This window comes from Schistocerca cancellata, chromosome 3, assembly GCF_023864275.1.
Source record: "Schistocerca cancellata isolate TAMUIC-IGC-003103 chromosome 3, iqSchCanc2.1, whole genome shotgun sequence".
NCBI lineage: Eukaryota > Metazoa > Arthropoda > Insecta > Orthoptera > Acrididae > Schistocerca > Schistocerca cancellata.
In genome coordinates, this window is record NC_064628.1 from 271,121,980 (window position 1) to 271,194,068 (window position 72,089).

Here is a 72,089-nt window from a genome sequence, read left to right on the forward strand (position 1 = left end):
GGCTAAGCGAATATGTCGGCACCTGAACGAATTTTCTCCAAAGAAACAGTTACTCGTAAGTTAATCACCGCACTGTATTCAGTTTACGCGATACATATGGGCACTCCCAGTTTGGTTTTGTCATGCCATCAGGCAGTCTTGGCGGTCATTGCGACGTATCATTGCTACCTGAAAGCCATGCGTGTACATGGTGCACATGTTGTCCGCATATCACACTGCTTCAGCAAAGGTTGTTTACGCCTGTGCAAAGACCATACTCAGCACATAGGCCAGAATGAGTTATGTTTGGTCATTAGAGGAGAATATTAAAATAAAAACAAAAAAATTAAATAATGATTTTTAAGTACCAAACAGACTGGATAGGCGACCTGCAGACTATAGCTGCTGAGTTAGGACACTGGCAGTAAAGCCGCGCTTCTCAGTGCGAAGGAGTGCATGAGCGGTGACTGTCGAGGTTGCTGCACGACCGAAACGAGCGCAGCGCTCTTCAGCGTCAGTTCTTGATTGCATATGTGCTGTAAATCACAGTGTTTTTACGAAAATGGACGCGAGTAAAATAGCTGCACTAATTATGTTAGCGACTGTCGAAAAACGGAGAAAATTGCGAAGATTTTGGACTTGTCGATGGCTTGAAAAGTATATTTCTGGTAGAGAAATGCTAACGCTTTACAAAGATTTGAGATTATCCGTTATCCCAACTGAATCTCCATTCTATTTTCGGACTTAAATTGCAGTTAGGTTATGATATCTAATGTCAGCCTGCACGCGCATAATACCCATATTCACTGTGAAACCTATGTTTTTCCTAGCGTACACGACGTTCAAGTAACTTACGGAAATGCAGCCGGGTGACGACGTTGACAATTAAATTTAACCTTGCTTAAGTCCTGCGTGGAATTCTGCTCTCTGTTGTCAAAAAACAGAGGGAAAGAGTTAGTGCTACCTCACCAGTTGATCGGCAATTTCCACTATCGATAACTTCTGGCGTCGGTCATCTTTGACAGGTGTGGTTGCCTTAGTGTTTACAGCTTGTGTGTGTGTTTGTGTGTGTGTGTGTGTGTCATCTTTTCCGGAATTGCTCTACAACCGTGGTTTTAAACTTCCTTGCGCAGAGCTTTCCTACTGCAGTTTTGACTTTAGAATGACAGGGTGGTCTCCTGTCGAAATATCAGGGGCTGTCGGCAAAGTCAACCTACTACATTGTCCTAAGTTACCTGAACACCCACAGTCTGGATGCTGCATTGATTGCCATCACTCCTAAGTTACATACTTAATCACATACTTTTCAAGAACGGAACTCTTTCGCAATTTCATTTTAATGGAAGAGGACGTAATTTCGAAGCTGTTGACCGTCACTGAAAAAGATATGTACTGACAAGGTACAAACACAAGACATCTATGAAACCAAAGCTTCATAATAGCAAAAGCTTCCCATGTTTAATTTGTGTTTACTTTCTGATGTAAACAGGCAATGACGTTAAGATTTCTGGCCACTGAGAAAACATTCCGGTCGTTGGCCTATGTAACAAGAACTGCATTATTTATATTAAATAACATCGACTATTGCAGATAATACTTCTGTAAAATTAATAAGAAAGACCCAGAATCTTTTAGCAAACAAGAAGTTATAATGTTTGAATGCAGAGTCTCGCGGCGATAACATTGAATAAAATGTTCTCGGGTTTCCAACCGCGTCTATTGCTTTAAACTACACGAGCTTTCGGCTAAGCGGGTGCAATGTCGGCACTTAAGAAAGGACTTAATTTCGCGCCTTCACCGCGGGACATTCCTGTCTGTGAAATAATAAGCGGTATTGAACAGGCAGTCCACAAGCTCCCACATGAAACAGCGGACGAAATAGGGCGAGAAACCAGCCGTATACTGACAAAAGCGAAGTTACCAGCATCAAACATGACCAGGGCTGAGCGCAATCGCCTTCGAGCACTACGTAATGATGAAAGCATTGTGGTACTTCCTGCTGACAAGGGCAATGCCGCCGTAATTATGGAGTTCGAGGACTATGATACGAAGATCTGTGCGCTACTGAACGAAGATACTTATCGGAAGCTCCCACGCGACCCGACATCAAGAATAGTAAGAAAAACATCAGAAATTCTTAAGCGATCTTCAATGGAAGACAGTGTGGTTAAGAATCTTCTCCCACAGGTGCCTAGACCGCCTACTGCTTATGGTTTACCGAAGATACACAAGGACGGGACGTCATTTCGTCTTATTGTGTCTAAAATAGGTTCTCCAACATACAAGCTGGCGAAGTACTAGGCCAAGCCCCTCGCTCCACATGAGGGACACTGCGAACATCATATAAAAAACTCAGCAGAATTTATCAGCAGAATCAACCGTCTACGCCTTAGTCAGGATAATGTTTTGGTCAGTTTTGATGTAGTGGCGCTGTTGACGAATGTGCCTATCAAAGACGCTTTGGACCTAATTTCCCAGTACTTTGTAAGTGACGTGGTCGAGCTATTTAGGCACACTCTTACGTCCTCTTATTTCGTGTACAACGGCCAGTTTTACGATCAGACAGACGGCGTAGCAATGGGTAGACCGTTGGTTCCAGCTGTTGCAAACCTCTTCATGGAGAATTTTGAGGATATTGCCGTAGATACTGCGCCATTGAAGCCGATACGTTGACGACACGTTCGTCATTTGGCCACACGGATGCGAAAACTAAACGAGTGTTTGGAACACCTCAATGGCATCAACAGCAATATCCAGTTCACCACTGAGGTGGAAAAAGATAATGCATTGCACTTCCTCGACGTCCTTGTCCACCGTAAACGAAATGGGTGCCTTGGCCACAGTCTACAGAAAACCCACACACACAGACCTGTACCTGCACGCCACCAGCCATCATCATCCACCACAGAAGCGCACAGTATTACAAACATTGGTGCATCGTGCATAAGTAATATCAGATGACGATAACCTACCCCACGAAGTGAGCCACCTACGCAAGGTTTTCAGGAATAACGGCTAGCCCATCAAGTGAAAGAAGTGATTTCTGGGAAATACCAGAATAAAACCACCGACGAAGAGCGAGAAAAGAAACTTGCTTTGCTGCCATTCTGTTTCTCTGTGTTGGGCAAGATAAGCCGCCTGTTGAAAAGACACAAGATCAAGTCAATCTTGAGCCCTCCAACGAAAATCCGTCAATTGCTGAGACCAGTTAAAGACGCAGCAGGTATCAGAACACCTGGAGTCTACGAAATACCTTGTGAGTGTGGCCAGAAGTACATCGGACAAATAGCGCGCACTGTGGAACAACGCAGGAAAGAACATGAGAGGTATTATCGCCTACGCTATCCAGAGAATTCTGCGTTAGCTGAGCATGCGTTAGAAAACGGTCACCATATAAAATTTGGCGATACCTCTGTCGTGGCTCGCACTAACGGCTTCTGGGACAGTTTAATAAAGGAAGGAAGCTATTGATAAAAATTACCGCAAACACCCTGAATAGAGACGGTGGCTTGCAGCTCAGCGCTGTGTGGGATCCAGCGATCGCGCGGTTGAAGAGGGCACATCGAACGCCGACTCAAAACATGCCCATATACGGCAATGTCACGGGCACCAGTGACGTCACAGCTGGCAGCCAGCGTATATAAGGGCGCACCAACAGCCCACTGGCAGTCATACCACTTGACAACGGCCAAGGAGTGCTTGGCCGAAAGATCGTGTAGTTTTAAGCAATTGACGCGGTTGGAATCCCTAGAAGATTTTATTCAAGAATTTATAAGTAGCTACACGCTAGCCAACTACCTTTCGCTTTACAGTTCACGACGCTATCAAATACAGTATGGCTTTCAGATTCTAAATATAGACTTTACTGTATAACAACTGTATCCACAACGTCATTATTTGATATTTAACTATGAAATTGTACGGAAAACGGCACGCTTTCGATAGACTATCATTGTCCTATAGCATTGAATCGACATATAGCACATAGGTTACAATCCTAAAGTCATCAAACACTGGAAGCCTTTAACTACCGATATGTATTGTTGTGGATTGGCAAGAGAGCCAACCCTGTATGAGAGGAAGCCGAAAGGCACGCGTTTTAGCTCACACAGGCTGGCGTGAGGTCTGGAACAGGACAAGGAATTTAGACTAGCAAAAAAGGACGTAGCTGTGGAATACTTAACTTTAATCCATAAATGGTGAACATCGCTCTTGACGGTACATGTTTTACAGCATGAATAGTAACTGGTAATGGCGCCTTGCTAGGTCGTAGCAAATGACGTAGCTGAAGGCTATGCTAACTATCGTCTCGGCAAATGAGAGTGTATTTTGTCAGTGAACCATCGCTAGCAAAGTCGGCTGTACAACTGGGGCGAGTGCTAGGAAGTGTCTCTAGACCTGCCGTGTGGCGGCGCTCTGTCTGCAATCACTGATAGTGGCGACACGCGGGTCCGTCGTATACTAACGGACCGCGGCCGATTTAAAGGCTACCACCTAGCAAGTGTGGTGTCTGGCGGTGACACCACATGTATCTTCCTGTCATTTTATTATAACATGTCGTACGCGTTTTCGAGATAGCCTCAACGTGCCCATGCTTTGAAACAGTTTATACCATGTACCCTATAACAAGAAAAGCCAGCAAATACGGTGTTTAACTGCATACAATTTGGCGCCTCCGAAGTTCTCCTTGTGACCTAAATCCGATGTCGCGTTTCACTAGCCACGGTCCCCTCCATAAGCCAAAAATCTGATATGCCAGATTTTTCATTTCACACTTAGCAGTGCTGTGGAACGTGAAATTCCACGCTGTGAAGTCGCCAGCTCCTCGTCCACGTACATTATCACGTCCCTTAAGAGGACTGCTTAAGTGCTGTGTCGGACAAGTTGCGGCAGTCGCTGGATACCTTCACAGGACGGCTGCAGGTAGAGAGGTGCACCTGTGCTGGCAGCGAAAGGTCTTTGTTGCGAGCGTGCACCGTTGCCGCGTGCCGCGCCGCAGCGGCGAGCGCGTGCGTCGAGGGTAGAAGGGGAGAGCCCTAGCAGGAGCCGGACCTGGGGTGCCGCTGATTTGAATGCAGAGGCCGGAAGGGAGGGGCAGCCGTGCTGGACGCGCGCGGTCGCCAGGGGCTCTCCCGTGTCTGGCCGCGCTCCACCGCTGTACCACTACTCAGAGCGCACTCTTCCGGAACGCCCTCCTTACCAATCCGGATGGCTTCCACGGTAATTTACACTCCTCTTATCGCTCAGTACGTAAAGCTTAAAGCTACGGGCGTATTTAAGCCGGACGTTGCTTCGAGGACCACGGAGGATTATCGGGACACGATCCTTCTGCACGATGATCCGCTGCTCTCGGGTGATCGTTAAGGGTGCTATTGGTGGCGAGTGGGGGGGGGGGGGGGGAGGTGGGGATGGGCGGTGGTGGTTGGGAGGGGGAGGGGGGTTGGGAGAGCGCTTGTCGCGAGTCGAGTGTGGGATTTGTGGCGAGGAAGGGTGGCGGGATGGAGGTGCGGAGTGCTACTGTCCAGTATGGAATGCAAGTCGTAAATCTAGATTGAACTCGGCACTTATCATCTATTTCACCTATTTTCAATGGCAACAAACGAATTTCTTTTTTCGAGGAGTGGATGGTGAGCAGTAAAGAATTAGCTTTTCTTGTCGATAATTACTAAGTGGCACTTAAAACATGTATTAACTTGATTGTTCCAATATTCATACGCAAATTCTCGTTATGCTGTGAATCAATCAACCCTCTGTGATAACTATACACAAAGGTGTTTTCACTGTCTTCACTTTAATAACTTGAACAAGATTGTAAACTATTGTAAGACGTGTATATTTCTATTCTCAAACCACAATTTATGAAAGATGTTTATATTTTATTAATAGGATTAAGTAGGAATAATTAATATTTGTCATTTTGGAAATAATTGTGGTACCAGGGAGTGTCTGCACCAAAATATTGTTGGCGGGAGAGACCGCACATTGATATAATTTTAAAAAGGGCGGGAGAGGCCGCGTATGGACACATCCTAAGAAAAGAGCGGTAAAGACCGCGCATTGATACATTTTGTAATGGTAGCAGGGATTGTCTGCACCAGAAAGCATTGTTGGCGGGAGAGAACCGCACTTTAGCGTTCGTAGGAAGTCAGTAGTAAGTAGAGTTGGGCAACACGATCCTTTTTCCCGATTCGATTCCTACAATTCAATCTCACATAGCGAATCGATTCCTACGATTCGTTCACGATTCTTTGACGATTCATTCTAGTCTGCGATGGCACGATTCTTACGGAATGCAAAAAGTTCTACATCTTACTCACAGATGGCAGGACATGTCTGAAATTGTCAATGGGGTTAGAATCGAACTGTGTCATGATAAGATATGCCAGAAATAGTTTATTTGTGAGTAAACATGCATATAACGTTACAAGTGTGATCCTCGATTTATACGTGTAATACCTTAATTGATGAAAGGTCACGTTTGATTTGATTGCATCTATTGTTCTATTTCAGTATGCCAGTAAAGAGGAGTAGATTTGTGCGAAAGGTGGTGCAGAATTGCTTCCTTTGATCACACGCATCCTCCACTTGACTGCCATCTGGCGGTCGTAATCATCCGGCATGATTCGGAAGTTGCCTCCGAAGCATAGCGTACTAAGAATCGATGAATCGTTGGAACTTGGAATCGTCACGACTCGGAAACACGCAATCTTTCTTACGATTCTTTTGAACGACGACTCGTCCGTATCACGATTCGATTCTTACGATTCTTTATTTAGAGTCGTTCAAATGAACGACTCATTCACGAATCGCCACAACTCTAGTAGTAAGTGAGATGTGAACCGAGTCGGTAGCAGATCTGAAGCGAGAGGTTGAGAGGAGCGATGTGCATTCCAGCCAACAGCTATGATTTACAGGAGATTATAAACGGATGTACAGAGACATCAGCTAACTATTATCATAAGAGGAACCAATATTATAGAATTTTTTTTCAGAAACTCAAGACTAGTGAAGGTATGTCTGCGCAACGCTAGTTGTAAGATTATTGTAAATAGCAAATCCCATTTGAACGTTTGTAAAAACATTTCATTACCAACAGTAAATATTTGAAGAATCTTTTTCCGAATATAATTAATTTTTGCCAGCAATATTGCATTACAGACTATAAACCATCCCAAAAACCATCAACATAAAACTTTGCAAAATTTTATTGTTGCCAAGAAAAAGTTTAACTATGAATTACGTAACTTCAGTCAAATTAATTAAAGAATAACGTCAGCTTTGCTATTAAGGAATAACGTCAACTTTGGTACTAAATACAGCCACTTATTATGACAGCCCACCAGCAGCTAATAGAATATAGTAAAACAGAGTAAGTATATTCATGTCGACGTTCGATGTGGCAGTCAGATGGCGATCCGGTAACAGTAAAAAAGGTAAGGAACAGTTTTGGGTTATTGCAGGTAACGACTGAGGGCCACGACGACGACACATTCTATGTTTCGTCGAAATAATCAGCAAATCACTTTAAATAAGCAGCATTTAAATTTGTATGCGAAGATTGCACTTATTATTATTGAGAAAGAGAATTATTTTAGCCCGCATCTCGTGGTCGTGCGGTAGCGTTCTCGCTTCCCACGCCCGGGTTCCCGGGTTCGATTCCCGGCGGGGTCAGGGATTTTCTCTGCCTCGTGATGGCTGGGTGTTGTGTGCTGTCCTTCGGTTAGTTAGGTTTAAGTAGTTCTAAGTTCTAGGGGACTTATGACCACAGCAGTTGAGTCCCATAGTGCTCAGAGCCCCTTTGAGAATTAATTTCAAAGGGAAGATTTCATTTGTTATTATTCAGCAAGAGATAGAAATCGTAAGGGAAGGTTTCATACGTTATTGTAGAAGGGAGGGTTGTGTAACAAAGAGATAAAAAGGAGACGGAAACGTTTCATTATGAATTTCGATCGGCGAGGTGTGGCCGCGTGATTAGAGGCGCAATGTCATGGATTGCGAGGTCAATCCCAGCGGAGGTTCGAGTCCTCCCTCGGGAACGGGTGTGTGGGTTGTTTTTAGCATAAGTTAGTTTTAGTTAGCTTAAGTGGTGTGTAGGTCTAGGGACCGATGACCTCAGCAGTTTGGTCCCTTAGGAACTCACACACATTTGAATTTTTATGAATTTCGAAATTACGTGGATGGTCACGACATTCTGATGTTTTACTATTGAAGATGCTGGAAAAGTCCTCCATCGGTAGTAATACAAGTTTGCGTCGCTGCGGAACAGATCGACACATGTCTTGTGGTTGCCATTGGAATGGCAGTCACTTTCGCCTCTCTCATATCGTGCTGCTTTGTGGCACAGACGGTGCCCTTCAGAGTTCCCCATAGAAAGAAATCCTGATATCGGGAGATCTGGATGGAAGCTCAATACTTCACCGTCGGCCTATCCACCTCACAATTTTTCCATTGAGGAATTGCCGTACTTCACAATGCTAATGTGATAGTACATCGCTTTGTTGAAAAAACCAATCTTCATCTGGGTACAGTTGGTGAACAGTTTGAATAATTTGTACCTCTAACATGGTAAGGTACTTCCCTTCAAAAAAAAACAATTGCCCTCCAGGTTCTCTGACAGGCAATCATATCACACTGATAAGCCAGGAAGATTGACGAATATTTCTTCCGTAACAAGGCGATTATCTCTTGTCCCAGTACATACAGTTATGGTGATTGATAGTTCTATTCAATTTAAACGTTGTCTCATCAGACCAAACAACGACTTCAGTCTACTGCTCATTGTCGCAAATCCATTAACAAAATACGAGGCGTCTATCCGCCATTCATCGTGTGAAGTAACGTAGGAATGTCTGGTTTCCACTTTGTCTGCTTTTAAAATGCGACGAACACTTGATTTGTCAACACCCGATTCGCCAGTAATTTGCAATGTGGACTACTTTGGGGATCTTACGAAAGCTTTTACTACTGAGTCCACCCCTTTTTCGTCCACTACTAATTTCTTCTTGGCACAACGTCCCTTCTTAAAATCGCGCAAACTTCCTTTCCTCTCAAATTTGTCGCATAATTTCTTTATTGTTACACGTGACGGTGGCACAGCATCAAACTGCCCGCCATCGTCTCTGCACTTCAAATATTCGCATTTCCAATAACACTTTAAAATCCACTTTCTTTGGTCCAAAGACAAGTTTTCAGCTATCTTGTTATTTACATGTAGTTAGTGCCAACTGAAAAGAAAAAGCAAGAGAAAAACAAATGAAGAGCTACACACACTAGTAAATTTTTAAAACTTCTTCACTTATTTAAGTTCAAACTGTTGGTGGTACACCCCGTATATATCGGAGAAGAAACTGAGATCCGTCTAACGTTACCGAAAAGCAGGCTATTCGCCGAACAATTCCCCCCAAGCTCATTCTACAAATATACTGGTGTCCAAAATTAAAGCAACAAACCACAATTTCTCCATCCTGTGTCTATTTCACGATATAATCATACAACAGATATCCGTATCTATCGTATCCCGCACGGAAGATTGCGTTCTGTTCAACGGACAACCACGCCAGGCGCCTTTCAAATGGAATAGTGTTTGCCACGTAGCCCCGCATCCAAAATCGGTGTGTACACAGCCGTAGACGGAGAAGTATGGCACAGGCTCTCTGTCGTGGACGGCCACGGGAAGAATGAAAGCAGGACAGTCACAAACTGATGTGACCCGATGGCTTAATGTGAATCGTTCTGTTGTTTTCCGGATGTGGCAGTTTATAGAGATCGAAACTCTATCTCGAAGATCAGGGCGGGACCAACCTCATGTAACCTCAGCAAGAGAGAACCGTTATTTAGCCGTAAGGACACAACGGTACCGTCTTAGTACTTCACGGCAACTGTCATCTGACCTCGCAGCATCCGCTAGACGTGTTGTGTTGAGGCAAACGGTGTACAGAAGGCTTCGGTAGAGTGGCTTTTACCGTCGGAGACCTGCTGTATGCGTACCACTGACGCGTCTTCACAGAAGGGATCATCTAGAGTGGAGCCTTCAACATGCCACCCGGACGGTCGAGCACTGGGCCAAAGTTATTCTGACGGATGGGACCCGATATGGTCTGGATAGTTATTCTCGACGGATTCGCATCTGAAGGGTAGTGGAACATGATTTCGGGACCCAACCATTGTGGAAAGAGGGTTATATCAAAGGATGATCGCTAATGATATGAACAGGGATTATGTTGACCACTCGAATACCTCTTTATGAAATTGTAGGCTAAATTGGCAAGGTTTACCAACTGTAAGGTATCGTGACGAGATCTTGGGACCTCATACCCAGTTGTTGCTAGGTGATGTGAGCCCAGACTTCGTATTGCTGGATGACCTCATAGAGCAAAGGTGGTTGATGTTTTCTTTAAAACGGAAGATATTGCACGCATGGTGTAACCTGTTCGCTCTTTCGATTTAAATCCCATAGAGCACGTCTGGAATTCATTAGGGACATGGGTTGCATCACGTCAGCATTCACCAACGACTGCAGGAAGAATGGGCGCTATTCCCTCAACATGAGACTGATGACATCATTCACAGCATGCCCCGTCATTTGTCAGGCCTGTATTGCTGCCAGAGGTGGTCACACCCCACACTGAGCGCATTAACCAGTTTTCGGAATGTGTGTATACTAGTAAGTCCGTTAACTTGAAAAAAAAACGAAGAACGTTTTTGTCTACCGTTATGCATGTTGCAGTTGTTTACGTTCTGTAATATTTATATTGTTTCTACTTTACTATCATCTGATTACACTGTTTTGTGGCAAAATAAACGCAACCTTGCAAAATTTCTGTTTGTTGCTTTCATTTTGGACACCAGTGCTTTATGTCTGCATTTTCCAATTTTTTTCTGTACAAGATGATGCGGCCAGGGCGAATAATTACGTCAACGAGTTAGTTAATAGGATACACGGTTACTTAGCTCCATGTTCCGTAGATCATATTAACGATAAACGTTATGATATAGAGCGCAGATGCAGGTACTCTCCATGCTTAGTTCATCATATGAGTGGGAAGGCTTGCTTTCCCTCATCACATGAAGGTGTTCTTGGTTAACATTTACAGTACTTTCTAACGTGAATGACAGTAAATTAATCTTCCTCCTCGGACTGATCACTGTAACACAGTTAAAGTATGTGCCAAAAAGTTAGACGAGTCTTCACGCTACAGATGAAATCGATGGTCGAAAACCACGTGGCCAATACATAGTCTGCAGAGTTCGATAGACTCCTTCCAGGAATCCGAGAGGCATGTCCACCAAATAACAGTGGTCTTTTTAACGGTTCTTACTTTGTTAGGGGCGGTGGTGGATTCCACCTCTATGAAACAAGCTTTACGATGAAACCCCTTAGTCGTAGTCATAGGTAACCACTGGTAATTCCCCTGTGGAGGGTAATTTCCATGTGGAGGCTTTCCTGGTCTCTAAGGCAGGGAGCTGATTTTCTGGGATGTTCATATGCCCTGGTAGCTATATAAAGGTTGTCATAGTACCCTGCTGTGTGAAGATCATGCAGAAGATCTTGGGCAAGTGGATAACATAATATTTATTACATGGCTAACATTAGCCACATGCTGTAAGGCTGCTCGTCGACTTCATAGAACACTAGGAAACTTAGAATCAGTGTGCCTGTTGCTAACAAACATCATAGTCTCAAAAGTTTTTTTTCGACATCACAGTAGCTGCTGGGGTCAGGTAATATCATTAACTGTTTTTGTCGATGGTTTATACAGCAAATCTATTTCTCAAACATTTCACTCGAATTGCTATTTCTCATCATCTGCTAATTATAATCCAACAATTATATAATATCCTAAAAACTCAAAACCTCTGTATTTGAGGTCAATGCAGCGTTAAGTTTTATCTGGATGGGATGTAGGGTACAAAAATTTTGAAAATTGTACAGTTTCTTATAAACGCAGTTTTTACGTAAAAATGTTAACGACAGATTCTTCTACGTCCATCCAAGAGAAAATAAATGAATGAAAAAATAGGTAGCCATAGTGCCAGTAAACTTGAAGTCTGTGCAGTTCACCGTTTTCCTTATAGTAGCAGTAGTTGTTTATAACGCTACCTGGCACTTGCTAGTTACGCAGTATTCACAAAAGGAGAGAAGAGTGTAGGTGGAATACCAAATGGGCTGAGACGCGAATGGAATTTGGATTAAAGAGGTAGACGTGCTGGGGTAGTCCACAGAGTCGTGTAAGGCCAATGTGCTATGGTGGCGCAGTGGTCAGCGCATCTGCCTAGTGAACGGGAGACCGGGTTCGAATCCCTGCCTTGGTAAAAACTTTCATTCGTTGCTTCAGCTTGCATACATACACCACAGATGTATGTATGCTGTTTCATACATCACAAATGTTTGAGACTTGAAAATGTCTCTGGAACCATATAGCTATATTTGATTAAAACAGAAAATTCACTGTCTTAACACTCTGAGCACCATGCCCGTAACTTTACGTTGTCGTCAATGTTGGAAAGAAAACGTCATGACCGTAATATTACAGGCACATCATCTTAGCGAGGACTTCCATATTACGGGTATGGCATTTTTTTCCAACACTGAAGAGAAAGTAACATTACAGGCATGGCACTCGAAGTGTTAAGTTTATGTTATTTGTAGTCGAGTAAAGTAGGTACTTCTAAATTACAATAAATTCGCAAATTCTTCAGTTTTTGACATTCCATTAGATCTGCAACTCTGGTTCCGCCGTTTTGTAATAGACGGCAGTTGTGGCAAGTGGGGTTCGGGTGGTTGGTCATAGGTGCAATACAATAAGCTTAGGCATCTGTAAACATAATGCCATAAAAATACTGGTCGATTTGCGATGGCATCATAAGGTTATTCTCGATTAAGTACGTCAACTTACGTACCCATTTCTCGTCATTTCTGGGAAGTTTTAATTTTCTGCTTTAACATGAAGAAATATGCGGTTGTGGCTCTTAACATGCCGGATAAGCCCAATGGTGAGGGAACTATTAGTGGAAGAACATGCAGATATTTTTTTCAACGCCTTAAGAACGCTGCTTTTGATGTCGAAGACTGGCATGGCGGTGGAAGACAGAACGATTTCGTAGCTACTGAAACAGACAAAGACAGTCACAGGACATCATTATCGAAAGCAATTGCTGCGTTCGAGCCCAGCACTGAAACACAAACGGTCACAATACAGCGATAGACACGTAAAGGTAATTTTGCAACAGATCGGTTCTCGACCCCATGTCGCAAAACCCGTCAAAATATACATGGAAACGTTGACATGAGAAGTCCTATCCCTCCCGCCGTATTCTCCATACGTTGCTCACTCTCTGACTACCACCTTTTTCGATCAGTGGCGTACAGTCTGGCTGACCAGCACTTCCGATCATATGAACAAGTGCAAAATTGAATAGATTCATGGATCCCCACTGACGTCGCCCAGTCCTTCCGCCACGGGATTCGTATCCTATCCGAAAGATGGGAGAATGTAGTGGCCAGCGATGGGCAATACTATGAATCATAATATTTTTGTAAGTTTTTCGCAATAAAGCCCCGAACTTTGAGAAAAAATGGCGGAAGCAAAGTTGTAGACCTAGTAAGATATTCTTAATTGCTACACTTAGTTGTTCCTGATTGAAATAAAATTATTCTATTCTACTGATAGGGGAAAATTCTTCACAGTGTATGCCGCATATATGCAATCCCGCTCACATTGCCTAGGAGTTTGAATATCCGGTGGTGACACATGACTTGCGCCGTCTATTAGAAATTACACGTGTAATGTTAATGTTATATGCTATTGTTTGGTTCCACTGGGAAGGGTGGGGGAAAGGTGGGGGGGGGGGTACTATTACATGGTTAATAACGTCAAATCTCAATTGACATAGAGACCTGGTATTGAATTTAATGCGAACAAAACTTCATTTCCTAGTCAGTTAAGTTCCGTTATCTCATGAAATGTAGTTGTCTGAAGATTATTCCAAGGGGTTTATCATTTCTTTTTTTCACAGATATATTATTGATAGCTTATTACTTTGTTAAGTTTTAATTATATGTGTTATTAAACTGTTAGGTTATTAGCAGATGACGAGAAAATAGCAGTTCGAGTGAAACGTTTGAGAATTAAGTTTGGCTGCTACAACATCGATTAAATATGGAGACCAAAATTAAAATTTATTTTACTTCGTAGATTCAACATGAGTTTCTGAACAGAAAGACGAAAACAACTTCGGTGAGTGTTTCAAGACATTAAAATAAAGAAGAAACAGTATTTACAAACAGCATGCTAAATGGATGAAGGTTCTCAGAACAATCGAATTGTTAAAGGTTCCACGTTACTAGAAAGTATCTGTTTCACACTTACTCGAATTATTTCTGTACGTTATATAGTTCTGAATACCAGGGAAAAATTATCAGCTTCTTTCTCTTTGTAGTTTAGAAATTTATTATTCGTTGATTGTGGTCAAAGATTTACTTTCCTCGTAAGTAGTCTTGCTTCAAAATTACTCAAGCTGAACAGTTTAAAATATCTGAAGTATCGATTGAATGTGTATTTTGGCTTTTATCTAATTATCAGGTGGTGCACCTGATACTCTAAAAGATTATTGGAAGTTTTTTTTTTCTGTTTACTTTACTGTGTCTCTGGGTCTACATATCCGCACTGCTGCAGACAGTCGCTACTTTGACAATATTCTTTTCTATTATTTATTTTACACTCGAGTAAAACGAAGAATAAATTGAGCATCTGACTTAGAACATGACGTACTGGTCAGAGACCCCGGAAGAAACCGGAAATGGATGGGCGGCAACTAATCATACAACCTTTGGTTACAGTCTCTGCTACTTTATAGTAAGGCAGGCTGTAATAGGCCGAGAAAGTCACGTTCATAGCCGTGACTAAGGAAACGTTTCTAGGGCAAACTCACGCAGTTGATTCTGATCCCTTGAGAACGCCTTTGTGTAAGAGACTAGGACCTCTAGCAGACATACCAGTGGAAATACTATTTGATGTATTCGTTCTTAGTAGTACGAACTCTTTCGTAAGAGAGTGGGAATTCACCCCATAAAATCCTTGGTGCACTTGCCGACGGTGAACTGTACCCTGCGTCTGAGACTCAGATTCTGATATCACGCAGAACATTCAGCGGCGTTGCAGACTATGTTAGTAGTACTTACCACTTTCCTGCCACGTGTTATTACTGCAGTGGAATACTGGAGAGAAACAATCGCTGACTTATCATATTTCCTTGAATTCTGTGTTTTCGTACCTGAAAATAAAACAACATTGCGGTTACTATATATACATAGAAAACTCCCTCTAAGAAATTGACATTTCATTTCTTTTATTATTTTTTTATTTTGAACGTTTGTTAGATATAGAGCAACCGGCGGAGTTGTTTTTGGGACACTTCTATTGTGTCACACTTTTATGATTCTGACTCTATTGTATTATGAAATAAATTTGAATTAGAGAAATCTGCGGTATTGGAAAGAGAGCACCGGTGTGGGCACGGTGAACGAAACAGTTCGGCGTGTCACGTGACTGGATTGTGGTCAGACGTTATACTAACCTGTGCGTGACAGTTAACCGTAGCGTGAGTAAGACGCCTGCTATCAACACACCTCATTGTCGATAAATCATGGGTGCACGACGAATAGGACTCTAAGTAGGGATTTTCACCAGTGACGGGATTTTCACCAGTGACTCTCTCAAAGTAAACAGCGTGTACGTCAGCTCTGGGAATCTCAATGCCGCCTCGGTCAAATATGGTGGGCGATAATGTGTTGATGGCAGCAGAGTATGTAAACTACCACGAATCGCGACTTAGAATCTTTCCGCGACTGAGACCATAAACGAACTTTAATGTTTTCACAGGGAAGTGTGTCAATACACATTGTAGAATAAACAGTTTTATCAGTTATACATGAATTACGAGGGGTGCTTTGAGTCCACTTTTGTGAATTTCGCTGTCAGCTAGAGATGCTGAGATAAAAGTTATATTTTAGTTATAAACTAGTGACTTTCAATGATATTTCTTGTGTCGCCTAACTGATTTGATATAATCAGGTCCCGCTACTTTCGTTTATATGTAATGAGTTAACAAGTCTGCAAGTAACTGACAAACTTGAAACTTTTTCTAAAAAATGGGAACTGTTTTTGAGGGGTGTGCGATCGGTCTCTAGACTGCAACTGGTGAACCAGAGTCAATTCTGGTCTACCCGCTCGTGCATTTATATCTCTTCCAAGATACATGTATAAAAACAGAGCTAATGATTCGTTTCAGCGCTCTGTCAAGTTCTTTTAGGAGAGTCATATCTCACCTTTCTATTTCCTCTTGGCTTTCTGTAATATTCTCAAATCCATGCCCATGTTTAGTTTTACTATATATGTGAGATGCAAAGCAGAAAGGAGGCTCTTGTCGGAGAAGTAAAATTTTCAGTAAAAAAAAAAAAAACCGATCGATAATGTCCAACACATCTATTTTCAAACTGCCTATTGGCTTCTGTCTCGGGTTCTTCGGCCGACGTTCATCTAATTATTTTTCTGACGTTTCGCCAGCACGAGTGGCTGGCATTGTCAAAGCTTCACCCTCCATTGCCGGTGGAGGGTGAAGCTTTGACAATGCCAGCCACTCGTGCTGGCGAAACGTCAGAAAAATCATTAGATTAACGTCGGCCGAAGAACCCGAGACAGAAGCCAATAGCCAGTTTGTCAACAAGTGGCCACGAAAGCCTTAACAATTTTTTACATCTATTTTCGTTTTGCGAATATTGCAGTAATTTACTTCATAGATTTGAAAGTTGTCTGAATCCAAAAAGGGTCAATAATATCGTTAAAAAGCTATCGATGTCTATCTTCTGAAAAAGTATCTGTCATTATGGGGAAACAAAATTGGCCAGACAAGAGGGCCATTTCCTACATCTCGCAGCTACCAATGCAGTGCATCACAGAATAGTATCTCTTAAATTTTACGTCCCTTTTAAGGAGATCAGACTAGCTTGGTATAAAAGAATGTTTTGTGCATACAATAATACTAAACAAGACAAATGGTCCCTTTTTATACGAGTGTCATAAACGCCGACAGATGTTAGCTGCTTGGAGGTGGCACCCTTAAATCGCCATACAGCTGACATTACCGTAGCAACAGAAACCTATGCCTACAACGTTTGTTAATTGGGCTGTTGCTGCTAGAAATGGAAAATGTGAAGATACTGTGGAAACATACGACTGACTTAATGTCTTGAGGAATTGCAATGCTGATAAAGTACCTCACGTAACTAAATATATCCATTTTGAGTTCATCATTAGTGACAAAGAGTACATTGCTAAATGGACAATGATGGAAATTAATTTGCACACCGCATCTTTCCCGAAGAAAATGGACCTGTTGGCTTTCCTGGCACAGTAAGTCCAGCAGGAATGACAAGACAATGAAATGTTTGTCTTTTTACAAACATATTGCACCTATTCCAAAGAGGAATAAAAAGACAATCTGTGTTCTGAAGTAGGAACAGACACTCAAGTCAGTTACAATGAGGATACTGAGAAGAACATGACCAGCCTGATATTCCAGAACATGTTGTTTGTGAACGACTTCGAATGCCTTGAGAGAAGTATTTTAGAAGTAGAAAATCAAATCATTTGGCAGCTATAAAGTATAGTATCTGAGTAATCAAAATTTTTGGTAGTTTGGGGACCGTTAATGGCCTCGAAATCAAAACGTGGTGTAAATGATGCTATAATACAGAATAAAAATAACAATATTTGCCAGAACAAAGGCTGTGCAATTTTTCTCAATTTGGGGCTAATTTGTTTGGTTTTAAGTTTTTTACACTACAATGGGTTGTAGGTCTCTAGGGGTTAACCACTCAATCTGTAATGTTACTTAAAAAACTCTGTATCATTTGTCGAAGCACATTTTAAGGGTAATACATATTCAGAACATGTTCCTCAAATATCTCAAAGTAAACAATGGTAGTAAAGTGAAACATTACAGTAGATTATCTCAAATCACGTATTTTCCATCACCAACATTCAACCTAACATAACTCATTCAAATCTAGAGATAGAAAACTATATTTTCTACAGATTTTTCAGAGTTTAATGCTGAATACAGAAATTATAACAGCTCAAAAGCCAAGATTTTCGACAAGAGATCCCTTTTCGATTGCCGTCTCACATATTACTTTCCTCTTTCAGCCTTCTCTTCTTTCCTGTGATTACGACATGGAATCCTTTCGTCTTTCCAGCAGAGTTCAACACTGACTACTTGCTAACGCAAAAGAATCTTCACAACGTGCTGCGGGGTTATTCCTGGCGAATGTCGCGTATCCTCACTGGAGAATTTTTCAGAATCATACCATTTAGTAGTACTCTAGAATTATGGCGATGGCTAGTTATAAATACGTTACACAGCAGTTGTGTGCAATGGCTAGAAGCGTAGTTACGTAAGCTTCGGTAGCTCACCAGCGGTCACCACTTAGCAGGGGGTGGCACGTGGCAGGCAGTACCTATGTATAGCAGCCTCTGTCTGTGTGTGTGTGCGCGCTGCCCGCAGGCGGCCGCAGCGCAGAGGGGGACAACGTGATTAAATGCGGGGGCGGTAATGTAATGGCCGCAGCGGAGGGGTGCGGGCCGCGGGACGCGCAGGGACGAGATGAAAACCGCGGCCACTGCTGCTCAACACATGCTCCGCGCCGGCGAAGTTGCTCTCAGCCACGAGAGGCGACATAGCGCCTACACTGCTTAAAAAACTACTCTTCTCTTACAAGCCTGTAACACTATGTGCCTGATGTACTTAGACTTCTGAAGTACCTCAGAAGATTACTGATATTCCAGACAAGTCTTGTCGATTGAGATGAATAAAATGTATACTCACTGGGAAAAAAAACACACTTTTAGAGGTTTGCAGTTCACTCAGTATTTATTGTTGCAACAGTGCATATGGACAGCATGTAATGATTACATTTAGAGACTAATAGCACAATCGATTCTGAGTTACCATGTGTCGACCCATGCTGAAACACCCATGTTAGTATGTGGCGTAGTTTCCACAAGGGTGGCAACGCAGGTACTGACTCGGGCATCCAGTAGATCGTACAAATGGCGAGTACTGTCCTGGAATACGTTGTAAGTAGGCTGTTTAGGTTTTTATGTTGATAACGTCATGTAGCGCTCTGTATGAAAATCACGGACTGTGCTGTGTGCAGTCTGTGGCTGCTTTGCATTGTTGGAATATTCGCTATTGTAGTGTTGGGCAGTTGGCTGTTAACAGCACTTAGCGTTGCGCAGTTGGAGGTGAGCCGCCAGCAGGGGTGGATGTGGGGAGAGAGATGGCAGAATTTTAAGAGCGGACGATCTGGACGTGTGTCCGCCAGAAAGAGTAAATTTGTAATACTGGATATCATGAACAGATATACAGGATGTTACGAAAAGATACGGCCAAACTTTCAGGAAACATTCCTCACACACAAAGAAAGAAAATATGTTATGTGGACATGCCTCCAGAAACGCTTACTTTCCATGTTAGAGCTCATTTTGTTACTTCTCTTCAAATCACATTAATCGTGGAATGGAAACACACAGCAACAGAACGTACCAGCGTGGCGTCAAACACTTTGTTACAGGAAATGTTCAAAATGTCCTCCGTTAGCGAGGATACATGCATCCACCCTCCGTCGCATGGAATCCCTGATGCGCTGATGCAGCCCTGAAGAATGGCGTATTGTATCACAGCCGTCCACAATACGAGCACGAAGAGTCTCTACATTTGGTACCGGGATTGCGTAGACAAGAGCTTTCAAATGGCCCCATAAATGAAAGTCAAGAGGGTTGAGGTCAGGAGAGCGTGGAGGCCACGGAGTTGGTCCGCCTCTACCAATCCATCGGTCACCGAATCTGTTGTTGAGAAGCGTACGAACACTTCGACTGAAATGTGCAGGAGCTCCATCGTGCATGAACCACATGTTGTGTCGTACTTGTAAAGGCACATGTTCTAGCAGCACAGGTAGAGTATCCCGTATGAAATCATGATAACGTGCTCCATTGAGCGTAGGTGCAAGAACAAGGGGCCCAATCAAGACATCGCCAACAATGCCTGCCCAAACGTTCACAGAAACTCTGTGTTGATGACGTGATTGCACAATTGCGTGCGGATTCTCGTCAGCCCACACATGTTGATTGTGAAAATTTACAATTTGATCACGTTGGAATGAAGCCTCATCCGTAAAGAGAACATTTGCACTGAAATGAGGATTTACAAAGTGTTGGATTCGCAGAAGTGTACCCGTGGAGGCCAATCAGCTGCTGATAGCGCCTGCACACGCTGTACATTGTACGGAAACAACTGGTTCTCCCGTAGCACTCTCCACACAGTGACGTGGTCAACGTTACCTTGTACAGCAGCAACATCTCTGACGCTGACATTAGGGGTATCGTCAACTGCACGAAGAATTGCCTCGTCCATTGCAGGTGTCCTCGTCGTTCTAGGTCTTCCCCAGTCGCGAGTCATAGGCTGGAATGTTCCGTGCTCCCTAAGACGCCGATCGATTGCTTCGAACGTCTTCCTGTCGGGACACCTTCGTTCTGGAAATCTGTCTCGATACAAACGTACCGCGCCACCGCTATTGCCCCGTGCTAATCCATACATCAAATGGGCATCTGCCAACTCCGCATTTGTGAACATTGCACTGACTGTAAAACCACGTTAGTGATGAACGCTAACCTGTTGATGCTACGTACTGATGTGCTTGATGCTAGTACTGTAGAGCAATGAGTCGCAATTCAACACAAGCACCAAAGTCAACATTACCTTCCTTCAATTGGGCCTACTGGCGGTGAATTGAGGAAGTACAGTACATGCTGACGAAACTATAATGCCTCCCGTAGTTAGAATCTTTTATTTAGCTGGCAGTATTGGCTCTCGCTGTGTTGCAGTAGCTCGAGTAACGAAGATTTTTGTGAGGTAAGTGATTGATGAAAGGTATAGGTTATTGTTAGTCAGGGCCATTCTTTTGTAGGGATTATTGAAAGTCAGATTGCGTTGCACTAAAAATATTGTCTGTCAGTTTAATGTTGATCAGAATAAGTAAAGAGAGTAATGTCTGAGTACGTTCAGTTTTGCTCAGCTGTTTGAAAATCAAATAACGTAGAGGTTTATCAGCACAGTAATTCATCAAATATTCAAAGGGGATGTTTCAACGTTATGCCACGCCTGCCCGACCTAATCACGTAGTTCTGTAAAAGTCGCTGGTTGACGGTTCGCACATGTCATTTCTCGTCCCATCATATCCCACACGTGCTCGATTGCAGGTAAATTCGGAGATCGTGATAGCCAGGGTAGTTGCTGTACATCTTGCAGAGCACGTTGAGTTTGACGGGCAGTGTGTGGGTGACCACTATCGTGCTGGAACAACACATCACCTTCCTGTTATAAGAACAGCAACAGAACGAGTCTAATAACATTCTGCGTGTACCGAGTGCTGGTTAGCGTCCCATTCAGAAACACCAAAGGTGTCCGATAGCTTGAAAGGTCTCTCTTGGATTCCTTTCATGTTAATTTCTTAAATCTGTTGTCATTTACGGCATAAATTCCTCTTCTAAATCTACTGTGGCGTTTCTATCTGGGAGGAGACTGAGTAGTGGAACGTATTACTTTTACACATAAACAAGAACGATCTGTCACACTACTACACTTTAAAACACAGTTTATATGTAATTCATGTCACACAGTCTCATACGGAACCTACATCTGCTTTCTTTTATATACTGTATGTGATAAGATACTGTCATCCCCCTTCCCTTCTGTGTGAAAGGATGAATGAGCAAATGTATTTCTAGTTGCATGCTTGAGGGTAGCAGACAAGCCTGTCTGCTAAAGAACAGTAGGACCAACGTCGGAAGAGGTAGCTACGATTTCTAAAAGCAAAGAGGTTTCTATCCTTAGTATGGTCCTGTCTGTCCCTTGTCATGTTGGTATAGGAAGCTGACCCTCTGGCCACTTCCGTTTGTATTTGGGAGTCACCCTCAGGAAGGAACCAGGACAGTCTGTCCGTGGCGAGCGTCTGAAGTGGTAAGATCTCCGGCTAAGCGTGTCTGCTAAGTCCGTAGGACAATGGATTTCTTAAGTTCAGCCTAACTGAAAATTTAATCACCTTTATTTCAGGTTTAGCTCTAAAATATCTAATGTTATCTTAAATTGCAACGCAGTGTAATTCGCGTGTGAAGTTCAGAATATCTTCCAGTAGTTGCTTTGTCACTACTTTGTGAGTAAAGTGGAACCATGTGTTGATCAGTAACTCTAACTAAGATCATCAATCTTAAACGCGAATGTGCGTGATATTGTAACGTCTCGTCTTGACAATATTTTTCAATATAGCAAATTTTCTTTATGTTCAACCCACATGGGGTGTACTTTGTGAGACCAATACCACGTGTTTATACAGTTGTTTGACCCATCAGGTTAATAGTAAGACGACAGTAACCAGTTCGAGGTTTTTCTTTAGTAAAACGCGTTTCGATGTAATTTATTTTAATTATCAAAATTATTGTGGAGTTACACTCTTTGTGTAAACCAAGTTGACCACGTGAATCTTGTGGTGTAAGCATCAAATAGCTCTCAGCTATTCCTTTCGGGAAGATTTCACAGAAAGTTAGTATGAATTTAGTATACCAGTGTGTGGTAATTTCATGATGGACAGGATTGCGCTACGAACGTAACTTCTTTGGGTGAAAATTGAATCGGTTGGTTGTGGTTAATTTCCTCTTGCATATATTTCAACGTTCTTTGTGTGTTATTTTATGAATGCAGTGTTGTATGCAGTCTCCCAATCTTGGCTCCATATTTGATGTGTTCCATAAGATTACAAGCTCACATTTTCACAGTCCTAAATAAGGCACCAGCTTAGTTATGACTCACGTTTAATATGCTGAAATTTCAATGATCAATGTTAAAATAAATTTCCAAATATAAACTGATTTATTTCTTTTTATTTAAATTCTCTTATATATATATATATATATATATATATATATATATATATATATATATATATATATATATATATATATATATATATATCACTGGATGTCGTATGACTATTAAAAGATTATAATTAATGTTAGTCTGGTTGGGAATTTGTTAAGCTAGACTGGATACCTGGTGAAACAGTTGCTCAGTAATGCAAGGTTAACTTCCCCAGACAGCTCACAGTTTTTAACACGCTTTTATTGGCTATCAGCACCGATTTCACCGCAAATTAAAGCAACAACGTTACCCATGGCGACCCTGTTCTGTGATTCCGCTAGACTCTGGAATCTCTGAAACGTTAGATTGCAAGCGTTGTATACTCTTAATTTTTTTTCCCTGCAGCGCTCAAACAACTTCTGCGTTGTTTGTGAGCAGACTTTCATAAGATTCACGGCGTTGTGGATGGCGTTGTGTTGTTTGTCTCGTTTTATTTTCTATATTTGTGTGTTTTATATGTATGTGTTTTTCTTCTCGCTTGTAAATTGCACTGACTTCGATCAAAGATATAAATTTGTTTTGCGTGTGAAAAAGTGCATACTAAGTTGAGTACCTTTCGTGTGACTGTCGTAATTTTTGCGGGATACATTTATTCTGATTAGTGTGTTGCATACCGGGTATAAATTGAACTAATTCAGACACGTAACCAAGCTAAAAGTAGGCGGTCCAATAACTTAAGCATCATGGACCAAGGGGATAATTTGATTTCGAATATTAACGCGTCGGACGGTTCCAAAAATGCATTGGGGAATACTTCAGAGGAAATGCAAAACAGGACGAACAGGCTCACATCAGAGCCAGAAATTAATTTGCCTCCAACTAACCAAATTGATTTGGCAGAACTCATGAAAGCCTTATTGCAACAAAACAAAGAAAACGCAGATAAATCTGAAAAATTTATCCGCCAGCTAGGCGAACAAATGACGCAGAAATCTGAAAAATCGATCCACGTGCTAGGCCAACAAATAGACGAAAAACTAATCCAGCAGACAAATAAAGTCGACAAGTCGATGCAGAGAGTGTCCGATGATATCTCACAAAGAATAAAAGTCTGGCAAGTGAAATAGAAAGTGATATTATGAAATAATTAGGCCATACATTTGAACAAATCGATGACCGGCTGCAAGCCTTAGAACAGGGCAAGCAGAGTCGCGATGCGGAATTTAAAGAGAGCGAAGAACAGCTACTTAGGAATTTCCAAGTGCTGTGAGAAGAATGCGAAAGAGAACACCAGCAGGTACTCTCGAGGGTCCAAGAGGCGGAAACGCATTGTCCCACGTCCATTAGCAACACAGTAGCGGACAACAGTCAAGCGATTCACGCACTCGAACAGCAAGTAGAACAATTGAAGCAGGCTGGGGCGGAGGACAACAGACAAATACATGATAAGATTGCGGCATTAGCGGACATTGTAGGCACGATGAAGGTGACGGAAAGCGAGAACAATACTACACCGGTAGCGGCCGCAGAGACCGAAGAAGTGCGTTCGCTTCTTAGATTTCAGAAGGGACAGTTCGAAGTGAACAGGCGGCACAAAGCTGTAACAGGCGAATTACAAGAACGCGTGGCGCATGTGGAAAACCCCATGGCGTGTGATTCCGAACTCGCCAATAGCACTAAAAATAGCTGTACGAACAGTGCAGAGAGGGACTCCGGCCACGAGGGAGATTTTGACGACAGGGAAGAATGTATTTTGAGGGGCAGACATGAGAAAAATAGAAACATTCAAGGGCCTCGCCGGGAGGAAATGCAGGGATTTGATTTCAAACATTTCCTTATGGTGAGAAAGTTTGAGATATTTCGAAATTCGCAAAAAGGAATACATCCACGAGCATGGCTCGAGCAATTTGAGTTTTGTCTTCCCCCCGACTGGGCAAGTTCACATAAGATAGAATATATGTGTGGCTCTTTGGAATGCGAACTGGCGATTCGCATGAGGTCGGCAGCACGTCACTGCAACTCCACTCGGGAGTTTCGACAAGCCTTTCTGTCCGCCTATTGGTCAGAAGCGGCCCAAGATAGGGTCAAGCATGGCATAATTATGCTGCCAAATTTGAACCAGTCTGGTTTCGGCAGCCCAGCATGCCTATTCGACCACATGCTGCAGGCAAATCAATTTTTATACGACCCATACGGGCCTGCGGAACTAATTAGGATATGCATCACCAAATTTCCGATGCACTTGCGCCACGTCATTCTTGCGGGACGATGCAAAGAGGACGTGGAAACGTTTAAGACACTTCTCCAAGAGTTGGAATACAATACAGGAGAATGCCCGCCTAATCAGACACAAAGTTATTATGGGGCACAGCAATGCGATCGCAGTCGTGGCCGTAGTACTAATCAACGGCGTGACTGGTCGTCGCGACGCGAACAGAACAATAATCGGGACCGGCCGTATAGAAACTGGAGTAACAGTCGCGAACATAGGTGGAACAACGGAAATGATCGAGGACGTGGACAAGATGGTGAACGCTACAGGTACGGCAACCAGAATCGATACTACGATGAATACGGTGGGAATAGGACTGTAGGCGGAGCACCTATTGATGTTGAAATTCGGCCGGCTAACCCTAGATATAATCCAGCAAATGGAAATGAACAAAACCGGCAATGACAAACGATCAGCGCAGAAGGCGCCCAATCGGAACAAATGAGCGACATGGCAAATGAGTAGAAAGGACAGTGAGAAGTAGAGAGGACGGTGAGGAGAATGAATTGATTGGTTTACATTTGTGACATAAGCATTTTGAATAATATGTTCGTAAAAGTAATGATAAAGATGTTTCTATGTGAATGATTGAAGTGATGTTTTTAATTTTTTTCTTTCCTTGTGCAATTAGGATTTAGGTTGGTTCAAATGTGAAGATAAAAGGTGTCTTTGTGAACGAGTGAAATGCTGTTTATGTTTTTATGTGTAAATTCAAAAGAGTCGCTCCTGAGAGAAGCAAGATCTGTGTTGAATTAATGCAAAACTCAGGGGAATATCCGATCTGTGGGTATTATGGGTCTGGCAAACCCAGGTCCCCAGCTGTTAGTAGGCTTGTTTCCGATTTTCTGCTTTCAGTGCTACTATCTATCTATTACTATTCTATATCTGTCAGTATAAATGAGGATCTCTTACTATAGTATGCGTGCTGTATGAATATTTTAAGATAGGAGAACTCTGAGAAAGGAATGAGTAACTTTGGAATCTTGAAAAGAGGATGCGATAATACGATTGTTTAACCAATGGCTTCCCAATATACGCTAATATGTTAATATTGATGATATATGTCTTTTTTGTTCTTTATAGCTGAGTACGTAAAGTGCTGTCTGTGGATTTCGTAAGTATATTGATTCCCTTCAAGGTGAAAGAAGAATTGTGGTTTGTGTAATTTACGTGGCCCTGAAATATTATTGTGGTAGTCAAATACGAGCAGTTATTCAGCAAATGGAGAATAGAACAGAAATATGGATCCTTTCTGTGGTCTGATTGATGTTGAGCCAACCCTGAAAAATTATTCTGCGTTAATACTTGTCCTAGAAAAGCGACGTTTATGTGTTTTGCAGATGCTGTGAGCATTACTGCTTACTGCTTATATGATAAGATACTGTCACCCCCCTTCCCTTCTGTGTGAGAGGATGAATGAGCAAATGTATTTCTAGTTGCATGCTTGAGGGTAGCAGACAAGCCTGTCTGCTAGGGAACAGTAGGACCAACGTCGGAACAGGTAGCTACGCTTTCTAAAAGCAAAGAGGTTTCTATCCTTAGTATGGTCCTGTTCGTCCCTTGTCATGCTGGTATAGGAAGCTGCCCCTCTGGCCACTTCCGTTTGTATTTGGGAGCCACCCTCAGGAAGGGACCAGGGCAGTCTGTCCGTGGCGAGTGTCTGAAGTGGTAAGATCTCCGGCTAAGCGTGTCTGCTAAGTCCGTAGGACAATGGATTTCTTAAGTTCAGCCTAACTGAAAATTTAATCACCTTTATTTCAGGTTTAGCTCTAAAATATCTAATGTTATCTTAAATTGCAGCGCAGTGTAATTCGCATGTGAAGTTCAGAATATCTTCCGGTAGTTGCTTTGTCACTACTTTGTGAGTAAAGTGGAACCACGTGTTGATCAGTAACTCTACTAAGATCATCAATCTTAAATGCGAATGTGCGTGATATTATAACGTCTCGTCTTGACAATATTTTTCAATATAGCAAATTTTCTTTATGTTCAACCCACGTGGGGTGTACTTTGTGAGACCAGTACCACGTGTTTATACAGCTGTTTGACCCATCAGGTTAATAGTAAGACGATAGTAACCAGTTCGAGGTTTTTCTTTAGTAAAACGCGTTTCGATATAATTTATTTTAATTATCAAAATTATTGTGTAGTTATACTCTTTGTGTAAACCAAGTTGACCACGTGAATCTTGTGGTGTAAGCATCAAATAGCTCTCAGCTATTCCTTTCGGGAAGATTTCGCAGAAAGTTAGTATGAATTTAGTATACCAGTGTGTGGTACTTTCATGACGGACAGGATTGCGTTAAGAACGTAACTTCTTTGGGTGAAAATTGAATCGGTTGGTTGTGGTTAATTTCCTCTTGCATATGTTTCAACGTTCTTCGTGTGTTATTTTATGAATGCAGTGTTGTATGCAGTCTCCCAATCTTGGCTCCATATTTGATGTGTTCCGTAAGATTACAAACTCACATTTTCACAGTCCTAAATAAGGCACCAGCTTAGTTATGACTCACGTTTAATATGCTGAAATCTGAATGATCAATGTTGAAATAAATTTCCAAATATAAACTGATTTATTTCTTTTTATTTAAATTCTCTTATATATATATGTATATATATCACTGGATGTCGTATGACTATTAAAAGATTATAATTAATGTTAGTCTGGTTGGGAATTTGGTAAGCTACACTGGAAACCTGGTGAAACAGTTGCTCAGTAATGCAAGGTTAACTTCCCCAGACAGCTCACAGTTTTTAACACGCTTTTATTGGCTATCAGCACCGCTTTCACCTCAAATTACACCAACAACGTTACATGCTGTAGCGTATCGCACCTCGCACCACAAGGCGTAGGATGAGGCCAGTGTGTCTTGGTGAATACGCTCAAAGAGACAACGCTCACCAGTCTATGTTTTACGCTCAAATGACCATCACTTGCATGCAGGCAGAATCTGCTTCATCACCGAAGACTGCTGTTTGCCGCAGTCTAACATCATTCTCCAGAAACGCCAAAGATGAACGAGAGATGTAGCTTATCGGCCTTAGAGCGTAAGGTCTGAGGTGAGGGCAGTGAGTCTCTCACGAATGCGATTTAGAGGACTGCGCTCACCAGGTCTACGTCGTACATGCAAACGACCATGCAGGTAGAATCTGCTTACATCGCTGAAAATCGCGGTGCGCCATTCGGTCTTCCGAGTAAACCTCTGACGGCACCATTCGAGCCATGCACATCGATACTATGCCATGAGTGGAAAATGGGCTAGAGGTGGGCGTGCCTGTAGAATCCACTGCTAATAATCAGTTCGCGGCAGTTCGTGTTGACACGTCCGAGCTCACAAGCCCTAGTATCTGTCCTGTGGTAGCTGTATGATTTGCCACTGCTGCCCTTACAATACGACGATCCTTGTGGGCGTCTGTGCTGCGTGGACGTCCAGACCTCGTCTACGGGTCTGAGAATGTTCACGTGACCATTGAGAACAGCATCGTTGCACAACAGGGGCAGCACATCCAACTTGTGTTCAAAAATGGTTCAAATGGCTCTAAGCACTAGACTTATAACTACTTAAACCTAACTAACCTAAGGACATCACACACAGCCATGCCTGAGGCAGGATTCGAATCTGCGACCGTAGCAGCAGCGGGGTTTCGGATTAAAGCGCCTAGAACCGCTCGGCCACAGCTGCCGGCCCAGATTGTGTGGCTGGTCTTCCAAGGACCATCCAGCCACTCGGAAGGCCACTGTTTGATCCCTTTCAAACTCTCTCATTTGGCTGTAGGAAGCACGAATGCGTCTCCGTGACATGGTTGCCAGCTTTCTTGGAACGTTTGCACCACACTGACCCTTCTGGCTGCGAGCATACCCTACTGAACGGTAGACACAGGCGGCGCACTGGTAGATGCGCCACTACGCTATCTCTTGACAGACAACAATGAAACCATTATCAGTACGGCTACTATCCTCCAGGTGGCACATACCGCCAATGGATTAAAATCGACATCTTCCTTCCAGGTGTACTAATTTTTTCCGGCAGTGTATTATTAGCAACTGAGGAGCTGAGATTATGTGTGGAACAAGTGATATTTTAAAAAAAATTTATTGCCTTCTTTGGACCACTTTAGTCAATATTATGAACTAGGTTTTTCTGTTTTTTGTTGACCCAATACTTTTTTCTTTCTTTCAGATCGTGCCCTTCTCTCCTCATCTGCAATCACCCTTCCCATTCTCTGTTTGTTAATTTTTATTGGTAGTGACATATTTGTCTTGAAGTATCTCGAGTGCGTCTGTCTAGTCTTTCAAATCCTCCATCGTAATCTGTATCTGTAATTTGATCATGTCATCCTTTATCTCTGCGATCCATCTAATGCTGCTCTTACCATTTCATAGCTTCTCAATTATTCTCCTGCTAATTCTATTTTCTGTTCTCCTCTTCAAATGTCCTAGGAATGAGATCCGTGTCTTTTTTATTGTACTTGTCACTGGTTCTATTTCTCCAAATTCCGTCTTTGTGGTATTTTTATTTATAGATGTTCCGACTATCCTTTTTTCTATTTTGAGTACTCTGTCTATTCCTATAATGTTGGTTGTTTTAAATGTAGTTTCGCTAGCTTATGTTATTTGGGGCTGTGTGACTGTTTTGTAGGGTTGCAGTTTTGTGGCTATTGAGAGGCATTTTTTGTTATATGTGTTCTTGGTAACATGATGTGTTTCAATCAATTTGTTTATTATATTTTGTCATGACGGTTTCTCATTCATAGTGTATGTTATTATGTCTCCCAAGTATTTAAACTTTTCAACAATATTTATGTCGTGTTCTCCAATTCTAATTTTGTTTGCCAGTGGCGGTTCCGGTAGCATTATTTCTGTTTTTTTTTCCAAAAGATATTTTAAGGCCAATACTCTGGGAAATTTCCTGTAATGACCGTTTTTGTTGTTTGGTTTTTTGAATGTTGTTGGCGAGAAAATCGACGCCATCAGCAAATTCCAAACAGTTCAACTTTATGTCGTCTTTTTGTGTTCCAGTCTTAACGTCCTTTGATTGTACTTGTACCATTCCCTCATTATGTATTCAAGAGCACAATTAAAAATAACTGTTGACAGACCATTTCCCTGCCTTAAACCAGTTTTTACCAACAGTGATTCAGACAGTTCACCGTGAACTTCATTCTCGAATTTGTATATGTTAAGATAAACTCTATCAATTTAATTAATTTCGGATGGAGTCCAATACATCTCAAAATTTTTAACAGTTATGGTCTATGGATAAAATTACACGCTTTCTTAAAATCTATAAATGTAATTGAGAGAGGCTTGTTTCGTTAGCGGTAATAAGCCACGATTAATTTCAGGGTAATTGTTTGTTCGGCACAGCTTCTCCAAGGTCTGAGGTCTCCTTGACATTCCCCCAGTTCCTTATCCATTTGTACGATGATCCTACGGTGTAAAATCCTGGAAAAAACCTTCTACGTGCAGTCCAAGAGCGAGATTCCTCATTTCCGCAAACGCATGATGTTCCCCACATGCTGTGTAGTTTTTCATTTCTTTAAGTACAATTTCTATTTGCTGTACTGTAGGTGGGTGTATATTTTCTGATTTGGTTTTTACAGGCGTGATTGTGTCTATTGTTAAAAGTTTTCAGGTTCATCGCAGTTCAAGAGCTTGTTTAATGCTTGTGCCATGGTTTCTGCGTTTTCCTTGTTATTACGGGCTATTCTTCCATCTTTATTTCTCAGCAATAGTGTGGGAGGGTTGTAATTACGTCAACGTTTATCAAAGGCTTGGAAATACTATCTGGAATTGGTTTTGCAGAAGTTTTTCTCAATGGCACCTAGTAGATCCTTTTGAAATTGCCGCTTTGTTTTTCTAGTAATTTGAAAGAATTTTTTCTGATCTTTTTCAGGTTAGTAGCATTGTCTTCTGTTTTGTGAGTTTGAAATTCTGTCCAAGATTGATGTCTTTCATCATGAATTTCGTCACATTTTGTAGTCCACCATGCATGTTTTTTACGTTGGTTTAGTGGCCCCGATCTCCAACAGGCTGTTTTAAAATTGGTATTAGTTACTCAAGATTATCGGTTGCTACTGTACTTTTGTTTTGTTTTTCTGATATTTGTTATTTTTGATTAATTTATGTGAGTCATACTTTCTCTTATCTCGAATTTTTCTCTGTCTTTTTTTCCTTAATTGGGTGAATTTGATTTTGATTTTGACTAAATAATGATCTGAACCTGTGTCTGTTCCTCTCAGTACTTTAACATTTATACTTTTTTATGAAAGAATTTGTCCATGCAGACATGGTCTAGCTGCCACTCTCCTTGTAGATTTAGAGATGAGCCCATGCGTTCTGCAAATTTCAACGAGTCTTTGTCCATTTTTATTGGTTTATGTGGAACCCATTTTCGAATTGTATCTCTGTACTTCTTTTCCTTTCCCAGTTGGGGATTAAAATCTCCTTTAAGATATTTACGTTGTTTTTATTGACTTGATATATTGTCTGATCCAAAACATTTGAGTGGGACTCCATGTGAGCTTACCCGAGGCTGGCTTCGAGTGATACGGAGTTGGCGTCCCAACGGTCTGACAGACCTTCCTGAGTACGAAAATCCGGAGTTTTTCTAAGAATTGTGGCGGCGTTCGATTCCTCCCGTCCGTAGTCGACCCGCCGATCCAATGACAGTCCACCGGCCTCGGCCTGTCTGGCGTGTTACTGGGTGCTTCTGGCCAACCACTTTTGGGTCCTTTCCCATCTCCTACTCTATAGGTAGAGATGTTCCTGGACTTTAGACTAACACATTGAATGTTTGGTGGTAACTAGAGCTCTGCATTTCGATGAAAACAACCGCTGGAGCATTTCCCATTTCGTGCCGCTGCTCGACGGCTGGGAAAGGCCCACGCTGCGATACGGCTGTGGCCGTCTAATGCACCATGTGGCCGGTTGTCCTCCACCTCTCGGTTATCGGTTGGACTGTCGAGCACTGCCGGGCGCTCGAGCCTACTCACAACATCGGCCGGTGACAGTACAACCGCCGCGCGCTCTGCAGTGCCGAATCGCATGAGAAACAGTGTGTAAACGCAGTTGACGACCTGGCTTTGAGCAGCGCAGACAGCGTTATGGATAAACCAAGTATAGGTCGTAAACTTTCCATTCGTGAAACGAAGAGAAGTATTGTGGAGAGAATTAGGAGCGGCACATTAGTCCTGAAGAAGAAAGACATGTCGGAAGAGGAGGCGAAAAGTGAAGCTTGGAAATCGTTTGCACTTGTAGTGGATCCTGTCACGCAGGCTTCTGCTGGTTTCATGCAATGTACCACATGTGAGACCATACTTTCGTACCAGTCAAGCACAACAGGTATGATTCGGCACCGCAAAAGTAAATGCGGAGCAGAAGTCCACCGGCCACTTGCAGTGTAAGTAGGCTGTTTAAGTTTTCTTAGCGCTCTGTATGAAAATCACTGGCTGTGCTGTGTGCAGTCTGTGGCTGGTTGGCATTGTTGTAATACTCGCCATTGTAGTGTTGGGCAGCTGGATGTTAACAGCGCGTAGCGTTGCGCAGTTGGAGGCGGGCCGCCAGCAGTGGTGGATGCGGGGAAGTGAGATGGCGGATTTTTGAGAATGGATAATCTGGAAGTGTGTCCATCAGAAACAGTACATTTGTACGAATGGATGTCATGAACTGCTATATATATCATGACTATTAAGGTAAATACATTGTTTGTTCTCTATTAAAATCTTTCATTTGCTAACTATCCCTATCAGTAGTTAGTGCCTTCAGTAGTTTGAATCTTTTATTTAGCTGGCAGTAGTGGCGCTCGCTGTATTGCAGTAGTTCGAGTAACGAAGATTTTTGGTGAGGTAAGTGATTTGTGAAAGGTGTAGGTTAATGTTAGTCAGGGCCATTCTTTTGTAGGGATTTTTGGAAGTCAGATTGCGTTGCGCTAAAAATATTGTGTGTCAGTTTAAGCACAGTCACGTATATAATTTTTCTAAGGGAACGTTTCATATGTCGACCCTTAGCCTAGGATACCTCACTGGAATCTTCTGATTTTTTCTTGTAGTTTGTGTAATTAGTGTAGATTTCGTTTATTGCTAGTGCGTAATTGTAGAGAATCTCCTTTGTAGTTGCAGTCTTTCATTGTTATTCAGTAAAACAGTTGTGGCATGCATGTAGATTTGCACCAAGTATTTCGCAGCTGCGCTTGCAATTAACTAGATATTATTTTCAGTGCTATGTTAATGTGTTCCCCTATTTTTGCTCTTCAAATTGTGTTTTTCTGTGTTCCGTGTGAAATATTGTGACAATAACGGCGTGTGAAAAACGTAACACTAGGCTCCAAAGTAAACTCAGAAATAATAGTGACGACGAGCGTAGCTTATCAACACCACTGTGTAGTGAATTAACAGACATTCGAAGTAGTAATTTGGTAATTGTGCATAGGGAAATGGAGCGGGCGGCAAACAATGGCGTAGGCAGTGAAACAATTAGTGAACAGGGAAGCATTATCGATCGATCGCTCGGCAACAGCTCGCCTCAGGAATCCGAAATGTCAGGACACAATTTTGCAAATACTGTAGATTCAGGTTTTGCGTCCTCACCGTTTTCTCAAATAAGTCAAGACACATTTTCTGCTTGTCAAAATGTGAATGTTGCCGGTGCAAATGCACTGCCGAAAAGCGTAGAGGAACAGATTCCAGACACTAATGCATTGTTATTACAGCTAATGCAACAAATGGAACAAAATCAGAGACAAACGCAGCAAAGGCTTCACAAATTAGACACAATGGAACAAAATCAGAGACAAACACAGCAACAGTTAGACACAATGGAACAAAATCAGAGACAAACACAGCAACAGTTAGACACAATGGAACAAAATCTTCAAAAGTTAGACACAATGGAACAAAAGCTTCAAAAGTTAGACTCAGTGGAACATAAGCTTGAACAAACACGTGAAGATTTAACTACTGAGTTACATAACATTGAATCGAAATGTCAAAAAGTCTGTAATGATGTAAAAACACAAATCTGTGAGCATTTTCAACCTATTTTTTCGCGGCATGAAAATGCATTACAGAATCACGAAGCAGTCATAAAAGAACTGCAAACTAGTGTTCATGAAAATCACGACACCTTGCAAGCTAAAATTGACTCAGTTGCATCTACCGATTCGGTTACGCAACTTGCAAAAACTCAAGAAAACTTAAAGGACACAGTAGATACGATTTCAACACAAATGGACACTCTGAAACTTGCTTCAGAAAAACACACTGAGGAAATAAGTACACTATCGAAGAAAGTAGCCGAACTTTCGGATCAGTTCACTAAGTTATCTGCAAAGGTAGATGATAATCTGAATGACACAAGACCTGCAGCCATCACTGACACAGAAGAGTGTGAACAAATTAGGAAACTGAAACAAAATCTGAATCAAATTAATACCCAACACCAAAGAGAAATCCGGGAAGTACAAGATCAGCTGACACAGGTAATACAAGAATTACGTATTTCAGAGGCCACTCGCGCTCCAATACGGGAAGAGGGACATAGAAATACGGAACAGCCACAAAATAATAACTCAGGGCACTTCGGAAATTATGAAAGAAATTGGCAAGGTACACCGAATTTTAAGATGGAACCGCCAACACGACGTAACAATGACCGATATGCTACTCGCCGACACGATGATTTTGACTATAAGCTGTTCATTACTACACGTAAATTCAAAACATTTAAGAATTCTGGCAACGACATTCATCCACAAGCATGGCTCCATCAATTCTCTCATTGTTTTCCTCCCAACTGGTCGTTAGAGCACAGATTGGAATTTATGTGTGGCTACTTAGAGAATGAACCAGCTGTAAGAATGCGATCGGTCATTCACGACTGCCACAGTGAAGGAGAATTTTACCATGCCTTCCTCTCAGCATATTGGTCTCAAGCCACACAAGACCGCGTAAAACATGGCATCATAATGATGAAACATTTCGAACAATCTGAATTTTCCAGTCTTGAGAAATATTTTGAAGACATGTTGCACAAGAATCACTACCTGTCAAACCCATACAGCCCCTCAGAACTCATCCGCATTTGCTTAATCAAACTGCCTGAACATTTACGACATATTATTTTAGCAGGACGTTGCAAAGACGACATTGAAGCTTTTCAGGGACTGTTACAAGAACTAGAAATTGGCACTGACAATCACGTAACGCGAAAACAGGAACACAACAACTACAGGTCACATCCGTCGCAATTCCGCGATGAAAGAAATAATAACTGGACACGACAAGGCTATTCTCACAACATAAATCGTGACCAAAACAGACACCACCCGTATGACAACCGTTGGCAGAGTAGTAATAATTACAGGGAAAGATCACCTCTCCGCGGTAATGACTATCACAGAGACAATCAGAGAAACAGACAATATGGGAACCAAAACAATTATTATCAAGGGAGACAGAATAACTTTAGACGCAACGGTCCAGCGCACCGTCACGACTCAGGGAGAAATTCTCCACCACGTGACCGACAAGAAAGAAACTATGGAATCTACCAACATGACGACAGACGATATGATCGTAACGACAGACCTGAACTGCATCAGAACTGGCGGGATTCTCGTCACGGTGAATTTGTAGAAGTTAGGTCTCCAAATCCCAATAACGACGCGCGCCAACAAAGAGACAATAGGCAATGACTCACACCGCTGGCAGCCACAAGACGTACTTATGAAACTGACGACACAGCTGCCGTAGCTAGTAATTACGTAAAAATGGAAGACATTAGGGACATCTTACTCCAGGAACACGACGTAAAACATAACAACATTGCATATCCTGTGATTCACATTACTGTTAATGACGTAAAATTTACAGCAGTACTTGACTCTGGCAGTCCCATTTCTGTAATTAGTGAAACAGCTTTTAGCAAATGCAACAAATCGAACGATTGCCCCACACTTCCGTTACGTAAGATTAAATTACAAGGTGCAATCTTTGGAAAAAGTGTAGATGTACGCCAACAAACCAATTTAGAATTCTTTTGCCAAAGCCACAGCTTCTCTATGAACTTTCTTATTGTTCCATTATTGTCGACGGAAATTATACTGGGAGTAGACTTTTTGAATGAATACAAAGCAATCTTAAGCTTTCACGATGCTGAAATAAGTTTAGAGAAAGAAGGTAAGTCAATAGCTTTGAAATTTGAAGACTGGCTCTCAAACAATGATGAGGAAATTAATCGGCTTTACGTTCTGTTAGACAACAGTTCGGAATTTTCTACGGAACTAGACACTAACAATCACTCTGCAAGTACTGACAGGGATGATATCGACGGCATATTTGAAATTAATGAGTTAATTCAGAATAAAATTCAAACAATTGAGAATTGTAATGACACTGATAGGCAGGACCTTTTTGAGATTTTACAAGCACATTCCACAATTTTTACTCACAAAACAAGAACAATCAAGGGATTTCAATACCAATTTCGTGTTCGTGAGCATACTAAATTTTGTGTTAGACCACACATAATTCCAGCACATTATAGAGACCGTGTTAGAACAGAAATACAACCTATGCTTGACGAGGGCATTATTGAGCCTGCAGTAAGCTCATACAACAATCCGTTACATGTTGTTGAGAAGAAAAAGGGATCGATCAGGCTAGTCTTAGATTCGAGACAAATCAATACTATCATTATTCCTGAAACAGACAGGCCGCAGACGATGGAAGAACTTCTTCAAAATTTTAATGGTGTAAAAGTGTTGTCTTCCATTGATCTCAGATCCAGCTTTTATCAGATCGAACTTCATCCAGAATGCAGAAAATACACAGCTTTCCTTTGTTTCGGCGTTTGTTATCAGTTTCGGAAACTTCCTTTTGGTTTGAACATTTCTTCGGCAGCATTCATTCGCGGGTTAAATTCCATATTACCTGAGTTCTTAAAACGTCACATCACCTATATGTGGACGATATTCTAATAGCAGAAGCTTCATGGGAACAACATAACCGCATCCTCAACAGTTTGTTACGTATTTTTGCAGAATCTGGAATTACAGTTAACTTGGAAAAGTCTGAATTCGGTAGGTCAAAGGTGAAGTTTTTGGGACATATTATTTCTTCTGAAGGCATTCAGCCGGATCCTGAAAAGTTAGAAGCAATCAGAGCCATTCCAGTTCCATCCACAAAAAGACAAGTCCACAGTTTTCTAGGTCTCGTAAATTTTTACCGTCGTTTTCTGAATATGCAAATTCTAGTTACACCAAAACTTTGTTGTCTCACTGGAAAAAATACTATTTGGAACTGGGACGAACAAGCACAGTTGGAATTCAATTCTTTGAAAGAAGCGTTACTTCATGCGCTAATACTAGCTCATCCAGATCTGTCACAAGATTTCTGCCTTAGCACGGATTCTTCTAAAGTCGGTCTTGGTGCCCACTTATTTCAAGAAGCCATAGAAAATGACACTACTGTTCAGAAAACCATTGCTTTTGCTAGCCGAGTGCTAACAAAATCTGAAAAAAATTATTCCGTTACTGAATTAGAAGCTTTAGCTATCGTTTGGGCATTTAACAAATTCCGTTTCTTTCTTTCTGGTAAGCACGTAAAAGTATACAGTGATCATCGTGCATTACAATTTCTTATGTCTTCAAAATTAAATCATGACAGGTTAAAACGTTGGGCATTGTTTCTGCAAGAATTCCACTTCACAATAGTCTACATTCCCGGCAAGGAGAACATTGTTGCGGACGCACTGTCACGCGCACCGGCTGGGCTTGAGAAAAGTAACACAGAAGGCAACCTCGAGAAAAATTTCAGTATTCTTTACATTCAGAAAGTTGCCTTTGAAAACTTCATCGCCACATCTTTAAAGGACATTGCTCATGAACAAGATAAAGATCCGATTTGGAAAAACATCAAAAGTAAATGGCATGAAAAGACACACACACAGATTCGGCATTATTATCTGGTTAGAAACAACATACTCTTCAAACGCTGCACTGTTGATGACTAGCTATGGGTACTTTGCATTCCAGACGATTTTGTTAATAAGCTCATTTGGTACATTCATTTCAGCTGCGCACATTTTGGTCCACGAAAATGTTATCATATACTTCAAACGACTTGTTATTTTAACAATATGGAAAAGCGAATTCGAAGAGTCTTGTCTATTTGTAAACTTTGTCAAAAGGCAAAACCTTCTACTATCTCACATCGTGCTCCGTTGTTTCCTACTATTCATTCTAAATTAAAAGAATTTGCTGCTGTTGATCTCTTGGGACCCCTTGTCAGAACATCGAATGGATTTTCGTACGTTCTAGTCGCTGTTGAACTTACTTCAAAATTTGTTTCTTTCACTCCGTTACATAAAGCCACTGGACGGTCTAATTTCTTACGTGAAGTTGGCCACGTTGCTAAAGTCATTTCAGATAACAGACCGCAATTCAGATTTGCTGTTTGGTCACGCATGCTTTGGAATCATAAAATCAAACCTGTTTTTATTTCACTGTACTCACCACACTGTAACCCGTCTGAAAGGATTATGAAAGAAATCAATACGCTTTGCAGACTTTATTGTCACAGAAAGCATCAGCATTGGGACATATATTTACACTTGTTTCAAAATGTGCTGAATGAAATGCCTCATGATTCCACTGCTTTACCACCTACTCTTGTACTAAAGAATGAAGAACCACCGAACAGAATCAGAGAGCTTGTACCTTTCCCGAATACACGTAAACTTCGACACAAAGACATAATTGATTTGGCTCTTAAAAATATAAAATCTGCAGGAAACAAAAGGAGAAAACTACACGGTAAAGCAAATTAAAGAAATTATATATTGGTCAGAAAGTTCTCATTAAAGCTCGTTCATTGTCACATAAGAAGAAACACTTGAGTCACAAATTCTTTCTAGTTTACAATGGACCTTACAGAATCCGACGTATACCACATGATAATTGCGTTGAAGTTGAAACTCTGCGTACTAGGAAGAGTAAAGGTTTACACCACATTTCACATGTAAAACCGTTTATTGAAAGATAATCTGCTTTTCAACTTTGTCTTTGCCATAAAACGTTTCACTTCACATTTCTAGTATGCTTTGTCAGACTTAGAATCTGTTAACATGCAACAACGTTTGTAGTTAAATATCCAGTCAAGAACCAAGAGAACTTATTTAAACAGACATTACGAATGCATTGTTATTGTGAACAGACGACACAGTGTTATTGTGTGGGTGCATTCTTGCTTGTGAGTTGCATGATTACGTAACGACTATAAGGCTCACATACTTAGAACATTTACCAGTACTGACTATGTGTATTATGCTGTTGCAGTATGTTTATGATCAATAAGCTGATGCTATATGAGGAATTTGATTATGCTATGTATTTATTATGATGAAATATTGAAGTGTCGTTGCAAGATTGACGTGTCGACGAATATATATATGTGTAATAAGGTAAGGAGTAATGAATAGTGGTTAGGGACTCTGACTTGTGAAAAAGGATGTTGGAAACCAAGAATCGTACTTTAAGAGTTATGAAATGTGTGTAAATGCGTGAATGTATCACAATGCCGGCGAAAATTTTTTGGACACTGTTATATTCATAAGATTTTGTTTCTACACATTTGCAACGCCAATTCTCGACCCGTGAAATTTTGTATATGAGACTGTCACTGTAGCGGAAACGGCTGTCGTAAATATTTCCGTAAGAAAGTTAAGTGACCACCTGCACGTAATGCGTCGTGGGCACCCAGCTGCGTCAGACGCCTGGAGAAAAAGCCATTAGTGTGTGCGTTTTCAGAGGCACAGGTAGGAAAAAAAAGGGGGAGGCCATTATCCTCGCTATTGACATTCCTTTGTAGAAAGCATCGCAAATACGACACACTCAAACTTGAAAACATATGATAACACTGTGGAGCTCTTAATTTATGATATTTACTGAAATGCCTAATGAAATGACGAGAAATATTTTTATGTCTATACACCTGATTATGACTACTGTCTTTGTAGTTGAGAGATTTTTCTACTAACTTATGAAATGCCTCATGACTACTGAATGATGTTCTTATGCTTTACTTTGTACATAGTTGCTTATTTCATTTAATATCTGGTTTCCAGTCCGCCGCTCGTGGTCTCGCGGTAGCGTTCTCGCTTCCCGAGCACGGGGTCCCGGGTTCGATTCCCGGTGGGGTCAGGGATTTTCACCTGCCTCGAGATGACTGGGTGTTTGTGTTGTCCTCATCATTTCATCATCATCCAGGAAAGTGGCGAAATTGGACTGAGCAAAGGTTGGGAAATTGTACGGGCGCTGATAACCACGCAGTTGAGCGCCCCACAAACCAAACATCATCATCATCATCTGGTTTCCAGCTGTCTTGCAGCATTGGTTTCATAAAATAAAATTAAATGCATTTGCTAATGTGAACACTTTCTGTCAACAGATCTATTAAATAATTATTTTATGATCCACATTCTTCGAAAAAGGAGATCTTGGAATGGAAAGAACAATAAGAAGGGACTGATGACAATAACTGCATATATAATTTTCTTTTCAAGTACTTGGTAATTTTTTGTAGAATTAGTTTTTGTGGTGCACCACTTTAATTACATAGACATTAAGATGTGAATATACGTTTCCCTTGTCTGCATTATTGTCTTTAGTGTAATGTTTTTTTCTGCTTGAGCTATGTCATGTTTAGATATAAGTTATTTCATTTGCTGCTGCTGTTTCCCAGGCATAGTGTTACTGAATTTGACTTTGTGTTACTCTTCTAAGGCAGTTTACTACTGATTTATTTTTCTTGTTTGCTGCACATTGCCTTATATTAGTTGTAATATTGCAATTGCTTTGCTAATTTCTATAATGCTGCTTGCTTCGCAAATCTGCATTTTTTTCATTGCTGTTTGCGTTAATTGTTTTGTGCTGCTGCATTGCCTCGTCCCTTAGTTTAGCATCTGAGCTCAGTAGATTTAAGTTAGCTTAAGAGGGGTACACTATATAAGAAACTGACTATGGAGAACAGGTAAAGAATGCATTGCGAAGTTATATGAAAAAGATTTGGGCCAAAATGAGTATTGTGCAATCAGAAATAATTATTTTGAAAGAAATATGAATAGAATATAGGAAGGAGGTATAGATAGGACTTTTTGGGAATAATGATGAATGAAGGGAGATCTCCAAGAAGCAAAGAAAGTTTTGTTTGCAAAATACTGCAATAAAACAAAACCTGTCCTTTCCTTATGTTATCCCACTATGTGTTTATGTACCCTTGTTTATTTGTCTTTTTCCTGTCTTTATGTGTTTAGCTGATGAGAGTTATGTTGTAGAATTTTTCTGATAATATGTTATTTTCTTTGTAAAGATGTTTAGACATTATTTACTCTGTTTTGTTTTAATGCTCATGTGTAAAGTTGATGTTTCAGAAGTTATTCTGATTGTTTATGTACTTACTTATGTCATAATTCCTGTAACACTGATGTATATGTTATTTCGATTCTTTTGTAAAGCCTGTACTACAAATGTTATCTGTATTGTTATGTTCTTTAATGATGTATTTTGTACCTTTGTTATTGTATTTTTATGTTATAAAATTGTAATTGACACCAGTTCATCAAATTAAGTAACTTGTAAGTTAAATTTCACTGCACACGTTTCTGTTGGTCATAGTATGGACAATATGTGAGAAGTAGGGACTGATAGTGTTTGCACGTGTGTTAATAATTCAGCAAGGGACTGGATAACAGCATTGCTGGTTCTAAGGACAATTCCAAAAACTTTGTGAGTGCACAAATGGTGGTTATGGACTTGCTATATTATCCGCAAGACTCTTCGATGGTGATTGTGCACCTGCACAGTTACAACAGATGGCTGCAGGCCATCTCTACAAGGACTACAGTGGGTCTGCACCTTTGATGACCCACCAATACCATTATTTCTACAAGGACTACAGTGGGTCTACACCTTTGCTGACCCACCAGTACCATTATTTCTACAAGGACTACAGTGGGTCTACACCTTTGCTGACTCACCAGTACCATTATTTCTACAAGGACTGCAGTGGGTCTGCACCTCAGGTGGCCCACCAATAACATAATCTCTACCAGGACTACAGTGGGTCTGCTCTGTGATGACCTACCTACCAATAATCAGTCTTTCCGTTGGAAGGACAACACTACTTCTTCAAGACTTCATGGAAATCCACTACTTCTGTGTGCAATTTCTTTTACTAATGAGACTTTGTGAAAAAAAAACTGTATTTACTATTATGATGAATGATCAGGACTATCTTTATGGACTGTGAGAAAATTTTAGCTTTTGACCAACATTGTATCAATAAGTGTGTGCATTTGATTTCTTTGTTATTGTAATTGTGAAAAAATTTTAACAAATATGTATTGGCCAGTGCCCAAAACAATTTGAAAATTTTTTTGTGGGGAGCATGTGGGCTATGTAAGTAGGCTGTTTAGGTTTTCTTAGCGCTCTGTATGAAAATCACTGGCTGTGCTGTGTGCAGTCTGTGGCTGGTTGGCATTGTTGTAATACTCGCCATTGTAGTGTTGGGCAGCTGGATGTTAACAGCGCGTAGCGTTGCGCAGTTGGAGGCGGGCCGCCAGCAGTGGTGGATGTGGGGAAGTGAGATGGCGGACTTTTGAGAATGGATAATCTGGAAGTGTGGCCATCAGAAACAGTACATTTGTACGAATGGATGTCATGAACTGCTATATATATCATGACTATTAAGGTAAATACATTGTTTGTTCTCTATTAAAATCTTTCATTTGCTAACTATCCCTATCAGTAGTTAGTGCCTTCAGTAGTTTGAATCTTTTATTTAGCTGGCAGTAGTGGCGCTCGCTGTATTGCAGTAGTTCGAGTAACGAAGATTTTTGGTGAGGTAAGTGATTTGTGAAAGGTATAGGTAAATGTTAGTCAGGGCCATTCTTTTGTAGGGATTTTTGAAAGTCAGATTGCGTTGCGCTAAAAATATTGTGTGTCAGTTTAAGCACAGTCACGTATATAATTTTTCTAAGGGAACGTTTCAGCAGTACCAAGTACAGTAGCATAAAGAAAGTTGTTGTTGATAGGTTGGTCGATATGAGTGGAATAGATTTGCTACCGTTAAATACTTGTAGTAATATTGGCTTCAAGAATTATTCGCAGGAGCTCATCAATGTTGGCGCCAGTTACGGCAAAGTCAGTATAGAAGATGTTCTTCCGCACCTTACCACTGTATCGCGGCATATTAAATAAAAGGCAGACAAAATACGAGTGACAATGGTGCCCAAGGTAATATGTGCCTTAAAGAACAAAATGTGCGCTTTAGACGCTGATTTGTGGTCTGATAACTACAAGACGAGAAATTTTTTGACTGTGACGTCAAATTACGTGAATGATGAGTGGCAGCTAGAAACGCTTGTTTTGATAACAGCCGAGTTTCCGGACGTACCTAAGACAGGAGAGAACATACGGCACGAAATCGAAGAGCGGATGCTTGAGTTAGGAATTAACAAGAATCATCTTACGAAATGTTACTTTGTCACCGACCAAGGAGCTAATATGAAGAAGGCACTTGAGTCTTACGACCGTTTGCCTTGCTTTGACCACTGCTTGATGGCTGCGCTTCGTCACACATTTCAAGAGACGTTTTTAGAAGACGAAGCCCCTGAAATCCTGTCGTGTCTACTATCAGCAAGAGCTATAGTAGGCTATTTGAAGAGATCGGGTCACTTGGGGCGTCTGCGGCACTCTGTGAAGCAAGAAGCTGTAACTCGGTGGAACAGTATACTGTTAATGCTCAATTCCGTCATAAGTCAAATCGACGATATTCCAGATCGACACTCTTAGAAACCTTCCAAGAAGGGTGCGTACGAGACGTTTTCGCTTTTATAACCCCCTTTAAAGAAGCGAGTTTGGATTTGGAAACTGCAAAGGTAACAACGCTGGAACGTGTGCTGCCGTGGTACAAGAGTCTGTTACATCACTGTGAACCAATAGACAGTGACAACGAGGTAAGAACACTTTCTATAGGTTACGATCCTTTATACAACTGTTGAATTATCAGAGTGCAGTTATGTATATTGGGTTTCCTTTTCAGCTCATGGCGAAAATAGAAAGGAGAGCAGCATACTTCATCACAGAGAAGTGCAAAATTGAGGCTATCCATTACGTAGCCACGGTTCTGTGGCCATCACGGCGTCATTTGAAGAAACTCACAGCAGACGAAAAGCAAGCCGCGTAAGCTGAAGTTTGACGATTGTACTCGGAACTGCCCGTAAATGGTAAGGTTCATTCACTGAAACCAATTAGTAAACGAATTTTTGTTTGTCTAATCTGCCATCTTTCGTTAGATCAACATTTATTACGTCTACAATGTGATATTAGGGAAAGGTTTCGCAGCTTAAACATTCCACAATGCGTTTGATGTAATTTGTGCGATACATATAAAATGTCACCGTAAATATAGTCGTTTAGTAACCAGTAATTCAAACTACTGTGTATACATATTGGAAGGTGACAGGAATATCTTACGGATGTTTTCGTTCATGTTTAGAGTCCATTCAAGTAAACAGTGACCAAGTTCTTCCCACGAAAAAGTCGAGGATGGACTGGAGTTCAGATGAGGATGACAAAGATGGACACACAGTTACTACCAAAGAACTCGACAGGTACCTTTCGCTCTCAAAATACGACTGTAGCTGTGCCGAAGGACAAATTTTTCAGTGGTGGAAAACGCACGCGGGGTTATTTCCAAGGCTGTCGGTAGTAGCCAGAAGAGTTCTCTGTATTCCTGCCACCAGTGCTGCCAGCGAGAGAAATTTTAGCCAGGCCGGTCACCTGCTGTCCAGCAAAAGATCGTGCCTGGTATCAGACAAGGTGGATGATCTCTTATTGATCCATCACAATTACGTAAGTATTCAAAACATACCACGTAATCACAAGGAAGTAAACATTCCTCAAACTCTATAATGTATGATTCCACTTTGATTGACTTCACAGGGAGAAGTTCAAACCGCCAGCTGTAGTAATAGCTCCAGGAACACAAATGACGCCTGTGTATCAGGGAGCACCAATGACGAAAAACGAATTGTATAGTCATGATTCAGTTGTAACGTTATTTGCAGGTCATTCCTTCCCTATCCTGCATTCAATGTTAGTACAACGTATACGTGGCCGAGTTTGGAGATACGCTACACATAATCCATGATTAGACTACTGTGTTCCCGTTTGTGTACCGAACGGAACAAAATAGTAAATACAGACATCACAGTTTTTAACGTTACAATTACTGGAATACATAATAACCTCAAAGGCGAAACTCCAGTAGTCTTCAAAATATTAACAAACATCAATGTAACATATACAAGTGTATTATTTAGGTCATAGAACTGGTAGTAAACAACGAAAGACATTTGTAAAAGAAATAAGTGAGTGGTTAATGTGAAGCGGTGGCCTCTGATCTCAAGGAGTGTGAAGAAGCGCCGCTCGCTGGCACTGAGTCCACCGGTTACTGGCGACCGGCCGAGCGTTTGGCGCACTCGGCCGAGCGCTGGCGATCGGCTGCCCACAGCCGGCGGAAGAGGACGCCCGAGAGCCAGAGAGGCGAGCGGGACTCGCCGGTCAAAATCGGAGATAATGCAGACCTCTAGTGGTAACAGCATTCAGCTGAAAGCTAAACGTAGCTGTCCTTTCTAATATGACTATCATAACAGTGTTTTGTTCTGAGGCATCAAGGGATCACAAATTTAGCATTGGAGGGCAGCGTGGAGGGTAAAAATCGTGGAGGGAGACCAAGAGATGAATACATTAAGCAGATTCAGAAGGATTTAGGTTGCAGTAGGTACTGGGAGATGAAGAAACTTGCACAGGATAGAGTAGCATGGAGAGCTGCATCAAACCAGTCTCAGGACAACAATAACAGTGTTTTGTGTCAGTTTGCCGCTCCAGAAGGGTGGAGACTTCTCTCACGAGAGTGGGGACCACTATTCCAGCAATTCTACTCATTTTCTATGTCATTGCGTCGCTTCTCTCAGAGGTAGGATCATGCTTGCTGTGTAAGCTAAGACGTGCCTCTTTGTGATTAACGTTTACTGCGTCACCTTACAACAATGTCTAGGCGGTGTATGCAGCTACCAATTAATTTCATGAACTGAAGCTCCTACCCTGGGACAACTGCTAGAAGCATCGGCAGTTCGTATGCTCCTGCCGCTACTGTTTATCTTGTGTAACCTAAACGCTACCGTCTATGGTGCCCATCTGCGTTATCTCTCTGGCTTTCTGTCATGGAGTGCCCTCGCTGGCTTCCTGCAACCTCAGGCTTAACAGTGCAATACTCAGTGAGTCGCCAGTACATAAAAACATTTGCGCGTTTCCTTTTTGAACCGAGAGTGCAACAGTCTGTGATTCCTCAGCATAATCCGAATTTTGTTATTAAACCACGGTGAGTCTTTTCGATTCTTAATCCACTTAACCGTAACTCCCATACATCTATCAAATTGGAACTAAATGATGTCCCTTCATTGTGTAAGTAGGATGCCAACAACTGCTTATCTACTCTCTTATCACAGAAACTCTTCTAGATTTTTTGATGGATTTGTAAATTTTAGAAAGCATCGTCGCTGTGAAGCTATAATGATCCCTGTCTTTATTTACAGTGACGACAAGATCAGGCTTGATTGTAGCTACAGAGTCCAAAATATTCCCTTCCAATTTGTTCTGAGCAGGCCCAGCTTTCGTCATAGGGTTGCTGCTGAAACGTAGCATTCTCCAGGAGACGTCGCGTATCCAAGCAACTGTAAGAAAAACTCATACCCACGTACGTGATCTTCGATGGGGAGTGTTCATCAGAGGCAAGGTATCTTCGTGAGTGCCGCAGGGAAGTGTGATAGCACCCCTTTTGTTCTCTGTAGGTCCTGGCGTACGCTGACGCCAGCGCATCATGCGGCATAGATGTTGCGGGAGTATCGATAGAGGCCAAGGAAAAAACTCGCTGGAAACGCGCCGCCAACGTCCTTTCACCCACCACTATGTAGGATCGCCGCTGGTGACCGGAGGGGCAGTTTTTCCACTCAGTTTAGCCAGTGAGTTCGAGTCTGTACGCCGTGGAGTTCCAGTGTCTCACCGAGACGGATCTGCAGACTTCGCCTCTAACACAGAGACAGGCAGCGCATAGCAGCCTTGTAGTGAACACAGCGGACTTCTACTTCAACAGCATTCAGGCTACCAGGCTACATGGACTACACAGAAGAGAGCTTGTACCGCAGTACATGGAAACTAAAGTTAAGTAACTCTTTGTTATGGATAAAGAACCTAGTAATTAACTGCGTGCAGTTTGTGTTATAGAACGAGGATACCGGCCACCAACCAACATTCTCTCCTTGCTTCCCATGCTACAGCTCTACAGAGACAACGAGACGACATAAAAGCGGCTAAAGAGAATACAACGCTACATACGTATATAACGTGTTGGACAGGCTGAGCAGCAATTTACGACAGTTTGCTGACGATGCTGTCGTGTACGGGAATCTGTTGTCGTTGGGTGACTGTAGGATTATACAAGATGACTTAGACAAAATTTCTGGTTGGTGTAAAGTATGGCAGTTTGTTCTAAACGTAGAAAAATGTAAATTAGTGCGGATGAGTTGGAAAAGCACTATTGCAACGTTCCAATACAGCATCAGCAGCGTGCAGTTTGACACATATTAAATATCTAGGTGTAACGCTGCAAAGCGATATGAAATGGGATAAGGACATTACGTTGGTAGTATGGACCGCGAATGCTAGACTTCGTTTTATTGGGAGAATTTTAGGAAAGTGTAGCTCGTCCATGAAGGAGACGGAATACAGAACACTAGTGCCTCCCATTCTTGAGTACCTTTCGAATGTTTGCGATTCACACTAGGTAGGATTAAAGCAAGACATCGTAATGGTTCTTTATTTACGTGACCATTACGGCACTCCAACCCCAGTTCTCGATACCAGTAATATCGTACTACTTATCTGTGAAGTAACAGACATATTTTTGTGACAATATTCACATTTGGTTTTATTAATGTATAGGTACTCCGATGTATCGATATATTACAGTGATATGGTTCTTGCGTTTATTCATTTCTGTGAGACTGTCATAATCTTTGACTTACTTGTAACCGTTTTGGCGCGAATGCGCACAGAGCAGTCTTTGTTTCACTTTGGCAGAGGTTAAGTTGTTACTTCGCTTAGTAAAAGAACAGTCAAGTCTTGTGTCTGGTTAAAGTGGAAATTAAATATATGAAGATTGATACAAAACTGTTTTCTTGATGATGTGACAATTAAGAAGAAGTGTACTTGAATTTACAAGAAGTTTGATAAAAATGTGAATCGTGAACACCAAGTCAAAAATTACTTCTACCATACCATTGTCTGATCATTAAGAATTTGCTGAAAAACGCATTTGTTAGATCTTCAAATATTGCTAAAACACAGATCTGGATCTTCTAGCAGTCAAAGTGGAATCACCCTAGAATCAACAAGATGAACCATAACGACTTCGACAAAATCTACGTGGGAATCCATTCAAGATGTGCCAAATTAATGACTTTTTTTACAGTGACCTCATTATTTCCATTCTGACGATACCATCCACAGTCAATAACTTTGTTGTTGCCTGATAAAGCGAACATATGCTGCGTGAGCAACATTATTAATCTGATTTCTATCCTACTTTGCAAGTGATGGTACTGTTAGAACATCGAAGCGATTCAGAGGCGGGCTGCTAGATTTGTTACCGGTAGGTTTGATCAGCACGCAAATATTACGAAGATGCTTCGTGAACTCACGAAGAAATCCCTGGAGGGAAGACGATGCTCTTTCCGGAAAGCACTATTGCTCAGATTTAGAGAACCGACTTTCGAGGCCTACTGGAGATCGATTCTCCTGCCGCCAGCGTAAATTTCGCGTAAGGACTGTGAAGATAAGATGTGAGAAATTAGGGTTTGTTAGGAGGCTTTTAGACAGTCATTCTTTCCCCACTCTGTTGCAGAACAGGACAGGAAATTAGTAGTAGTGGTACAAGGTGGCTTCCGCCATGCGCCCTACTGTGACCTGCGGACTTGTAGAGATTGTACTCATAATTCTGCAGAAGAAATAGATATATGATTTGCGGTCATTCTCAAGTATTTCTTCAGAAAGACGCGATTGGACAGCTATTAGAAGTGAGGTAGTGCGTGAAATGCTTCACCCACGACCTTGCAAGGTTCTCGTTTGTTCCTCATACTTTCATCAGCAAGTGAGGTACTGTAAGCAGTAGGTTAGTAGTAATGTGCACAAAGATAAAATTATCCCACTGCCTCACTATCTTGTCTGTTTGTAACTAAACAAAAAATAATTATGTAACTTTTTTTTAAAGAGTTGATAGTTAAAAATTTATGATTGCACCTTGGATGCACCCTCTCGATCCGTCTGCAGTGTTTCACTGCTAGGTCTGGTATGTTTCAGTCCACAGCTCGTGGTCTCACGGTCGCGTTTTCGCATCCCGAGCACGGGGTCCCGGGTTCGATTCCCGGCGGGGTCAGGGATTTTCACCTGCCTCGAGTTGACTGGGTGTTTGTGTTGTCCTCATCATTTCATCATTACTCATGAAAGTGGCGAGGTTGGACTGAGTAAAGGTTGGGAATTTTGTACGGGCGCTGATAACCGAACAGTTGAGCGCTCCACAAACCAAACATCATCATCATCATCATGGTATGTTTCACCTAGGTTTTGTAAACAGATAGTGAGTGCTGACATACTGAACCTGACCATGAGTGGTACTTCTCCCCACGTTTCACAAGCTGCGACATCGTCGCGAAAAAACACGGTGACCCGTACATGTAATAAGTTTCCTTTAATTTACGTCTATGGTATAACAATCATGTACGAAAGGTACTACGGAAACAAAGAAAGCTTCATCATAGGTTTAAGAGTAGTCGAATCATAGCTGATAAGGAAAAGCTGAACGAAGCGAAAAAGAGCGTAAAGAGAGCAATGAGAGAAGCATTCAACGAATTCGAACATAAAACATTGGCAAACAATCTAAACAAGAACCCTAAAAAGTTTTGGTCATATGTAAAATCGGTAAGCGGATCTAAATCCCCTATTCAGTCACTCGTTGACCACGATGGCACCGAAACAGAGGACGACCGAAGAAAGGCAGAAATACTGAATTCAGTGTTCCGAAACTGTTTCACTGCGGAAAATCGTAACACGGTCCCTGACTTCAGCCGTCGCACGGACGCCAAAATGGAAAATATTGAAATAAACGATATCGGAATTGAAAAACAATTGCTATCACTTAGTAGCGGAAAAGCATCCGGACCAGACGAGATACCCTTAAGATTCTACAGTGATTATGCTAAAGAACTTGCCCCCTTTCTATCAGCAATTTATCGTAGATCGCTGGAAGAACGTAAAGTACCTAGCGACTGGAAGAAAGCGCAGGTCGTTCCCATTTTCAAGAAGGGTCATAAATCAGATGCGAATAATTATAGGCCTATTTCGCTTACGTCAATCTGTTGTAGAATAATGGAACATGTTTTGTGTTCTCGTATTATGACGTTCTTAGATAATACAAATCTCCTTCATCATAACCAACATGGATTCCGCAAACAGAGATCATGTGAAACTCAGCTCGCCCTATTTGCCCAAGAAATTCACAGTGCCGTAGACACTGGCGAGCAGATTGATGCCGTATTCCTGGACTTCAGGAAGGCATTTGATACGGTTCCGCACTTACGTTTAATGAAAAAAATACGAGCTTACGGAATATCGGACCAGGTTTGTGATTGGATTCAGGATTTCCTAGAAGAAAGAACACAACATGTCATTCTTAACGGTTCAAAATCTGCAGATGTAGAGGTAATTTCGGGAGTACCGCAAGGAAGCGTGATAGGACCTTTATTGTTTACAATATACATAAATGACTTAGTTGACAACATCGGTAGCTCCGTGAGGCTATTTGCAGATGACACGGTTGTCTACAAGAAAGTAGCAACATCAGAAGACTCGTACGTACTCCAGGAAGACCTGCAGAGGATTAATGCATGGTGCGACAGCTGGCAGCTTTCCCTAAACGTAGATAAATGTAATATAATGCGCATACATAGGGGCAGAAATCCATTCCAGTACGATTATGCCATAGGTGGTAAATCATTGGAAGCGGTAACGACCGTAAAATACTTAGGAGTTACTATCCGGAGCGATCTGAAGTGGAATGATCACATAAAACAAATAGTGGGAAAAGCAGGCGCCAGGTTGAGATTCATAGGAAGAATTCTAAGAAAGTGTGACTCATCGACGAAAGAAGTAGCTTACAAAACGCTTGTTCGTCCGATTCTTGAGTATTGCTCATCAGTATGGGACCCTTACCAGGTTGGATTAATAGAAGAGATAGACATGATCCAGCGAAAAGCAGCGCGATTCGTCATGGGGACATTTAGTCAGCGCGAGAGCGTTACGGAGATGCTGAACAAGCTCCAGTGGCGGACACTTCAAGAAAGGCGTTACGCAATACGGAGAGGTTTATTATCGAAATTGCGAGAGAGCACATTCCGGGAAGAGATGGGCAACATATTACTACCGCCCACATATATCTCGCGTAATGATCACAACGAAAAGATCCGAGAAATTAGAGCAAATACGGAGACTTACAAGCAGTCGTTCTTCCCACGCACAATTCGTGAATGGAACAGGGAAGGGGGGATCAGATAGTGGTACAATAAGTACCCTCCGCCACACACCGTAAGGTGGCTCGCGGAAAAAAAAATAAAAAAAAAAAAATCTTTTTTGTTTAACAGATTACCAGTTTCGGTCTTTAATGACCATCATCAGATCTGTTTCATAAAAACATTAGGACTTTGTTTTTATGAAACTGATCTGATCATGGTCATTAAAGACCGAAACCGGTAATCTGCTAAACAAAAAAGATTGAGATCATAGACGTAAATTAGAGGAAACTTCTTCCCACGGTTGACAGATGGAGCAAGCGGTCGTCACGAAGTCCTCGATAGTAATGACGCATTAATGTTTGAATATAGTACCAGTTTTTTTTTCTTTTAAATTAACGTAAAACATATGCAGACGTAAAGCCAGGGCCATGTTTTCAAACAGTGTGCACGCAACTCCCCCGGGTCGTATTGGGTGCGGCTAATGCCAGCGGTAAAGCCCACTTCGCCGTATCGGGGAGGGCGGAGGGCACGCGTTGCGGGCTGAAAGGGTAGCGACCGCCGGAGGCACAAGTGCGGGGGAGCAGGAGCGGCGCTGATTAAACGCGCAGGCGGGGGCGCCCGCCGCGGCAGCTCTCGATGCGTGAACTATCCGCGCGCCACACTGCGACTGCCGAGCGACTGCACGGGACCGAGCCGTGCACGAAAAACTCGCTCCAGAAGCGATAACTGCAAACGCGGTGAATTCCCTAGCGCGTGAAATGCGTAGGGGTCAAAGAGGCACGGACTTCGCAAGAGGAAACTTTCTACGCTGATACGGTTTGCCTTTTTTAATCACAATCAGAATCTGAGTTTACTCGTGCAGAAAATATGATGCTGGGTTGCATACTGCGCAGTCCTTCATTTATCTCGTTGTCGTACAGCGGGCGTTTATTTGCCGGTCGTCTGCGCACAAAAATGCACGCTAAGACATAAAAGCCGGCCGCTGTGGCCGAGCGGTTCTAGGCGCTTCAGTCCGGAACCGCGCTGTTGCTACGGTCGCAGGTTCGAATCCTGCCTCGGGCACGGATGTGTGTGATGTCCTTAGGTTTGTATTGTATTGTAGGTTAACCGGGGACCTAGAAACGACGGAGGGGCTCCGTCCCCGCCGCAGCCGCAGTGGTCCACAATCCCACGACGACTACCACAGTCCACTTCACCCCTCCATCGCCCCACACCGAAAAAATGGTTCAGATGGCTCTGAGCACTATGGGACTTAACACCTGAGGTCATCAGTCCCCTAGAACTTAGAACTACTTAAACCTAACTAACCTAAGGACATCACACACATCCATGCCCGAGGCAAGGATTCGAACCTGCGACCGTAGCGGTCGCGCGGTTCCATATGAAGCGCCTAGAACCGCTCGGCCACCACAGCCGGTCCCCCACACCGAACCCAGGGTTATTGTGCGGTTCGGCCCCCGGTGGATCCCCCAGGGAACGTCTCACACCAGACGAGTGTAACCCCTATGTTTGCGTGGTAGAGTCCGCAGCTCGTGGTCGTGCGGTAGCGTTCTCGCTCCCCACGCCCGGGTTCTCGGGTTCGATTCCCGGCGGGGTCAGGGATTTTCTCTGCCTCGTGATGACTGGGTGTTGTGTGATGTCCTTAGGTTAGTTAGGTTTAAGTAGTTCTAGGGGACTGATGACCATAGATGTTAAGTTCCATAGTGCTCAGAGCCATTTTGCGTGGTAGAGTAATGGTGGTGTACGCGTACGTGGAGAACTTGTTTGCGCAGCAATCGCCGACATAGTGTAACTGACGCAGAATAAAGGGAAACAGCCCGCATTCGCAGAGACAGATGGAAAACCGCCTAAAAACCAACCATAGACTGGCCGGTTCACCGAACCGCGACACAAATCCGCCGGGCGGATTTGTGCTGGGGACCAGGCGCTCCTTCCCGCCCGGAAGGCCGTGCGTTAGACCGCACGGCCAACCGGGCGGGCTTGTCCTTAGGTTAGTTAGGTTTAAGTAGTTCTAAGTCTAGGGGACTGATGACCTCAGATGTTAAGTCCCATAGTGCTTACAGCCATTTGAACAATTTTTTAAGACACAAAAAAACGACGCTAGGCAAAGGAATTATCCGAATGGGACAAATCTGTTGGTAGAATGTACATGTACCAAAGAAATGATTAAGATTTCAGAAAAACTGGATCACTTACTCAATAGAAAGAGCTTCACAAATTGAATTATTCAATAACGCCTTGGTCCGCGTCTGGATCTTATGCAAGAAATTATTCGGCTTAGCATAGATTGATAGAGAAGGATGTCCTTCTGAGGGATATCGTGCCAAACTCTGTCCAGTTGGCTCAGGATTTTTTCTTTTAGACTGACTTGATGCGGCCCACCACGAATTGCTCTCCTGTGCCAATCTCTTCATTTCAGAGTAGCACTTGCAACCTACATCCTGTCCTCAGTTATTTGCTGCACGTATTACCATCTCTGTCTTCCTCTGCAGTTTTTACCCTCTGCAGCTTCCTGTAGTACTATCGAAGTATTCCCTGACGTCTTAACAGGTGTCCTCTCATCATGTGCCTTCTTCTTGTCAGTGCTTTCCATATATTCCTTTCCTCTTCGATTGTGCGCAGAACCTCCTCATCCCTTACCCTATGAGTCCACGTAATTTTCAACATTCATCTGTAGCACCACATCCCAAATGCTTAGATTCTCTCCCTGTTTCACTAACACAAAATGCTGTGCTCCAAACGTACGTTCTCAGAAATTTCTTTCTCAAGTTCAGGTATATGTTTGATACCAGTAGACTTCTCTTGGCCAGCAATGCCACTTTTGCCATGGTAGTCTGCTTTTGATGTCCTCCTTACTCCACCCGTCGTTGATTATTTTGCTGCCTAGGTAGTACAATTTGTGATCTTCAACTACTTTTTGAACATCAGTCCTGATATTAAGTTTCTCGCTGTTCTCATTTCTACTACTTGTCATTACTTTCATCTTCCTTCGATTTACTCTCAATCCAATTCTATACCCACAAGACCGTCCATTGTCAGAGTAGCACTTGCAACCTACTTCCTCAATTATCTGCTGGATGAATTCCAATCTCTGTCTTCCTCTACAGTTTTTGCCCATTACAGTTCTCTCTGTTACCATGGAAGTCAGTCCCTGATGTCTCAACATATCTCCTATCATCCTGTTCCTTCTTCTTGTCAGTGTTTCCCACCTATTCCTTTCCTCTTCGATTCTGCGCGGTACTTCCTCATTCCTTACTTATCAGTCCACCTAATTTTGTATTCCAATCTCTGTCTTCCTCTACAGTTTTTGCCCATTACAGTTCCCTCTGTTACCATGGAAGTCAGTTCCTGATGTCTCAACAGATGTCCTATCATCCTGTCCCTTCTCCTTGTCAGTGTTTCCCACCTATTCCTTTCCTCTTCGATTCTGCACGGTACTTCCCCATTCCTTACTTATCAGTCCACCTAATTTTTAACATTCTTCTGTGGAACCAGATTTCAGATGCTTCTGTTCTCTTCTGTTTCGGTTTTTCCTCTCTCCATGTTTCACTACGTTACAATGCTGTGCTCCAAACGTATATTCTCACAAATTTCTTCCTCAATTAAGGCCTATGTTAGATACTAGTGGACTTCTCTTGGCCCGGAATGTCTTTTTTGCCAGTGCTAGTCTGCTTTGGATGTTCTCCTTCCTCCGTCCTTCATTGGTTATTTTGCTGCCTAGGTAGCAGAATTCCTTAACTTCATCTACTGCGTCGCAGTACTAACTTTTGCTGCGCGTGTTCTCATTTCGGTAACCTTTGTACCAGTACAATCGATAACTCAGTGTGATGGTCTCTGCTAGGGTACCATACTTGTAAGGACAAAGCACTGTTATAAAACACAATTTTCTTGCAACAAAATAATATTTAATTTCCAGATATGTTTCGGATACACTCCTGGAAATGGAAAAAAGAACACATTACACCGGTGTGTCAGACCCACCATACTTGCTCCGGACACTGCGAGAGGGCTGTACAAGCAATGATCACACGCACGGCACAGCGGACACACCAGGAACCGCGGTGTTGGCCGTCGAATGGCGCTAGCTGCGCAGCATTTGTGCACCGCCGCCGTCAGTGTCAGCCAGTTTGCCGTGACATACGGAGCTCCATCGCAGTCTTTAACACTGGTAGCATGCCGCGACAGCGTGGACGTGAACCGTATGTGCAGTTGACGGACTTTGAGCGAGGGCGTATAGTGGGCATGCGGGAGGCCGGGTGGACGTACCGCCGAATTGCTCAACACGTGGGGCGTGAGGTCTCCACAGTACATCGATGTTGTCGCCAGTGGTCGGCGGAAGGTGCACGTGCCCGTCGTCCTGGGACCGGACCGCAGCGACGCACGGATGCACGCCAAGACCGTAGGATCCTACGCAGTGCCGTAGGGGACCGCACCGCCACTTCCCAGCAAATTAGGGACACTGTTGCTCCTGGGGTATCGGCGAGGACCATTCGCAACCGTCTCCATGAAGCTGGGCTACGGTCCCGCACACCGTTAGGCCGTCTTCCGCTCACGCCCCAACATCGTGCAGCCCGCCTCCAGTGGTGTCGCGACAGGCGTGAATGGAGGGACGAATGGAGACGTGTCGTCTTCAGCGATGAGAGTCGCTTCTGCCTTGGTGCCAATGATGGTCGTATGCGTGTTTGGCGCCGTGCAGGTGAGCGCCACAATCAGGACTGCATACGACCGAGGCACACAGGGCCAACACGCGGCATCATGGTGTGGGGAGCGATCTCCTACACTGGCCGTACACCACTGGTGATCGTCGAGGGGACACTGAATAGTGCACGGTACATCCAAACCGTCATCGAACCCATCGTTCTACCATTCCTAGACCGGCAAGGGAACTTGCTGTTCCAACAGGACAATGCACGTCCGCATGTATCCCGTGCCACCCAACGTGCTCTAGAAGGTGTAAGTCAACTACCCTGGCCAGCAAGATCTCCGGATCTGTCCCCCATTGAGCATGTTTGGGACTGGATGAAGCGTCGTCTCACGCGGTCTGCACGTCCAGCACGAACGCTGGTCCAACTGAGGCGCCAGGTGGAAATGGCATGGCAAGCCGTTCCACAGGACTACATCCAGCATCTCTACGATCGTCTCCATCGGAGAATAGCAGCCTGCATTGCTGCGAAAGGTGGATATACACTGTACTAGTGCCGACATTGTGCATGCTCTGTTGCCTGTGTCTATGTGCCTGTGGTTCTGTCAGTGTGATCATGTGATGTATCTGACCCCAGGAATGAGTCAATAAAGTTTCCCCTTCCTGGGACAATGAATTCACGGTGTTCTTATTTCAATTTCCAGGAGTGTATTTGTATTAAAGACAAATTCACTGCATTTTTTTCGAGTCGTTAATTGCACAATCTTCCACTTCATTTACACAGTCGGTGGATTATAACGAGCAGTTTTGTATAACGGAATGCTAACATAGTATATCAAATTGTACAACACTTTTCCCCATTTTTGCACTAACTGTTTCGACCGCTGATATCTATTAATTCCACAAGAGTAAGCTTAGAGCTGCGTAGATATGCAGTGAACCTGACACTCTGGCAAATTAAAACTGTGTGCCGGAGTGGGACTCGAACCCGGAATCTTTGCCTTTCGTGGGCAAATAATATAGAGATACGACTCAACACCAGCGCTAATAGCTTTGATATGCATGTGCAGACTGAAGCGACAAATGAAAATTTGTAAAAGGCCGGGATTCGAACCCGTGACTCCTGCTCACAAGGCAGATGCGCTTACCACTACTCCACCCTGGCACAGTGGCTTGGCACAGCACCACGGACTACCGTAGCGCACCTCCCTCCTCTGCCCACTTGGTATTCCCACTAAACTCGAACGGCATTGCAGAGGCTCTTCAACTGTATTGGAATTGCAGCTCAGTATCGAACAAAACGGGGGATCCTGCCTAAAAGATAAGCATAGATGCTTTAATCAAATGAAACTATATGGTTCCAGAGACTTTTCCGAGTCTCAGACATCTTTGATGTATATATGACTCTACGACTTATCTTAGAAAATAGATTAAGCAAAGGAAAACCTACGTTTCTAGCATTTGTAGACTTAGAGAAAGCTTTTGACAGTGTCGACTGGAATAGTCTCTTTCAAATTCTGAAGGTGGCAGGGATAAAATACAGGGAGCAAAAGGCTATTTACAATTTGTACAGAAACCAGATGGCAGTTATAAGAGTCCAGGGACATGGAAGGGAAGCAGTGGTTGGGAAGGGAGTGAGACAGGATTGTAGCCTCTCCCCGATGTTATTCAATCTGTATATTGAGCAAGCAGTAAAGGAAACAAAAGAAAAATTTGGAGTAGGAATTAAAATCCATGGAGAAGAAATAAAAACTTTGAGGTTCGCCGATGACACTGTAATTCTGTCAGAGACAGCAAAGGACTTGGAAGAGCTGTTGAACGGAATGGACAGTGTCTTGAAAGGAGGATATAAGATGAACATCAACAAAAGCAAAACGAGAATAATGGAATGTAGTCGAATTAAATCGGGCGATGCTGCAGGAATTAGATTAGGAAATGAGACGCTTAAAGTAGTAAATGAGTATTGCTGTTTGGGGAGCAAAATAACTGATGATGGTCGAAGTAGAGAGGATATAAAATGTAGACTGGCAATGGCAAGGAAAGTGTTTCTGAAGAAGATAAATTTGTTAACATCGAGTATAGATTTAAGTGTCAGGAATTCGTTTCTGAAAGTATTTTTATCGAGTGTGGCCATCTATGGAAGTGAAATGTGGACGGTAAATAGTTTGGAAAAGAAGAGAACAGAAGCTTTTGAAATGTGGTGCTACAGAAGAATGCTGACGATTAGATGGGTAGATCACATAACTAATGAGGAGGTATTGATCAGAATAAGGGAGGAGTTTGTGGCACACCTTGACTAGAAGAAGGGATCGGTTGGTAGGATATGTTCTGAGGCATCAAGGGATCACCAATTTAGTATTGGAGGGTAGCGTGGAGAGTAAAAATCGTAGTGGAAGACCAAGAGATGAATACACTAAGCAGATTCAGAAGGATGTAGGTTGCAGTAGGTACTGGGAGATGACAAAGCTTCCACAGGATAGTGTAGCATGGAGAGCTGCATCAAACCAGTCTCTGGACTGAAGACCAAAACAACAACAACAACAACAACAACATGCAGACTGAAACGAAGACTGAAAATTTGTACGAAGGCCTGCCTGCGTACAAATTTTCATTCGTCACTTCAATCTGCATATACACGTCATAGATGTTTGAAACTTGAAAAGATCTCTCGAATGATGCAGCTTCATTTAATTCACCTAATAAATTTATTTTCGCCAATACGACTGTCCTACTTTCCAAATTTCATAGAAGTTTTACATACCTTTCGGGACTATCGCTCACGGAAAAGGACACTGCTGAGAATTGATTTGATTCCTGCCATTCACTGGCTCTGCACCACTCTTACAGGTACGTAAGGCTTACCAGTGGTCGGTAAGCAGTCGAGTACGTCGAAAATGCTGTAGTTACGCAATTGTCTCGTCTGTTTACTCCTCTGCTAGCTTTCAGGACAGCTACAAGAGAGCCGGTAGATAGAGAGGAATCTTGAGACGACCCGGCACTCGGCGGGCGGCGTGCACGAACACTTTGTTCTCCCCCTCGCTACTCGGCGCCGCCAGACACGGGCCCTCGACGTATCTGGGCAGCCACTTTAGAGCCGCGAAAGCGCAGCCAAACTGCCGCGGGTCACGAAGTGGGCGGCACGCGATCCCAAACACGGCTGTGCGCGCTTCTGCCAAAACCTGTTGCGAGCAGTACTTCCAGAAGGCCCCGTGCCCATTGCACCTACGGTCGCGTGTCACTGTGAATTGCCCCCTCTGTTTATTGATTGTATAGCCACTGAATTGCTATTTATTTATTTAATGGGATAATAATAATTATTAAAAGGTGGCAATTTTATTTAAGCATTGATTTTACTCTTTAGATTGTTGAGAGTCAGCGATAGTGCAATGCTGCTCGCTTTGGAGAATACACATTTTATAAGAATTACTTTGGTCCAGGAAACACCATTGCGATCACGGTTGCGATTTAGGCGGTATTCGCGTAATTGTACTGATTAAAAGTTATCGTTTCCGAAAGACGCAGGTTCGATTAAAGCTGTGTGCACTTTTGCGCGTAAAATGAAAATATTCATAACTCGTCGCGTAACAAAATGAAACATGCGAATCACATCCGTGATCACACGAAGAAAATATATGATAACATAAATGTTCTTCGCTGTTATTCAGGACAGGCTCAGATTAGACCTTACAATTTTTAGTTATAGGAAATCACAAAGCGTTACACCTTCGAGATATTTGTTTTGAATAAATTGTATTTACCTTCTCTCTCTCTCCTTTTTACAGCCTTTATACCTTCACATCGATTAAGGAACTTTTCCTTCTCTACCGACCAGTACGAGAACAAAATTCAGACTCAACAAAATGTCTTACATCGAATTATTACATGCTTAACCCTTAACAATCATATATAGTTTCGTAGTACAAACAATGCTAATTTATTCCGTGCACTAGGAAGTCTTTGATACACTGAGCACAAAAATGAAAATAATAAAATTATAATTACACTTTTAATATCATGAATACTTCTTTAAATCATGAAAATAAGGTTTGACATCGTCGTAATATTAATTTTCATCGTTGTAGCACTACAACTGGCAGAGAAAGTGACTCATTCATTCCAGCAGGTGGCGCAACAGGTAAGGCGCGGTTTCTGCCACAGCTAAAAAATGTTCAAATGTGTGTGAAGTCTTATGGGACTTAACTGCTAAGGTCATCAGTCCCTAAGCTTACACACTACTTAACCTAAATTATCCTAAGGACAAACACACACACCCATGCCCGAGGGAGGACTCGAACCTCCACCACAACTAAGCATGCCAGTAAACAGAGCTCTGTGAAGATGCATCCACGTGCCCAATATCCATATCCACAACTGCAAGCTCCTTATCCGCGTGCACATGTCCCTTATCTGCATCTGCATGTCCGTTACAGAGGTGACAAAAGTCATCGAATAGCGATATACACATATGCAGATGGCGATGTTATCAAATATATAAAACATAAAAGGACGTTGCATTGCCGGAGCTATCATTTGTGCTCGGGTGATTCATGTGAAAAGGTTTCCGACGTGATTATGGCCGCACGACGGGGGTTAACAGACTTTGAACGCAGGACGTTAGCTGGAGCTGGACGCATGGAACATTCCATCAAGGAAATGGAGAATTCAGCATTCCGAGACTCACAGTGTCAAAAGCGTACAGAGAATGCAAAGTTTCAGGCATTACCCTGTAACCACGGACAACGCAGTAGCCGACGGTCTTCAGTTAACGACAGACAGCAGCGACATATGCGTTGAGTTGTTAGTGCTAACAGACAAGCAACACTGCGCGAAATAACCGTAGAAATCAATTTGGGACGTATGATGGGTTCAAATGGCTCTGAGCACTATGGGACTTAACTTCGGAGGTCATCAGTCCCCTAGAACTTAGAACTACTTAAACCTAACTAACCTAAGGACATCACACACATCCATGCCCGAGGCAGGACTCGAACCTGCAACTGTAGCGTTTGCGTGGTTCCAGACTGTAGCTCCTAGAACCGCTCGGCCACTCGGGCCGGCGGGACGTATGATGAACGTAGCTGTTACGACAGTGTGGAGAAACGTGGCGTTAATGGGCTATGGTAGCAGACGACCGACGCGAGTGCCTTTGCTAACAGCACGACATCGCATGCAGCAGCTCTCCTGGGCTCATGATCATATCAGTTGGACCCTACACTGTTGGAAACCAGCATCCTGGTTCTCAAAATAGTGGAGGTTTCACTACTGGGTTAATGTTCACTCAACTCAAACGTCCTGCGTCCGGTGGACAACGAGGTTGTGGCCCTTGCAGTTACAGCCCCTCGATGTGGCAGTGCCTGCATGCCGCCAGCGGTCCTGGCATGTCCCCGCACTGCCGGACCTCACTGCTGCTCTGTCCCACCCGAACTAACCAACCCGCTCCAACTCGGAAAACACTTGACGTCCTTGCAAAGATAGTACCACGGTACTAGATATCGATAACCGCTACTGCTGCTGCCACTCGCTGACAGACAACGCTAGCAAACGTAGTGGCGCCAGTAAACACAAGAAGAAAACGAGATGGCACTAATCCTATTACGTGATGCCAACCTACCAATGGCACAAAGGCGAGCTACAACACGGCTCAGATGTATCCTCTGACGTGCAGTGTTCAGAGGCTTGCAGAATATATAGGTAGATGTAGAATTTGATGCATGGTATAACGTCGCGATGCAGCTGTTGAGATGATACTAAATTACTTCAGTGCTCTACGTCATTATCACATCGAGCGTCCGTCATTGACACTTTTATCATTTACATAAGATTGGATAGTGCATATGAAGTTAAACTGACAACACGTCTTCTGGGTACTTCTCTTACTTTGTTAGGAAATGTAGAATGGAAGGACACACTAAAGTACTAAAAATTTTGTCATACTTGCCAGTGATGTAAAGTAAAATTAAATATATGTAAAAGAACAGACGCCAACGTGGATCTTGACAGTCGTGAACAATGAAATTTCAATGAATTACAAACATCAGCTGTGTACGGGACATTGATAAAGAAGTCAACGGGGAGAGTTGAAAATGTGTGCCTGACTGGGATTCGAAACCGGGATATCCTGCTTACTAGGCAGCCACTCTCCAAAAGAACAGACACCATACACATATAATTACGGTGATCACAAGCCAAGGATCATTTCGGTGCGGGTGCATACATACGCTCGAACTCATGCGGGAATAGGCCTTGCCTCGAGCATTGAGATTAATGGCTGGGAGAACTACTTTCGGAGTGTGTGGGGTAAGTTGAGAATGTGGTTCTGCTGTGGGAAGGGGGGAGGGGGTGTGTGGTTGGGATAAGTCCACGCAGCCGCTCTAATTCGTGTGTTCTCGGTGGCTTATGGGTTAGAGCGCCTACCTTGTCAGCAGGAGATCCCGGGTTCGAATGCCGGTCGGACACACACTTTCAACTCCCTCGTTGACTTCTATCACATCCCGTATACAGCTGATGTTTATAACTCATAGAAATTTCAAATATATGTATGGCTGATATCCATCAGTTCCAAGCAGTAATTTTTGAGACTTTTAAGACCTTCATGTAGAAATATTCTCCTTAAATGGAAGTTCATGAAGATATCCAATGTACGGGCGAAACCAACAAAAAACGTGTTGTGAGACTGTGTATAGAAAGAAAAGATAATTGTGTAATAAAAAAATGGTTCAAATGGCTCTGAGCACTATGGGACTTAACTGCTGTGGTCATCAGTCCCCTAGAACTTAGAACTACTTAAACCTAACTAACCTAAGGACATCACACACATCCATGCCCGAGGCAGGATTCGAACCTGCGACCGTAGCGGTCGCGCGGTTCCAGCCTATAGCGCCTAGAACCGCTCGGCCACTCTGGGCTGCTGTGTAATTGATGCCACTCACTTTTCTACATAGTCAGTTCACATTACTGTCACGAATCGCAATGCGATGTCAGTTCAATTAATAGTCAGTATTTTGCCATTACATTTGTGGACACTTAGACTGTTAGCTGGAAGATAAAGCATCGTGTTCTGTTGGCGTCTCAGATCAGGCACGGCGTCCTTTAGTCAACAAAGAGCTCCACCAGGAAATCTCACTGCACTAATCATGCCTCCTTGGAGGTGAGCTAGCCTTGGCGTAAGTCAAGACAGCCCACCCTTTGTAGGCGAGCGGCGCCAGTCTGAGTGGCAGTCACCACTTAAGCCTTATCAACGCTGGAAAATAAATAGAGTACAACAACTTGGGTTCTCTGCTCTCGCTTCTAAAGGCTCTGACACATCTATGCCAGCCAGCTAGTGTGGGAGAGTTGTTGTCTGTTTTCGCTACACATTTGATTTAGTCGATGAGACTCCATCGTGTCACCTAACGCAGGGTGTCGACGAGCAGACAAATCCAAACAACATTGCTTCCATTCACAGCCAACCACTTGAAGGTAAAAAGTGAGTCGTGTGTGCAAAGAGTGGACGTATGCTATCATTTCCCCAATTTATCGAAAAATTTTGAGACATTTATCATCCCACATGTTGGCAACAGTGTAGAGTCGGGCCCATGGCAACAGTATTGAGTCGACACCACCACCTGCAGAGGCGGGAAGGTGAGCAGGAGGATGGAATTTTTGGGGGTATCCAGGGTCAGAGTTTCTACAGACAAGGTAACTGATTGTGGGAGATGGAAGCTGACGGCCATCTTGGACTGTCTGGCGCACACTGCTGACTTGGAGCAGAGGTAAGTTTTCGCAGTCCGCAATAGTACGACGCGTAATTTGACCACTTCACTTCTAATGTAACATCGGTGTACAATCTAAATTGCTGATTTAATTCCAGTTTGGATTTAGTTTATTTAATCTTGCATGAGCTAGATGTACAGATAAGGAAATACTGGTGATTTTGCTTCCGTGCAGCCTTCCGTCCATAGGATTCCTCCCACAATTTTAATCTCCCTTTCAGTTAACATAATTCGAGGTTCAGTTAATTTTGTTTCACTTCTACCTTGTGATTAACTTTCGTTTCCTTTAAGAGAAAAAAAAACTTCCGTTAATTGCAGATTATATTTGATTAACCTTTGTTTCATTTAAGAGTAATGATATTCCGTTAAAAGTAGATTTTGTAGTATTAACGTTTGTTTAATTTAAGAGTAAACGAAATTCTGTTAAAGGCAGATAACTTTTGATTAACCTTTTCTCAACTTAAGTGTAAATAATATTATGTTAAAAGCAGACATGACTTCCGATACAAGATTACTAATTTTTGTTGTTTATTTGTTTTATTTACAACATACTCTGTTACGCAATATTTATAATATTACACGTATGTATGTCGTGTAAGGAAAATTTTTGCCAGATCCATTTTTATGTAGCGTAAAATAAGAACAAAGTATATGCACCTCATACTTGTACGTCATAGGCGGCATTTGGTGAGCAAAGTGTTCACAAAAAACATGCAATCGCGACTTTAACAAGTGATGCCTCGCTACCCTTACACTTCGTTGTCTAACGGTAAAACATAACTTGGTAAATCTTTGATGTACAAAACATAAAAATGTATAAAAGATTCAAACAGAAAATTAACAGCATGCTTTCAAAGATTAAATTATTATATTAGGTGAATGTGTCCAAAATAAAAAGAAGGTAAGTGAGTTAGTTATTCAGTTAGTTTCATGTTGAGTAGATCATTTAACAGTATCTTTCATTGAAATGTTGCCCGCCCCCCGGTAGCTGAGTGGTCAATGCGACAGAATGTCAATCCTAAGGGCCCGGGTTCGATTCCCGGCTGGGTCGGAGATTTTCTCCTCTCAGGGACTGGGTGTTGTGTTGTCTTAATGATCATCCTTTCATCCCCATCAACGCGCAAGTCGCCGAAGTGGCGTCAAATCGAAAGACTTGCACCAGGCGAACGGTCTACCCGACGGGAGGCCTTAGTCACACGACCCACCAACCCCATTGAAAAGTTGTCGACAGATCAGTTTACAGGATACGCAATCACGATTAGTCTCAACATTAATGAACATATTGTTTTTTGTCCTAATCATGCACTTAAAAACAAGTTTTTCTTCTTTTAACAGGAATAACAAGTCGATCACTCTTCTCCACAGAATGAATGTCGTTTATTTCAAAACGTACCCTCAAAAAGAGCTGAGAAACATGCTACACGTGAACGGGAACGCTAGCGGCACCATACAAATTATTCATCATTGGTGCCTGGGTCCACACGTCCACAAAACATTCGGAATATATTTGCTGCCAACATTAACGAGCATAATGTAACTGTACTCAAATTTTCAGCAGCTCTGGAATTTCCTTACAATTACATCGTTCCCTTTAGTAAAAGAGACTCCGCAATAAGTTGTTCTACAAAAAATACGCGTTGCCATACATTAAAATGTTTTCACTGGCTGAAAACTTTGTTTCGATATCTTAAACACTTTATGAAATATAACTGGTCCCCAAGACACATGTGCCACCTTATTTTTCTTCGTTTCTTTCAGTCTAGAAGTATGTCGGTGGTTTAATCCTCCTAGAGTTAGCCTTCGAGGCAAAGAAATGACCCGACAGGAATGAAATTAGCCTCTTGAGGCCTCATAGCAAGAAGACGGTGTCAAATACAAAAAAGTCTGAAAATAAGAGGAAGGAGACTCCTACACAAGTACGTAATTAATGTGAAATTTTCAATACAGGTTTACGAAATAAAAGCCGTGGATGAGTGGCAGTTTATGTTACTCTTCAAAAAGTGATTGCCAGGTACAAAATTTCAAATACCAAATCACCATGAAGATAATTACACAGCATTTTTCAATAAGCTATTGTAAATTAATTTCTCACTTAAAGTTATTTATTTCCTTAGTCTTTTAAATTATTACTTCCGTTTTCATTTTCTGAAGGTAAAATTAGCCGCCTAGAAAAGCTTAGGATTGTGGGATTATACGACGATCACGTTTTCTGGTGAAGAATATGTTGCAGAACTATTTTTAGTGATTGTATGTGATTATTGTGTGATAGTAAAACGCTACACTTTATCTTCGGAATTCATATACATTCACGGTGGGATTTTAGAGCACAGTAATTCAAATTCCGCTAAGAACTGTCAAACGTTCTTTACTTTATTTCGACTGCATCACCCCACTTTTGTTGTACACGGAAACTATGAAAATTCATAGTTTACCTACAAACATCTTAGAGTTGAATAGAAGTACTATAATCGAATCAGATGAGTGAAACAGGTAATTCCAAAGGTCAACATTAGCCTTCACTCCTCGGAAAATATTCGCTGAGTTCTCCTAATACATTTGAGGTACGCGAAGTCTATTACTTAATAGCTAATCACTATAATGCGTCGTTAGTGTGTGGTACGCCATGTCGTGCACGGCCGACACCTGACTATCAAGTACATGAGAGACGCATCAGATTAATTACTTACTGAGTAATGCGATTTTGAAACATGTAAACTCCTCCTACTATCCTCACAACTTCTGCATCACATCTATACCCTGTTCGTCTTGCAACGTCGTTTGCATATTCACTCGCCAAATTTCACAAAAATTAAATAACAAGACAGCACCGGCTGCAATTTTCTGTGACCTATCTAAGGCTTTTGGCTGTGTGAATCACAATATTTTTCTAGCTGAACGGACAGTTTATGGAATTGATGGTACAGTCATCCAATGGATAATGTCATATCTAACAAAGAGAATCGAGAAAGTTGTACATAATAATCCAACCAAAATAAGCGGATGACATTCTTCTGATGGAGAGATGTTGCAGTTATGGGATTCCACAGGGCTCGTTCTTAGGTTCACTATTGTTCACTATACGTAAATGACATTACGTAAAATATATAACAAGCGGAATTAGTTCTTTTTACAGATGACATCAGTACTGTGATCAATCCAAGCATACATACAGCAACAGAAAAATAGTAGATAATATTCTTAAAAACATTATTCAGCTGTTTTCTTCAAATGGTCTCATTCTGCATTTCAAAGAGACAAAACAGGTTTAGTTCTGCGTACACAGAAGTGCTACACCAATAATAAATATTATACATGGTGAGGAAATAATAAGTATGACGGAAGCTTCAATAATTTTAAGCTCCATACTGAGAAGATTTCAAATTGAAAAAACTGAAGTACTATAACAAATCAGTGTAGTCATAGTTGCACTTCGAATCATTGTCAATCCTGGGGAGAGACATATCTGTAAGTTAGCACATTTTGCATATTTTCATTTAATAATGTTGCACGGAATCTATACTCTTAAGCCAGTTTGTACAATGGAGGCTTAAGGAAGAAAGTTTTTATTGCTCAGGAACGTGTTGTGGGAATAACATGTGGTTCTCACTTATGATCATCTTGAAGACATCTGTTTAAGAAGTATGTGTATCCTCTCATAAAGCGTGTTGTAAATAAGACACTTCGCTTCAAAAGGAACAATGATGTACATAACTATATTACCATAAGAAAACATGGCATTCATCACCCCACACTAAGGTTGTCTATAGCACAAAAGTGAATGCACAATACCGACACCGAAATTTTTTATCACTTTGCCCATTGATATAAAATGTCTTAGAGACACCAAAGCTAAATTTGAACACAAACTGAGAAAGTTTCTCATGTAAGACCGCTTCTATTCTGTAAAGGAATTTGTATCTGTCTACTACATAAAAGACAGGATGGGAATGACTAATTCACATCTGTATAACAAGAAATGAAAAATATAAATTAACCTTTCAATGTCTAATATGAATGTAAAACTACGACATCATTGTGATAAATTGTTCAAATGATCCATGTAACGGAAAACTATATGGCTGAGTTTGTGTCATCCTGCTCAGTCACAAGTTCGACCGGTACCAGAATTTTCACAGAACTTCCTACCTCGCTAATAATAGTCAGGACGTACGGTTGCTTCTAAAGGCTATTGTTTTAACCTCGCTGCTTTTTGCAATTGTTTGTATACTATGCTTCCACAACAGCTAATTTCAGACCAGCTGCCTCGGTTGCGTTACACTAATAATGATTGTCCTTGAAGCTTCCTATCCGGCTATGTAAACGTCAGCTGATTTTTTTTACTTTATAATTTTTATTTACTTTTACTTGTAACACTAACTTCTTTCGAAGTTTTTTGTGGACGTGTCTAGATAGAGACTTGTGATTCTGCACAAGACAGATGTGCTTCAAGAATTATGATATATGTCGACATCAGTTAATTATTTAGTATTATGGGCTCTGGCAGGGGTACTGTTTTGAAAATACTTTAGCCAACAGATCTCTAAACATCAGTTGTACAAGTGTAAATCTTCCTGAAGAGGTAACATTGCCTACAATATTGTGCTTTGAGCCTGGGAATATGGCTTTCGCAGGGGACGCTACACCTTGTGAGCACTTTGCAGATTCTAATCCAGATGGCAGCTCTGATCTGGCAGCAGCATCGAACACTATATGTAATATGTAAATCCAATGTGAAGGGGGGCGGGGGGGGGGGAGGAAAGGAATTATTGATGCCAGATGCATCGATACATTACGCAGAATCAGCGGCGGCGAATGAAAATGTGTGCCGCACTGGGATTTGAAGCTAAATCTCCTGCTTGCTAAGCAGGTGTGTTAACCGCTGGGCCATCCGTGCCACAGTGATGCAGCAGCTGCGTGGCGTACCTCGGCACGCCTCACGGCTGACCCACACTTCCACCGAGCGCCACCTGCCGCAGTCGCTGTCCACTTCCTCCGTGTTCTTTACTCTCAGATTCCCGCAGAAGGTCGGACATACTTGTACATCCGCAACTTAAGAATTTGGATCCATTGCCAATCTAGGCGAATCAGTTATATGAATACGTGTTCTCTGTTCTTTCGGACACGTCCAAAAGAACAGACACTACACATTCATGTAACACTGAACACATCGCACGCTCTGATGTATGGGTATTCACCTGGCGGAATCAACCAACCGATGTAGACGTATCAGAACATTTTTTGGACACAATAAAATCAGCATTTTCAACTCAAAGTATTCCGCAAAAATGATGTGAACCTTCGTTAGTTCTTGTGGGTATTAGGCCCTGTTAATTTGTGCAAAAATCACTATTAAAACTGCCATTTCGAGAGTTTTTGTTGTGGTTTTATAACAATATGACGCAACCTAATGCCCGAAAGGATTTTATTGAAATTTATACTGTGCATGGAAAACGTCGTTCTTATGTCAGCTATCTATTTTCACCCATGAGACTCAGAAAGCAGTGTACAATAACGCTCTAGTTGACGCTGAATTCATGGACATCTCGAAGGCATTCGATAGTGCACATCGTTCTTAATGGTATTATAAATCACAATATCCATAAACGACATGTTGGATAATATTGGATGCTCAGGGAGAATGTTCAAGGCTGAGGCTATCGTGTGCTGTCCTTAGGTTAGTTAGGTTTAAGTAGTTCTAAGTTCTAGGGGACTGATGACCATAGCTGTTAAGTCCCATAGTGCTCAGAACCATTTTTGAGGCTATCGTATATCACGAAATCGTAACGACAGAAAATTGTACCGAAATACAGAAAGGAAGACTAACGCCCTGTGGACGAGAATATCATTAGTGGCAAAGTGCAAGAGGCAACGGGAAAGGAATTCGACCTGTTCAAGCCGACCGAAGTGGTCGAGCGGTTCTAGGCGCTTCAGTCTAGAACCGCGCGACCGCTGCGGTGGCAGGTTCGAATGCTGCCTCCGGCATGGATGTGTGTGATGTCCTTAGGTTAGTTAGGTTTAAGTAGTTCTAAGTTCTAGGGGACTGATGACCTCAGATGTTAAGTCCCATAGTGCTCAGAGCCATTTGAACCATTTTTGACCTGTTCAAAAAGCTCTCCCGAAATTTGCTTTAATAGATTTGCAGAAATCATGGAAAACCTAAATCTGTGTGGCTAGACGGGGTTTTGAACCTCAGTCCTTCCGAATATGAGCCTAATTACTTAAATAACTTACGTGGTCGTAATACATCAGGACAGACGTCTAAATTACGCCCTTCGGAGAGACTAGTAGCTCACCATCAATACAAACAAATGTTATTATTGTGCATAAATACGCAGTATGTTCTATTATTATTTTCTTTAAAGAATTAACCATGCATTACTAGGTTGAGACAACCTTAAAATACTGGGTGGCAATTATTGAACTATATAAAAAGAAAATTTAAATTATTTACAAACTACGGAATGCATACACATATTCAACATGTAAACGACACTACAGATGTTCGGATTTAGGTTATGACATGTTCGATATGCCTCCCATCATTGGCGTTGATGTGACGCAAACGAATAGCGAAATTCTCCATGACCCGCTGAAGTATCGATGCTGTCGATGACCTCCTCAATGGCTGTTTTCAGCTCAGAAATGGTCTTGCAGTTATTGCTGTATTCCTTGTCTTTAATATAGCCCCACAAAAAGGAATCGCACCTGTTCAGATCCGGCATACATAGCGGCCAATCGAGGCCAATGCCAGTGGCCTCTGGGCACCCCAGAACCAGAATGTGGGCCGGCCATTGTGGCCGAGCGGTTCTAGGCGCTTCAGTCTGGAACCGCGAGACCACTGCGGTCGCAGGTTCGAATCCTGCCTCGGGCATGGATGTGTGATGTCCTTAGGTTAGTTAGGTTTAAGTAGTTCTAAGTTCTAGGGGACTGATGATTTCAGATGTTAAGTCCCATAGCGCACAGAGCCATTTGAACCAACCAAAATGTGGTCCCTGAAGTAGTCCTCCAGGACATCACGCACACTCCTTCTTCGTTGGGGTCGAGATCCGTATGGATGAACCACTTCTTGTCGAAATCAAGGTCACTTCGAATAATGGGGATGAAATCATCTTCCAAAACCTTCACGTACCGGTCGGTAGTCACCGTGCCATCAAGGAATATCGCAGCGATTATTCCGTGGTTGGACTTGCGTACCACACAGTCAGCAGTTGAGGGTGAAGAGACTTCTCGATCGCCAATGCGGATTCGCAGTCCCCCAAACGAGCCAATTTTGCTTATTGGCGAACCCACCCAACGAAATTGGGCTTCGTCGCTAAAGCAATCCATTCTAATTCCCACCATGCCCCGCGGCCAACCGTGCAGTTTGAAGTCCTAATGCAAACCGTTCAGAAGTTACGACGATTTTATTTCATATAGTTCAATAAATGTCACACTGTATATAAGAAAAAACTATCGAAGTGTTGTAGGGGAGTTGTGAGGAAAGGAGTTGGTAGGATCAGATTAATTGGAAGAATTGTAATGAATTGTAGTTCGTCCACAGTTGAGTTCGCTCACAAAACACTCATTCTACCAGTTCTCCTGTGTATGGGACACTCACAATGTACGATTAATCGAGGAGATGGAGGAAATTTAAAGAAGACCAGCGTGTTTCATCATGGGTTTACTTAGGAAGTGTGAGAGAATCACGGAGGTGACCATTCAACTACAGAGGCAGATATTAGAAGAAAAGCATAGTGCAGAACCTCACGAAGAGGCTTATGGTAAAAATTTTGATATGGTACATTCAAA